Here is a 72,089-nt window from a genome sequence, read left to right as displayed (position 1 = left end):
AATATAAAAACAAAAAAAAGTATTAATTAATCCACCTGTCCAGTAAGCAATGTTGCAAAAAATGCAATATCGCAGAAGCATTTGTGATTACCATGAGTGATGAGACTTTTGCATCCCAGCAGAGGAGTTTTGACCAACTCCTCAAAGCAGAATAGTTTTTGTACTCAGCCACATTCAAGGGGTTTTGAGCTGTAATGGCCTTTTTAAGGGCATGCCACAGTCTTTTTTTTTTTTTTTTGAGCCAGTCAGACTGAGACTCACTTGGGTGCTCCGGTTCATTGTCCTGGTGTGTAACCCAACTGCACATTAGCTAAAGTTTAAAACTGAAGACAACACATTCTCCTGCAGGATTTTCTACTACAGAGAAAAATTAATGGTTTTTGTCAATGAGAGCAAGTAATCCGTGCTGTGGAACAACAAAGCCACCTCTGATTGTCACAACCATGTTTTACTGTTTGCATGTTGTTTTTTCTTTTTTTCTGAGATGTTTTTTTTTTTTGTTTGCCAGATGTAAGGCGGTATGCATCTTCCAAAAATCCAATTGCCTTGTCGTGTCAATATTTCCCTATTGTCTTTGAAGTCATCAAAATCAGACATGTTGAATGAGCTACATGAAAGGCTTATGAGTAGATTACCATCTCCAACCTCAAGCCTGGATTCTTTTATTATTATTATTATTTTTTTTTTTGCTGATATTTATTTTTAAAAGTGAGCATATTTGACTGGAGTCCATAATTTGTCATAGAAAACAAGCAACTGTTGTCTTCTGCTGCACAAATTCACGAGCAGACATCAACAAATATAGGAGTTATGTGAAACAAAACCTAAAATGACTCGTCTAATTTCATGCATCATTTTGGATAAACACATTAACTTCCCACTTCCCCCTTACTCAGATCCATGTGCTACGGGCCTCGGCAAACCATCCCCACCTAATGCCTGTAATGTGATATAACAACAATTAACAATCAGACACCATGCAGCACATTAAATTTATGTCTCCGTCTGTGCCTCCTGCAGATGTTATGGTGCTGGGTGTCACTGGGAAATTTTATCACTGCTTGGGTAATGGAATCAGGGAACGAGGTGGGAGGGGTCAGAGAGATTGCGTTGCCAGGGCTTCCTGACAGACGAGCAGAGCATATCCTGAGCAACCGCCCCCCCCTCCTCCTGCACCCTGAACCATATCCTCACTCACAAGTACTTTCTTTCAAATTACTAAATTACCAACCTTCATATTAGAGGAATGAAAGTGGTAGGAAAACCTGCCAGAGGCCACTGAAGTATATTTCAAATGACGAAGAGACCTTCTTTTGAGTGCATGCTTGTGAATCTCTATCCACATTTCACCTATAAAATATTATGGATCTGCAACAGAAAAGCAACAAAATTGCAATGAGAATAAAAGCAGTGGTTAGACATCAGTTTGTGATGTGGTTTCGATTCAAGTTCTAATGCATTTGAGGGACTTCTTTAGAAAAAATTCTTTAGAATCATAAATTAGTGTCTGTTAAACAACAGACAAAAACAACCAATTAAAAAAAATAAAAATACTTATAAATATATCTTTATTAGATTATTTCTTCAGAAAAAAAATTCAAATAACATATTAAGTTGCCAGTTTTTCTCAGCAAAAACCTGTTCTCATGTTCTGGATCTCTGCTACTATCTGAGGAATGTTGTAGGTAGTTTCTGACGTTTAGTTTTTTTTACCGTTTTTTGTTTTTTTAATAACTCAAATCAACAGCTTGGTTTTACTCTGAAGGTTTTCATTATCTAACTTTAACTAAACAAGATAATTAAAATACTCTATTTCTAACACAAAACCTTTGCTCATGCCACTCCGCACTCACATCTCAGAATCAATAATAATAAAACTTTGTGGCAGACATCCAAAATCTGTACCTCCTTTTTTTGGATTCTGACAATTACAACGTTCTGCCTCTTCGGATGTCTCAGTTATTAGTTACAACCTTCTTTGTGCATTGTATTATTAAAAATGGGGGTAATAAAATATTTAGCTTACGAAGACAAAGTCTGTTGAAATGCAAGAAAGACCCCAATCCATTTTCCCCAAAAACATTTATCTTCACTCTTTTCTAAGCCTGACAAACAAACGTTGGGACTGATGAGTATATTATTAAGTATCCTGTATATTTTCACACATTTTCTTTCTACACAAGAACACAATAGCTAAATAAAACCAAAACTAATTTGAGATCATCGTGAGGGGCGGAAGGTCTTAAACCAAATGGTCTTCCTTGCTGGTTACTAATCTTCATTCTTACTTGCAATTTGTCTCTTGCAAAGTGTCAGTCTTGTGATCTTTATGTCTCATTCATTTGTAGCATATCCACATTTGAAACAATGAGGAAAAGGACTTCTAAGACATCCTGGACTCTAATCTGATTGAAACCAATGGGCGTGTTGCCAAAAGATTTTATTATGTCTTGGCAATAATGGAGGGCCATAAATGGTAGCGGTTCTGAAAGGCTGAAAATTTTGCTGGGGTGATTACTGCTGTCTTGTTATTCATGACCTGCAGTCAATTTTTGAGTCTGTGTTCATGCAGCTGAAGGCAGAGAATATGTCACTGTCAACACATGTATTTGGTAACCAGTTATAGAAAGGGGGCGGGGGTGGGGAGAGACTACATATTTTTTTTAACATTACAGTTCTTAATATTAAAAAAATACTACTCAGGTCATGAGTTTTCTGACATTTAGGTTACTAAAATGGAGCCTGTGGAATTTTCTCAAGGTCAGTTTGGACATTGTCTTACACACTAAAATATATCTAACATGTTTCTGTGGTTGACAGAATAGAGACGATAACAGACATTGAGAAAAAGGAAACAGTTCCAGAGAAGAATATGGTACAAATAAATCATATTTTATTCATCTAAATCCGAGTAAAAGATGTAATATTGAGACTATTTAACGCATCAAAATTTCTGTCTCGGTTTTCTGAGTGTCAGTGCTGTGTTTACACAACTGATAATGATATAATCATTGGGAAAGAAAAAGTCAGTGGGATTGTCTGGCACTGTGGAGAATTAGTTGGAAATTTACAATACAGACTGGTAATACTTTATTTACCTGATAAACATCAGAACAAAGAAATATTACGATTTTCATCAACTTTGTATTTCTGGACCTCTTTTATTCATTATAAGCCAGGTCAGCATTTAATGATCGAGAAAAGAGCCAAATGCTTCAATCTTAGTTACTGATTATAAATACCTGCCTGATGAGGCTTAGGTTTTAAAAATAGTGGACAAATCCAGAACTGGCAATCTGAATGCAGTGCTTTTCAGATTTTAATCTGTATAAAACGAAGTATCATTTTACGTTTTATTTTACATGTATGAGTATTTTGGCTTGCTTTGTCAGAAAAAAGTAATGGTTGTTACATGACAAATTGAAAAAGCTCAAGTAGTGTTAATGTTGGCATTGTATTAATTCTACCTAATGTGGAAAGTATTTAGGAAACATGTGCATTTAACAGATAACCCTGGTGTTTGTTATCCTTAAGTGCAACTGCACGAGTAGTTCATAATGAGAACACTCGCCCACACAGATTGTTTTCAGAAGAAAAAGCTCATAATGGATTTGAGTGTTCCGATTCTATTTTTTAGCTCCTGAAAAAAGTCTGCAAGCCGTTTCTCTGGCAAGCATAAATCTCCAGTTCAGACTGGCTTCTGCATCAGGTGCATTTCTCTGCTGCCTGTGAATAACATTTCTGTCCAACCTTGAGGAAAAGTATTCAAAGGTTTAAGCTAAAGATCTATCATCTGAGATCACAAAATATGTTTTCTGCAACAGAGAAAGTGACTTGGAAACATGATGTGTGCTGTCTGCAGCTGCTGTCATTGCTCTTGAGAAGCAAATGCCCCAGCTGTTTTTTTTTTTGTGTTTTTTTTTCCAAGTGCAGGACAGTGACTCAGCTGGGAGAAAAAGCATCCAGCTGTGCACAGGCACAGGTTTGAAATGAACAGAAACACAGAAAACGATTGAGTCGTTTTCTTGTAATGCACTGAAACAGTGTTCTCAGTTGAAAGATTATTCCCACTAAATAATATATATATGTAATCACAAATGAGTAACCCATGAAATGTTTTCCTGCAGATCATAACAAATCTATAAATATCCAAAGTCTGCAATTACTCATCACACACTTTCATGCAAGTGAAAATGTTTTAAATGTGTTGCATAACTGCCGCCATTTCATTCTTACTGCCTACAGACAAACCAATGTCCAAATTTAGTACATGAACAGAACTTCCAAACAGAAAAAAATATATATTGTGAAGTAAAATGAAGTGAAGTTGTATGGGAACGTATTGAGACTTCCACTTTGAATGTATTTCATGTTCTTCAATGTTATTTAACAAACAGGGACATAGTTTTTGGGAAAAAGTGCACACACTAATGTGGGATGGCATCCACTTTCTCAATTAGCTCTGTTGCAAGTCACCTATTGTTGTGTTAACTTCAGACAGCATAGATGATATTCCATTGGCACCGTCTCTCAGACTGAAAGTGTAGGATTACCTCTGGCTGCTGAATCTTGATATCCCTCTGCACTGAAATTACCTTTTGTTGGGATAAAAAAAAAGAAATGATACAGAAGAAATTAAAAACATGAAACAGTGGTGAAAAGTAGTGGCTTTCCAGAGGGCTACAGCAAACAATAACTCCTCCTCAAAAAAGAAAATGATGTTGGCGACAATATTAGGTGCAATGACTTGCTTTGGAGATTAGATTTTGAAGAATGAATGACACAGGAATATTAAAATGAATAGAGCTATCTACCACTAGATAAAATATATAGTGTTGCTGGCTTCTGCATGAAATGTGAGACCGTTAACCTCACAGTGATGAAAACAATGAGTACAAAAAAAGCACAGACACAAATAAAAGACGAAAAAAAAAAAACAATTGCAGTTTTCTATGAAGACCACAAAGTTCATTTCAGAGCTTAAGTCTTAAATCACCAGTCAATATAGTGGCTGATTGTGTGGTTACTTGTCAATCTATCAGCTTAAAAAAATAGACATTTTAATGAAACTAATACATTCAAGTAAAACTTACCTGTGTGGGTTTTTTTTAATGATTTATTCTCAGATATCACAAAGTGAGACATGTGCAGTAATTCAAGTCAAGTAATAAATCGAAACATTTATTCAAAACTCTGCTTTCCTAGAGGCCTGTTCTAGGAACAGATACCTAATACATTATCAAGCATATATGTAATAATTATTATACTGGATTTTCACCACTTCGTGATCTGTTAATCATATTTTAATACATCAACCTGTCCAGTGACTTCAGGTGGAAATTTGCATGTTTTGCTGTAACCTGTTACCGTGCACCTCTCCTCAATGAAATGTTGTACAGTGCATTGTCTCTTTGTAGATAGACAGTAAACGGTATTGAAAAGCAAGATGGCTATGCAACAGTGCGTTCGAAGAATTAGTCACAACTGAGAGAACTGATTCAAATCTGCTCATAAGACATTGTGAACTTCATCTGAAAATTCAACCGTGCAGCAAATTTATTTTGTAAATAAAATGAAGCTGAATTTATTTCAGATTTGAAATTTTGAGTGGATCTGATTCAAGACAGGAATTTCTTGCTCCATCCATCTCTGTCATCCATCACTGTTCCTAACTTCAATACAAATACAAGACGTCTTCATTAAAGTCAGATTCTATCACTCTTTGCCTCATTCTGTTGAAGTCAGCCAGCAGCCGAGGAGAAGTGTGTAGTCAGCTTGTTCCTTAAAGGTCACAAGGAGGGAAAAAGTCAATCAGACAGTAATGGCTGTATTGGGATTGAGTCTTTCACCATTGCAGCTAATTTCCTCTTAAACCTGACCAAATGTCAGCAGCAGGCCTGTTTGAAGCCCCTGCAGAATACTGTCAGTTTTTGGTGGTTGAAATGGTAATGGATGATACTGGAGTCATTAGCTATGGTATGAAGGAGGATTATGTCTTATATGTCTCCTGATATAGAGAAACTCTCAAAGAATATTAAACTGGAAGTGCAATCAGAGAGCACAGAGCCCCTCCACTGTCCTTGCTCTTCTTCACAGTTTAAATATTCCAACTCACCAAGATTTAAAAAGAAAAAAAAATCAGGGCGGTTCGTTTTCCTGGAGCTTGCTGACTCACAGTCACTCTAGAGTTATCATGTAATGCAGTGTTTTTCAACCACTGTGCCGCGGCACACTAGTGTACCATGAGTGATCGTCAGGTGTGCCGTGGAAATTATCCAATTTCACCTACCGTATATTCTGGGTTATAAACTGCTACTTTTTTCCTACACTTTGAACCATGCGATTTTTCTTCAACCACCAGGGGGCTCTTTAGCAGGAAGTGAATCATTGGAAGTCAAAATTGGAAATCAAAGAAGAACGCGCTAATTTTCATTTAGAACAAGCACATGCTAGCAGCAGGCACGACGGAGAAATGTTTTCAAACTCATATGATGCAGCTTCTAAGTTGAGGAGTGTCGATCTGGCAGTACAGGAGGGAAATAAAGCCGCTGCACGTAAACTCGGTGTGAACAAAACCGGATTTGGAGACAGAGAACTGCGTCCTTAATATATCCAGCAGTTATTAGGACGCAGCCCTCTGCTGCCCTCTGCTGGGTCCTTATGGGAAACCGAGAGTGGCAGAGATACCAGCGGCTTAGACATATACGTTAATGTCTATGACCAGCGGCCTGTAGCCCGGTGCGGCTGATATAGTTTCCGGGGGATTCAAAAAATTTGAAGGTACGGTTTATAGTATCGTGTGCTCATAGTCCGGAAAATACGGTAATTGGTCTTAAAAGATTTTTTGAAAAAGAATTGATTATCTGCAAATATGTATGAATGTTACTACATTCATGCATCACACACGACAGTGTTGTGGCACTGTTCTGGTGTATTTTTGAAGTGGACATGTTAAGTGCAATTTGAAAAAAGAATTGTAAAATATGATAAAAAATTAATTTTGTGTTTATTTGATTCCTATTCAAGACACTTTGATAAGAATCACTATATATGTAATATAGGCGGCTACAGAGCATCTTTGTTTACATTTTTGGTTGGTGGTGTGCCTCTGGATTTTTTCAATTAAAACAATGTACCTTGGCTCAAAAAAGGTTGAAAAACGCTGATGTAAAGCATTCTAAATAATGCATGATGGTGATCTATGATGTAGCAAATTTTGGGGGATTTTTATTTTTTTTCGATCAAAATAGTTAATTGTGGGCAAAGTGATTTTTCCCTATGCATTTCCATGCTATTACTTCTAAGGCTTGCTGTAGGTACACATCCCACATATTTAAAGCTGTTGCAATGATTTGCAGCTGTGTTTCTGGAAACTTAATGGAAATTTAATTTCCCCTGCCTGTCCATTACTTATGGAGAATTTATAGCTCTTTAGCATCCACAGGCATTCAGTTGTTTGCATAACTTTATCAGAAGCTGTGCCTGAGCTGCCCACTCATTTACTGTATAAAGCAGTACAGTGAGTCAGCCATCATGTATAAAAGGTTTATTGTCTTTTTTTTTATTCACTGTAGAGTGTGCTAAGAATTCATCACACGGTACATTAAAAGAAGGTATATAAAAAAGTTTAGAAAGCAGCACTGCCAACATTTCTAAAAATCCTAGAATTATCTTACGTTTGAATCTTATTAATTAAATACAGAGCAACACTGATTACATCAGTAAAGCCTGCTCCCTATTTTTAGGTCAGGGAAAAGCACGATTGGTAGTAGAATCTAATTCATCCTCAAGCTGTCTGTCACAGTTTTGCACAAAATTGTTCATATAATAGAGAGATTTCAATGTAATATTATTCCATTCAGAACAGAAAATGAGGAAGGAAATGATGATAAAACAATGAAAAATGACTATCATTTCTGTAAAACAAATGTATCTAATTTGTTTACTTAAAAATATTTAATACTTAAAATTGTAGTGTAATAAAACCTGCAAAATATAGTAATGGTATGAAGAAAGCACACCCTTAATAAAATTTAGGCTTTAATCATAAAAATTATCTGGTCTGTTCCAAGTTCTGCTTTGCCTTCATTTATTAAACTATCATAAAGACTAAATTAAATAGCTTGTAAAGAATTAGTTCCATCTTTAAAAATGTAAGTATTTTAAAAACAAGTTTAACCAAATAATTCAAAATGGGTGTGTGTTTTTTTTCCAGTTTTTTTTTCTTCTTCTTCTTACCAAGACTGCTGCGACAGCAAAACAGATTTATGTCAAGAAATTGCACAAAAACAAAAGAAGCTGATTACATGTTTTCACAAGGAATAACAGACATTTATGTCATTCGATTGGATGTGAATTCTAGTGTATCTTACCTACATGTATTGAGAACAAAACTGGAAATACTCCTCACATAATTTTGAATGAATTCAGTGTTTCAGATGCAATCATGCTTCGTTCTCACAGAACGGTCCTCACCAGCGCCTCCTCCACTCAGCTGCTACAGACTAGCAGCAGCAGCAATTAGCAAACACCTGGTGGAACTGTGGCAGAGTGTCAGAAAGAGCAGAAACTTCTCAAAGAGACAGAGCTCAATTCCAAAGTCAAATCTCTTTTAATTTATGCTTGATATACACAGAATGTAGTTTTCCAGCTTTGGAAAGCCTGCATGTATTGAGGTTAGTTGTGAAAGTGAGACAGACAGGATAGGTAGGTAACAGGTGTGCTAACTACCAAATCCATAATTCAGCCCCAAACCACATAAATTTTGTTAAAGATCATGTTTACAATAAACTGTTCCTTCTTCTCCAATACTTAGCATAACAATAGCCTGTTGTACAGTATGTCTGAACTGTTTCAGAACGAATGATGAAATTAGCCGTCATTGTAGCTTCACAATGCATCACATCGAAATGTACACATAATGCATTATTGAAATCAGACAGCAGTTTTCCACATCTGCGTCCTTTATGAGCTTATCAAATGACGACCATATTCTTCGCTTCAAGTGGGTGTAATGGGGACGATGTAATTACAGACATGCTTTCACAGAGCTGAGTGCTCATGAGATTTAATAAGAATAAGTGAACTTATCACAACACTGTACAAGACCAGCTCGGACTAGAAAACAGCCAGTAATGCACCAGACGGTGGGTGAAAACGATCTACTGCTTACTTTCAGCATTGTTACCTGTGACTGCTTTTACTGTACATGTGAGATCATTGTTTACTTTCATCCTCTGTGTTTACAAGAAAGTAAAATCAGCGGTTTTTCCCACTCCTATTGAGTGAAAGTGGCACCGGTGTGTCTGAGGACGAGCGAAAAAGACTGCGGTCTAAAAACGAAGGGCACAGAGAGAATCCTGAGACAAAGCATTTAACAAGGCAGTGTTCAATACACAGATGGTGTGTATAGCTGATTGAAGCCAATCAAGGCAGATAGAATGGCAGGATTTCTTGTTTGTCGAGCCCTAAGAAGATTACTAACCACCGGCCACTGCATCTTATCCCTCAAATCCCCCTCTAACACCAGGCAGCCTCCTGCAAATACAGATCTCATGCTCCTTGTTGCCACCCGATTCTGGCACCGTTCTTCAGCCGGGGTGTCAGAATATAATCAAGACAGCATTAAACACAAAGAGGAGGAAAGGCAGTAACAACCGAGACAAAGTGAGGACTTCGCAAAGCCTGAGGGAGGATTAAAAGATTACTAATAAAACTGTGGTCTAGTAAAAGAGTGAAAAGCATCTAAGATCTACGCTTCTTTTGAGGTACTGTTAAAATGATAAAAGGGGATATTTCAGTCTAACTCGGTTAACACAGGGCTGTCTAAATATATCTGCACCCTTACAAATGTTTTGGCTTTTTTTTTCAGCTCAGACAAAATTGAATGTCAAAGATAGCCAGAGTAAATAAAAAGAAGCTTTAGAAATTATGATTTCATTTATTACAGAAAGTAGCTATGACAACCAAACCTGGTTATGTGTGAAGAGGTAATGATACTCCCCCTGTAAAATCATGAATTTATTGTGATTAAACATGTTTCACAATCCATACTCAGATCTACCATAACACTAGAATAAAAAAAAAAAATCCCTTTATGAGAACCTGGCAACACGAAGTAGAATAAAAGGTCTCAAAATCTTTTCTTTATTAAAAGAAATTCAAGTAGAAGTGAAAAACAAGGTCATTTACATCTGTGAGTCTGGAAGATGACGCAAAACCATAAACATGAAACAGAGGTTGTGTCCAGGAGTAGCTGACCAACCAAAATTACTCCAAGAATGCATCAACAACTCATCCAGGATGTCATAAAACAGCCACAGCAGGTCTCTCTTACAGTCTCTTTCTGATTCACAGAAAGACTGGGCAAAGTTATAAGGGGGGAAAAAAAAGAAAAACTAATATCTGTCTTACATTTGCCAAAAACAAAACACCTTGAAGATCCCAAGAAGTTTGGGAAAATATTCTGTGGACCATTTAGAAAGAACTGTTTGTAGGGTGTGTGTCCCATCATATCTGGTGTAAAAGAAAAGCAGAATTTCAGAAATTTTACCTGAAATTAAACGTGGTTGTGGTGGTGTGAGAACCTGAGGCTATCTTGGGACTTCACAATTCTGTAAAATCATCCAGAAATGACCGGAAGTCACAGTTATCAATTTATAACCATCATGCTCATTGCATCACAACGATCTATATGACACCTGTAGGTCCATCTGCTTACTGGTGACAGAGGAGACATTACGCAACAACCACATCATAAGCCATTAATGTTAAAAAAATACTCTGCAACATGCCTGAATTAACACAGTTCTACTAAGAATGGTGTAGAACCATCACAGTGAGATAAATGACCGATTGCCACTTAATGCAAATACATGATGGCAGTTGCTGAGGCCATGGATGAGATGTTAGGTTTATGGAGCATCTACTTTTGTACAATGAGCCAGACTGGTTTGAAAAGTATTTTTCATTAAATACATAAAAAATATATATAATTTGAACACTGCATTTAATGTATTTGATGATTTGAAGCACTTCAGTGTAGCAGAAATAAATCGATGATTCTTTTAGAGAGCCATGTATGTGCACAAAAATGAGCCTGGATGGCTCATCAGCGGACATTATTGTACTTTTCAAGTCCATTTTTACAGATACATTGGGTAACTATGCAGACAACCTGGGCTTCATTAAGCCCTCCAAAGTGCTACAGGCTGATAACCTCCATGCCACGCTGCATGAATACAGTAATTCTTTTAACAGGAGCCCTAATCACAATTTCAGTGCATCGACTGTTCAACGCTTTTCAACAGACTTGACATTTCTGTACTAAAAATTCTTCTCCAAGTTGAATCTCGGCTTTTCGCTGCCTAATCTTTTGAAAATTAATGGAAATAAAAATCTGAAGAATATAAAACTGTGTAATGTGTCAATAGTTTGTTTCAATTTTCATTAATAAATTAACATCTCTTAAATTAACATTCAGTGATCTGCACCTGTGTTCAGCTTTTCGTCACATAGGTTCTACATTTTGACAGTCTCAATAACCAAAATAGTTATGCAATATATATATTTTTTTATTACATTGATCTGAATTCATATTTTTCAGATTCTATTTTGTTAGAAAAAATTAAAAGAGACTGGCAACTTATCCAACTGAGACGTTAGATGTGGCAAAAACCTTGACAGCAAAAACAATCTTCCCAATTAGAACCGTTGCAGCTCTAAACTCAGCAGAGCATAACAGGAAGAAAAAGAGATTACACTCCGACTGGCAACTGACCAACTCCAACATTTAGGGACCTCTTTTGATCACTGCAAAATGTTTTTTTTTTTCATAACATTAATTAGTGCAGCCTACCTCAGAGGCCCATTGCAGCAAACATAGGCAACTTTAGTTAAAAGTCTCTTTTGACGCACACGGTTTCCACACATGAGCACGAACACGAGCAAAGATAAGTGAATTAGAGAAGCTTTATAGCAGCCCTCTGTGAGCTGTAAACAGACGTTTATAACTCTATAAAAACCAGCAGAATATTAGAACACTCCAGGGAACCGGCACGTTGCAAGAAGACTCAACCTGCAATGTCTTACATTTGCCTAAAATACGTTACGCCACATAGAATGCTTTGGAAGCAAGTACACCAGAGATGACCAGTTTTTGTCTAACCCAGTTTATTTTTAAATCAGTAAAATAACAGGAAAGTGGAAGCAGAAAAGTAACACAAAAGAAACATATATATATTTATATATCTATAATCTTTAACATTCATTTTCTCATTTTTAAGCACATCACAACCAAATGCTTAAGTCCAAAAAGTAAGAGGTTAAACAAGGTTTTCTTTAGGATACACAAGATTCATTTATTTCCTTGTCATTCTTTCCACAGTCCCCCAAGAAGAGATGTCGAAGGCAACTGTAGCCAATTATTTCAAACACTTTGCTCGCCATAGTTCGGTTTCCTCAGTTACAGCAAACCAAGGAGAAGGAAAGAGAACAAACAAACCGAATGATATAATGAAAGATGTGGAAAATAGGAGGAAGGTGCATGTGATGATCCTGCTGAATGAAAATCAAATCTTGTATTGAGGAATATTAATATACTGGTTAACGGAGAGAAACTCAAAGATATATCACTTCAATGCTGGCACGGAAACTAGCCGGCAGTGAAGAGCTAAAACATGATGTGCAAGACCTGATTAAACAAGAGTCCAAAACAGGAACCCACCACGAACTTAATGCAGCTTCAGTCCTCAGTCAAAAGTCTTCAATACGTAAGGATGCAAGCCTCCCAGGTTCCTCATTAGCACATTGTCTCGTATGTCCTTATAACCAGACTTTTTCAATTTTACATACAACAAGCACACAAAAGCCTCATACTTGTTGATTAAAGAGCATGGATTTGAAGAAATGCTTACATATGAAAGATAAGGAGAGGATAAGCAGATTGAAAAAAAAAAAAAAAAAAACATAGCCCCTTCCCAACACTGAAATCTACATAATCCAAGAGCAAGGAGTTTGCTGTCCCCATGTGTCCACATCCGGCACAGTCTGCAGGTCCTGATTATAGACCGTCAGTGTCCAGAAACTTTTCTTTCTTTTAGTCCACTGTGGCAGAAGCACCTTCAGTTTTAAACAATGTGGAAACAAATGGTTAAATGGTTTTCTGCAGAGCAGAGGAAAATAAAGCGAGCTGGTGGGAGTGCGAGGGCAGGGTGAGCGCCGGAGATCCTGAGGTGGGTGATTAATAGCGGTTTGTCTTTCTGAAGGGGTCAGGGTTGTAAGAGCTGGATGGTCAGTGTGGGTTAGACGTGACTTGAACCGAGGCTGGCTGGCTAACTAGCTAGCCTCACAAAGTCCATTCTTGGCGCAGGGTACAAAGATGCTCTGGTCTGGATTCTGAGGTAAAGAGCAGTCTAGAAACAGCGCCAAAGCCAAAGTGTGCAAGAAGTATGACCAATTCTTTCTCCTTTTTCTCCTCCTGATCATTCTTTTTTTTCTTTTTTTCTGAGGTAAAGAGTACAGTCTGGTTTCCAACACAAACATAAGAGCTATTTCATCTTGACATCCCTTTATATACTTTCACACCATTCATAGATTTGTAGTCAAGAGCTCATCAAAAAAAAAAATTATAATTTCTCTTCTCTAAAATGTTCCTCTTATCGAATTTATTTTACTTGCAACAGGCATCTTAGCAAAAGGGATATGATCAGACCAAGAGGAGCAGGGGAGAACTGAAGAGCAAGCCAATTTTAAAATGGACCAAATTCAGGTTTGTATCCAAAAAAAAAACAAAAAAAAAAAAACAACTTGTGAAAAACCCTGAAGAATTAAAGAGGAGGAGAAAAATCATATCCCCGTTAGTGCTGAGACTCCGTCTGAAAGCCGAGGCTCCTCTGGGGAGAATTGCTGCTCATGAACACTCCTCCCCGATGCGCTGGCATGAGCGGCCCACTTTACGGTCCAGCTTGACCATCTTGAGCACAGCCTCCTGACGGCCGCGCCCCTGGTGGTCAAAGAGACAATCGTGTTGCTCAGGAAGACGGTGGAGCATGCAGAAGACGAAGCCTGGACAGTAAGGGAGGGGACATTGGTATGAGAGGGAGAAGGTCATTTAATTTACTGCATCAAAAAATAAAATAACAACTGAGCATGTAAAACATACCACAAACAACAGACCATTTTAAACTGGATTTGACTTTAAATAGTTCTGCTTTCCGTTTCCTATTCTGATTCTATTCAGCAGAGAACAATCGTCTTCCTCACAGACTCTGCTGTAGCAATAAATCCTGCCGATATGGTATGCTCAAAACGATCAGAAATTATTATTGGCTCTATTCGTCAGAAATTACTTAATTAATACACATTTTAACACTGCAGCCATTCAATAAATGGTGATTAAAAGCCCAGTTTGACATCTGGCTGCAACGCAATTAAAACCCGTATGACGACTGCACAAAGGAAGGAAATAGCAGGCGGAAAGTTGGGCAACAATGGGACATAATTTTCCTCCAATCAGAAACCACACAAGCAAAAATAGCCACCAAGCTCTTTTGGTATTCTAAGCTCTGCTGGTTAATTAAACCTTTTGAAAGTATTAGTGAGCTCATTATAAATGAAGTAATTTTTCTCATTTTGATGAAACATGTCAACAAAGGTCAAGTTTTTAAACATTACACAGCGTTAGATTTGGGTTTACTTAAATATTTAACTTAAAAGAAACAATCAAAAAAAGCCAAATTAAAAGGCATTGTGTCTGTCACCTTTGACCTCTGAACGCATCACAACGGAGCACTGACTAAGCCACAACCAAACCCTACTGACACTGACTTAAGCTACATAAAATGCATTTACTAACCTTTTCTACCTTTGCTGTTGCTTAAAACACATTGTGTAAATTTTAAGTACAGGAACCCTTTCATTAAATGGTAATTTATTTTAATTGCTATTGCATCTTTATCAACCACACTTTTTCCTTCCACACCACTTTCTGTAAATAGGTTAGGTTACAGTAATTTTTCAGCAATGATCTTCATGGCTTTCTTTTTGCAGTGTGTGTAAACGACTAAAATATCTGATGAACAACTGTCAAAGTCATCTGTACGAACATGGCCACAAAGCATTTCTGTATCCAAAATGTATTTGTTTGAATTGGCCCACTATACAATAATTTTGCTTAAGAAATTGGGTTTTCACATCAGATACTTGTAATGCATCTCCTTCTTTGTGTTCACTCTGTTAAGTAGAGGTTTAATTGTTTGAATAGAAACACTAAAAGGAAAATCACAGCTTTTCTAAATGATAAAGATGCACCTGTATTCACTTAATCTTCCTTAAATACCCTGAACTGCTCAGGTAATTATTTCTGTCCAAATATGAAGAACCTGAATAGCGGAAAAAAAAAAGGTGGGATTCAAGTTTTTTCCTAACTACATTTTTATTCCACTAATTTAAATTGACTCAAGTTACTGCTTCTGGACCCGGTAAGTCTGTAATTGCATAATATTCCGAGAGCAATGTGATTCAGAATGATTTTGTTCCTGGGTTGTTTTTTTTTTTTTGCCTCTAATGTCAAAACTAATGAGTTAATTAGCAGTTTAATACCAGAGCCCTTCCCTTATGTCATACTAATACTTAGAAAGATTAATATTAGAGGCAAAGCGAATCGAGCAGATGCCTACAGAGTGTGACAACACTGGATCACTTTCTCTGCTGGCGGATTCTTTTCTCCCCAATTTACAATCTGAAATGCATTCATGCTTTCAACTCATTTTCAGATCCTCTTGGCTTACAAACAGCAGCACATTCTGCCAGGACCATTAGCAAAATAATCTGAAATGACCGCAACAGTCGAAATTACTGTAATTGCCACCATTTCCCCTTTTAGTTTCCTAAAAGCCATGTTTTCACAGTAAGCATTAAACTACTAGGAATTGATGACCAATGCATTGGGGAAAAAAAGGGGGAGAAGTCAATTTCCACTTTAGATATTAATGCACTGGTATAAGGAGACTGATATTAAATAGCAAAGAGCTTTGACTTTTGAAGTACTTTAATTTGTATGCAAACAAGTTGATTAGGAAGCCAAGTATTGGTTTAAACTGCATTAGGGCTTGTGGTAATTGGCTTATGTTTTATTCGCAATGAGAAACATTCAAGCTCTCTGCAGTGGTCCCTATAGGCCAACAAAAGCACAAAAACTAATGGCAGAGCCAAAGCTGAATTGCTCTTCTGCAAATTTTCTAATCCGTAATTAAAACTTTGAGCCAGATGACGTTAAAGTATTTTTCAATCTTTAAGGCAGGTAATAATCAATGCTGTAGTACGCACACACACTTTGGATTTGACCTTTTACCTAAAGGAGCTCTCTATGTTAAGATTGCTCAGAAATATTTATCTGTACTTCAGGTAAAGTCAAAGCAAACATCTTATCAATTTAAGTGGTATTCCAAATTTTTAAAAACATATCTAACTTTAAATGCTAAAAAAGTCTAATTTATAATCTTATTTTACTCATTTAGAAATCCAGAAAGCTTTTTAACTATAATTTTCAACCTTTCCCTTTCAGTTTGAGTATTGACTCATTTTTGTTTCTGTTCCAAAGGAATTTTAATCCTGACAATTAGCCAGAAATCCCATAATTCTAGTTTCAATATGTCATTCAAATCACTTGCTGCAAAGGTACCAAAAAAAAAAGACACACTCATACTGATCCTGTATGCGCTTGATAAATGTGTTAATCAGTGTGTTCAACTACGAATGTACCTAGATGGATCATATTACTGATAATATCATCATACCACAGCGACAGGAGCCCAGTTCCTGCTGTACCAGCTCCAGTTTAGTTTGGCAGCGATGGCAACGTTTGCGGCTCCGCTGTTTAGAGCCGCTGCGAGAAGAAAATGGCGAAGATGACAATGATGATGACGACGATGAACACTCCTCACCCTCTGGGACCTCAGCCACCCTTGCTCGCTTCTCTGGAGAAGAGTCACTTTCTGACTCTGAGGCTTAAGACACAGGAAAATGTGCACAGATAAAGTAAACAAGATAGCACAAAATAAACAATTGCAAAAAAAAATTACGGTTAACTGCATTTCCATGAGTTCTTGGTCATATTTACAGCTAATATTGATTATGTATAGTTAGGTTTAAAGCTGCTGAAAAATTTGTTAAAACTGTCATTATGTCCTGACAGTGAGACAAATAATTTATGAAAAAAATTAATAATTGGTGGCAGAGAAACAACTTAATATTACAGAAAAATAGAACTTCTTACAATCTTGACAAGCTCCGCTGCGGGGGAGGAGCTGCAGCGTAGCAGAGGAAATGGCGGAGGGAGTGTGCTTGTTCAAATTTTCAGGCTAAGCTTATGGTTTTCTCAAAACTCCCCGCTGCAGTTTTAAAAGTTGAAGCACATAAAAAAGCTGCATGATGACCAAAACAAGTAAAGATTGACCTGTTTTCTGGAAGAGATTAACATATTTGAAGGTTGTTATCCAATCTAAAATGGTTTAAAGATGAATTAACAACTATTTACTACTGAAAGAGGGCAAAATGCTGGTTTGGTGTCAAAAAAAAAAAAAAAAAAACGAAGGAGGGAGAAAGCAAGATTAATAGGTCTCCTGTTTTAGATTACATGCCCGACATGAGGGACAGTAGGAGCCTGTAGCAAGCTTCCGCTGGTTGGCTAGAATTTCAACTCAGCTTTTCTCATCAATCCAGCAGACTTTTTCCCCAGCCCTGCCAAAATGCAGATCAGCACTCAATAAATCTCTGAGAACTAGGCCATGCAGTGCAGTCAGACATCCCCCTCCCCGTCCCACTAGCCTGTCTCATCGATCCCCTATATATGCGAGTGTGTGAGTCTGTACATGTGCAGCTTCAAGCTGTGAAAAATGGCATCCTTTCTCCCTTAGCCTCACTATCCTTGTATGTTGCTGTTAATCTATATGGGTTAAAGCAATCTTACAAGTAATTTAAATTAGATTCGAAGTTAGGCTAAACAGCTTTGATTTATTTGGATCACACACAATAAAGAAATGTGCAAAAACAGTGCAAGTGCAGGTTTTAAACATCAATACATACAGGCCTGAAATGATGTAACACGTGAATGTGTGTTTAACCCCAACACTCACATGACTCTGTAACTTTAGACAGGAGATCAGCACATTCACACACAGCGGGGAGAGACTTGCCTACTTACTCCACAGCTGTCTTAGATCATGTCACGTTGTTTTGCCTGTAACTTACAGTGGCTCTCAAAAGTCTCCACACTTTGGTAATGTAACCCACACACGTGACTTTTATCCTGTGCATTTTAACTGAATACATAAACTTATTTGGGCAAAAATAAAATGCAATGGTGAAATGGTTGCGTAACTTTGCACACTTTTGAACCAATACTTTGCTAAAGCAACTTTGATTCCAATTTAGTGCACATTCGGTTGAAGTTTACTGAAGTTTTACAAATCTATCTATCCAGTTGTGACCTCCCTTATCCTCTTTTGAGGTCACTGTTTGGTCAGCTTGGATGTATATTTGTGCCAACTGTGTAGCTAGAAAATATTTTAATTGTTTTTTGTTTTTTTTTAGCTTTCTTGAAGACAGGAAGCCTTGTGCCAAAACAGACTGGTATATGGAACTATAGTAGCCTCCTCCACCGAGACAAAAGAGAAAACAAAGTAACCCCAGAGCGTGACGCTACCACCATCATCTCTCAGAGCTGGCACGGTGTTCTTCTGGTGAAGTTCAGTGTTGTTTTCTGCCAAACAAACATTTCAAAATTGTATGTCAAAAGTTCAAACTTAGCTTACATTCTCCCTCAGGGCTTTGGGAATGTTTAGTCATTTGCTCTTTGGGGAAAGGAATTACATATTTGTAAAGTAAAGAAAAATAAGAATATAGGCTGTTGTTACATTCAGATAACCAGCTCTTTTTGGAAATTCTTGCATTTCCTTCAATGTTATTGTCAACTTCTCTTGTTCAGTTTAAGTCTTCTTTTCTTGTCAGAAATGTCTAATTTTGTAATGTCCCATTTTTGTCCTTGTAATATGGTGTGTATAAAATGCTGTGGAATATGTTGTACCCTTCTCTAGACTGAGGAAATTGTACAAGAAGTTCCTTTACTTCCTCTCCCTTCTGGGTTTAGCGAAAGGATGCAAACGAGCAAATGCAAAAGGCTCCTATTCCTACAGCTGAACTTTACAGCTTTAATCACAGTGACTAATGGGAGGTGTGAGCTCCAGAAAACTGGAGTGATTTTGCATTTTTACCTCATAAATCTGTTTATATAGAATATTTGTCATATAATATTTAGAATAGGTTTCAAAATGATTATGGAATAATTTTCATATTTCTCAACAGGTGGTGCACACTTTTGAGAGCCATTGTAGTTTGTGTCACTTTATGTCTGTGTTGTACATCCTGGCTACTGTTCCAAGTGTCTTTGCCCACACTAGCAAACAAGTAGTTAGCTTTTGTTTGCTCATTCTGCATGATCCACGTATCCTTCCCATCAGAATACTCCCAGGAGTAAAACAAATCTCTTTTGGATCTATCCAATGCCTTTGATCCTGCTGGGCTCTCAAAAATCAGCTGTGTAAGTGAAAAGAACAAGCGAGTGGTAAAAGACGTAACAGAACCAAGGCATACCAGATTCGTATGAGCGCTTTGTGGGGGTGGAAAGTGAAGCCAAGACAGTATCTGTGTTGGATAGTCCTGAAAAACAAACAATACAAGCAAAATGGGAGCAAAAATAAGAAAGGGCAACAATTTAAAAAACAACTGAATGTGATGATATTATTTCCTCCCTCTTAAGACTCAGTTTTGCTGTCTTAGATCACCGTTTTCTTCTGTCTAGGTTTCTAAATTATTAATAGAACAGAGATGTTTCACTACATTATAAAGATTCAAATGAAGCAGAGACAGATGGGTGCACTACTGGGTTACACTGAAAAGCTCAGTTTAAAATCAGAAAGCAGCATAAACAAAGGCTAACAGACATTTTGCCCATGGTTGCTCGGATACTCTTGTACCATTTTCCACACAGTACCAGCTAAAAAGACCGTGACTCTCCAGTGTGGAATCCATTATTTAAGCTGTGAGGTGTTTTGTTTTTTCACACCAGCTATGATGGATAGCTAACAAAAGATGCTACAGCCTCCCGTGAGCAGATTGAAGCCAATCCACGGATGGTTAAAAAAAACAACAACTTTCTATAAGAGCTCTACAAAATATTTTTATACAATCTATAATCTGCTATTCCAGTTTTAAATCTCAGAAAATTTTAACCTTTCAGTGAACCTTTTACATAATTGACTCCTTGTTCTAAGGAACCCAACAATTACACACACACATAGCAGTGAGAAAAACAACAGTAACACTGAAACAAGTTAATGGCAATGAAAAAAACAACTTTTTTAATCACATAAACTGATATAATTTGTGAAGCTAAGCAGATTAATAAACTAGCTTCAACAGAAATTTATATTTGCAATGTATTGCATTAATCTAATATATGGTCAAAATTACTCCTGCAGTTATTTCACAGTTGACAAGGTTATTGAGATTTTTTTTTTTTTTAAGTTCCACACATCAATTTTACTACTGCTACTTTGCTACGTTTTTTCACCTGTGCCATATAGACCTCTACAAATAAACTTGTCATACTATAGGGATGACGGATGCCAGGGCAATTGTAGGTGTCCTATTTGGACTTTTGCTTCTGAGAAGACATCCTTTACTATCACTCTGTTAGTGTCTATAAGGACAAGTGGAACTTGCTTCTTCGGCAGACATAGCAATCAATTAAATTCTACAATATAGATTTCGTTCAATAAAATTTAAAATTGTGTATTTTAACTCAGTTTGGGTGCTTTAGTTCTCTTTAAACGGCTTATATCACCATTATGCACCTCTGTCGATGCTTTGTGCATTTTAGATCGGTTAGATTTTGACACTAGTTATAGTTTAAACCAAAATGATGAACAAAAAGATGTCAGGAGAATGGAAGTACACTCGCCCAAGGTTATCTGCAAAGGGGGCAGAGCAGCGGGAGGAGTACAGTCCAGTAGTACACCCGAAAGCATAATGCTCTTCTGGGATAAAGATAGGAGGATAATAACTATGTAAGGATTTTTTTTTCTTTTTTTTTCTTCTGACGAACCAGGAGCAATTAAGAGGATGAAAATGTTTGAAGACTTAAGAGTACAAGAGTCTTAGCAATCCAGATTGGAATGTTGTGCCATTTGTAGTAATTGTGGTTATTAAAGTAAGATGAGTGTTTTCAAGGTGTTTTGATAGAAATTGATTTTCTGTGGTGTCTATATGCTTAGAGACATTTTCCTAGCAGGAACCGAATGAAGTGGATCTCTGAGCTAAAACCAGAATCAACACTGGAAAGGAAGAGATGCTGCTTTGGCATCGGTTTGGACAGATCCTGACTGGTTCCTGTACATTCACAATATGGTTTTGTTTTCCCACAAAAGCCGGCAACACAGGTTTTGGCACATTTCAAACAAAACAAGCAAGCAAACAAAAAATGTTTTTATGAGTTTGTGCTGAAAAGCTCGTTTTCCATCTGTGGTCAGGGAGAGAGTTTTCACCATCTGACTCAATAAAAATTTGTTTTTGACATACCCGTCTTTGTCCAGTCTTATCCTTATGTCTCAGAAAACCATATTACAAACTGTAATAAAAAGCAGCATATTTCAGGAAAAAATTAAAAACAAAATCTTTGGTCTTACCATTCTGAATATGAACAGATGCCACTCCAGTCTCTCCTGGCGAAGGTTCTTCTGAAATGTTGGATCTTGACATCAGCGACTGACTAATGCTGTTTGTTTCAGTACAGAAGATGTCCGTTTGACTGCTGCTGGTGCTTGAAGAGGTCTTTGGGGCACAATCTTCGTTTGGCTGTTTCTTCTCAGTGTCTATGAAGAAATTGGCAGGTTGAAATGCGTTTTCTTCTTGTCCCAGTCTACTTATTCCAAAAGAACTTTCATGTTTTCGAAATTAACAGGGCAATGTTTCAAATATGTGTGGCACAGCAATGCATCGTTGGATGAAGAACAGAACTGAACAGATTTTAGGTTAAGAGCCAAGACTCTCTGGCATGTGATTATAACTTGAGCAAGGTGAAATTAAAAGGTTCCGGAGATAAAATACCCTGAGATGCATAAATATGAATATTCTTTTATACCAATATGCAATTTTTGGACATACTAATGACCAAGTTTTAGTAATCAGAAAAACACTTTTTACTTAGTCAGTCAAATGACATCTTGAGATTATGTTTTAAAAACTAGCCTTTTATTTTATTGAGCATTTTATGAAGAAATACTTGAAGACCTTTTAATCCTGCAGTAGATTTTTTCTTCTTCACATATTTACTACCCTATATGCGTGAGTAAAAGTTACATTTTATGACATTTGCCCAGACAGTGGTCACCAAGTGCTTCACAGGCAAAATATTATCCAACAAAATACACAGCAATCAATGCACAACACACATAAAATGAATACAATAAAACCATAAATGCACATTATAAAAGCTTATATAGCAGTATCTGTGAAAACTGTAAAAACATATTTTACAGGCATCGTTAATACAATACAGTCCAATCAGCTTGTTTTCCCGTGTAAAATTGTAACAAAGCCATTTAGAAGACCGCATAAAAATATTCAACCAAAACTGCTCACCACTTTCTAAAATGGGAAATTTATTTACTTAGAGACAAGTAGCATTAACTCGACTTGGTGTACTCCTCATTTAATACAGTAAGAGGTAGAATGTACCAGGCACAAATTGATAGATGAGAGTAACTTACCTGCGAAACATTTAGAGCAGAGATTCTTAGTTTTGCTCGACCTGGGGGGATTACAGAACACTTTGTTAATGACATCTTCAGTGGTTAAAAGGGAAAAATAAACAAACACCTGAGGTCTAGGATTCAGTTTTATGGAAGATAGCAAGTCTAATTGATCAAGTCGTTAACCAACGTCTGTTTTGCAACAACAGGCAGTCTCTCTCTTCAAGACCGGAATGTAAAATGTCCAGCAGCTCATTGAAACCATGGCCAAAACAAGAAATTAACTAAATAAAATAATAACAAAAAAGCCAGAGAAGACGATGGAGTCTTGGTGGGTTAATAAAATAAAATACAAAACAGTAACAAAGTAAGAAGTAGAACTGAAATACAAAAATTAAGTAAAATTAGTATTTATTTCCTAGACAGGTTCAGTATTCAGCTTACAGGAGAGCAAGATTTTATGAGATAACAGGAAGGCTGAAGTTATTACAGCAAAGTTATATCAGAGTTTAAAACTTTTTCACATCCAACTTTTCTCTGTGATGGAACATGGTGGATTTGAAAATGCGGGAGGCCTTTTGAAAATCTCTAAATTAAGGTAAAAGTTTACATTTCTTTGGGAATATACAGAGTATGAAGTTTATAGTTAGCAAAGCTAATAATAATGTTATCTTTTTAAGACTCTGTACCACCAATAGGAATTATCAATGTCTGTCCAGAGTGAAAGGACAGAAAAATAATAATCTTATATGTTTTTTTATATTATTTTTAAAGTGAAAGAGAATTATTTAAGATTATTTGTTTTATAAAAACAGGAACTTGGAAAACTAGGCACAATACTTTCATTATGGAATCTCTAATCAGCAGTTATTTCAACATTTAATTAAAACTTTACTCCTAAAATCCCATTACTTACTTCCTTAGAAGCAGCAAATGTCTGGAATTATCAATTATGTTCCAAATAAAATCAAAAGACACCTAGGACACAGTTTTGGCAAGGCAGACAGCTCACTTAACAATTGTTTAAACAATTTGATTGTTGCTTTTGCAACAACTGTTAATGAAAAACCTCAAATAACCTGACCTGTTCATGAACAACAAATGCATTTTAGTTTTCTAGAGCCCTAAATGTGTTTCTTACAGTCCCCAAGACACGGCTCTTCCTTCTCATCTTAAAACAGATCTTAGAAATAAAATAGCTATTGTTACAGAGTGGAGCGGCGAAGCCTTGATGGTTTCAGTAGCGCAGCTCTTTCAACAGATAGCTCTAGCTTCCTCCTGAGAAGGCTCTTCTCATTTCCTCTCCGGCCGTCGTCCTGACTGTCTGTGCACAAAGTGTGACGGTCGCTGCTATCAGTCACATTCTATTTATTTTGGGCGCTTCGTTGCACACCTTTGTCCTCGTTTCTAAAAGTAGGGTCAGCTGCAGTCAACCAGAGGGGATGGCTGGCATTTTCTAAGTATGTATAGTCTTGAGTTTGAAACAGAAAAGAGGAAACAAGAAACTAGGATGAACCCTAAATCTCATGCATGTAGAGAGCATATAACCCCCATCTTTCTATTAGTCCTGCAAATGAAAGGTAATCAAACCACAGTTTCATTAAGAAAGATTGGAATGAAGACAGGTGAGAAATATGCTGAAGCCTAAATAAAGTCTGAAAAGAGTGCAGAAAACCTGCGTTTCACCACTGGCCCAGTGCTAACAAGAATACCTAATTAGTAAAGATTCTGTCATCTCCAGTTTAAGTGACACAAAACTGGGTTAAAATTGTTAATGTTTGAGGAAGTCTGATTCTGTTAAGGTGGTACTGATACAATTAAAACTAAAAGATCTAACAAAAACCTTCTACAATACCTACCAAGGACATTGTGTCACCTGTGAAGGAGACTAAATTATTTAGAGTGATGGTCTATCACATACAGGAACTAAGCTGGATTTAAGTCACAAGGGAAGATGAGACCATAAATAATGTACTACTGTGCCACATTTGCAGTGTAAAATTATTCCTTTTTACAGTTTCCACAAAAATGAACAATAATTAGGAAATTTAATGCCAGACTGCAGCATTAATTGTGCGCCATTTTCTGCAGACAGAAAAATTAGGTTGACACCTTTGGTCAAAGTATACAACAGTTTAACGTCACAGTTTCAAACCTGCAACATTTTTCAGCAACGCCATTCCTGTGGTTTGGACGCTTTCTACTGAGAATGCAGAGACAAAGTAGCTTCAGCATAGAGCACAGCACCTTTTAGTTCACTACCTAGCCAAAAGCTTAATGTAAGATTGCTCTAAATAATTTACAACAAGCATTAATTTTACAACTTGAGAAAAATGCAAAATTCTCCTCTCTAAAAGGAAACCAGATGAAAGAAAACACACCCAGCTGCCATTCTGTCTGCTTTTTCTCCAAGCTGGAAAAACCAAAATGAATGAAAAAAAAAAAAAAAGATTTCTAAACATTAGGAGAAATTAGTGAAGGATTATCATCTGGTGTTGGTTAAAGTCAGATTTATTTCTATATATTTGGTTTATGATGGATAATGACTTAACAGCTGGGAGGTGCATTAGAGCTATTAGATGAACATTAAACTGATTATCTTGACTAGAGCCAGTTTACGAGAGTTTTTGTGTTTCTTATGTATGCTCATTTAATCACAGTGCTATTAAACAGAGAATAACTCAATCACAATCAAGCAGATAGAAAAATAGTCAACTTTATTATTACTATTACTCACATTAAATATATTTTTATATAAAATATTTACGCCACACTTCCTAAAAATAATTATTGAATCAAATCCAATTAAAAATCCTGATATAAACCCACCTATTTTACAATGAGTTCATAAATTTCTAATCAGCACTGAAGTGTACCTAAAATGATCAGTTTTAAGTTATGACTTAATTCTTAGATGACCAGCTACAGCTATACATGGCGACCTTGAGTGAGTAAGAGTTTGACAAAACGGCACTAATGGGGAAGTCAAACGTTAAGGCAGGCAAGCTGAATAATGAGTTCCCTCATTTTAGACAGTAATCTACAATAAGGAACATCTGTTTTACGTCTTCAGCATTAAAAGCAGATTACATGGCATTACTAGAAATCCCATTTATCTCTCGTTCATTGCCCACTTGCAATAATCCTTCTGACAGCTACTCAAGCGACCTGCATGTTTCTCAAACAGTAACAGCAGTCTGAAGAACCTAGCACTTTGGTACCATATTCAGGAATAATGATGAACATTCAGCTTAGCCTTCATATTTTCCAAAGTTCCCATGCTCACTGGCTGTGTCTGCAAAACTCTTGATTCTGACCACCCAACTCTTTTGTCTGCCTAATGAGGACAAATTCTTCACTTCCACCAAATACTTACAGAAGTACTGGCTCACGACTTTTTGTTTCGGTTGTAGGGGAAATGCATTCCAGTTGGACGAAAGAATGTCAAACTACCTGCCACAGAAGTGATGTGGCTAGAATGAATGTTGGAAAAGTATACCTCTCTACCACATGAGAGAAATTAAATCTCAGAATGTCAACCAACCTAAAAAAAATATCAAGGCAGTCAAACTGTCTGCACTTGTATTATGTTACTTAGCAAGACAACTCTTTGGAACTGGGCCTTTTATATGTTTCAATATACTTAATCTAACTGTATTAGACTGAAGAAGTTGGAAAAACACATGACAGACTTTAAATATATTTATCTTCATGTGAATATAACTGATTAAGATTCTGTGTAGTGCCTTGACATAATTTTATAAATTGCAGTTTTCTGAGTTGAGGGTTGCATCATACTGCACACTGTTCAAGTAAAAAATTTAAACACCAACTCATTTTGGAGCAACATTTTTACTTTTTTACAGCAGTTTGGAAGCGGGGCTCAATTCTAAAGTCGAACAATACGTTCAGAGCAATATAATGTTTTTAACTTAGTTTTAAATACATTTTTAGTATTTGCACTGCTTGCAACAACAGTTGTCCAAGTCCAATCTTTGAGAACTACTATCCTGGAACTTTAGATGCATCCTTTCTCCGACACACCTGAGCTACATGGATGGCTTGTTACCAGGTATCTGCAGAGCGAGCTGAAGGACATACTGATGAGGAAATTCAGCTTTTTCATTCAGGTAGCTCTTGAGGTATGAACTTGAGCAGCCAAGCTCTATAGCTGGGGTCTTCAAATCCAGGCTGGTATCCTACAACTTTTATGTGCTTCTCTGCTTCAACACACCTGAGTCAAATAATGAGGTCATTAGCAGGACTCTGGAGAACTTGACCGCATACTGAGGAGGTGATTCAACCATTTGATTCAGGTGTGTTTCACCAAAGACGACACTAAAAATTGCAGGACAACAAATAGTGAGGCCTGGATTTGAGGATCCCTGCTCTACAATATGCAAGATACTGTTTTGTTAAACTTTGTCAAACTGTTAATAATTAACACAATTTCAATTCAGGCATCCATAACCTGGATGCTAGTATCAGTAGGTCCGTGGATGCCCTTTTTCTCCATGTTTTATCTCTTCAATAACAAGTACTTACATGCTAGTGTGGGTTAAAGGTTTGAGAATCTCCACTGATAAAGTAAACGCACCCAAAATAAACTTATTTACTTCCTTTTACGCTGAAGAAGGTTGTCAAAGGGACCTGGTCTTTTTTAGAATAGAATTTTAAAATGAATCTCTGAATTAATATCCTCACATACCCTAAATGACCTAATTTGGTAAATAATCCCACGCTTTTCTTGCTTGGGGAAAAAAAAAATCAAATTGAAAGGTATAAAATTATGAATGAGGTCACTGCATTTTGACTAATCATCTTCAGATGTCTCCAATAATAACTCAAAATACCAAGAGTAATTTTTAAATGTATAATATTTAAATACAATAGTGCATATAAAAATAATAATAATAATAATAATAATAGTAACCATTATTATTTATTTATAATTCCCTTTAAGACTTGAGATATTGATGGAATAAAATTAATTTGGTTAATTAACATTATTTCAAAAGGTGCAAACATCTCTCTATAGTCTCACAACATATCAGATCAGATACCAAGCTATAAAACCTAAAAATAATTTTTGGAAGCCCTAAGAAAGTATATTTTATGGAGCCAAAAGTTTGAGGAAGGATACAAATATATTTCAACAGCAATGAATGCTCCGAAAACCACCACGGTCTACATTTATCAGAAAAGGAAGAAGTCTGGAGCCATAAAGAGCCTTCCTAAGTCTGGCAGTCTGACCACACAGACTAAATGCGGAAGAAAGCTTTGGTTAGAAAGTTGACCAAAACTCCAATGGTCCAATGAGCTCCACAATTTCCTTTGTGGGGATAAGAGAACCATCAGCAAAGGCTAACAATCACGCGTGTATGGTAGTTGCCAGAAAGAGGCCACTCCTCATGAAAATATTGCAGCTAACCTGAAAATTGCCAAGAACAACTTTAAGAAAGTCAGATCAGGATGAAAATTATTATCTGGTCTGATAAGGCCAAAAAAGAACCTCGATTCCAAGTTTATGTTTGAGAGAAAAAAAGACACTGGCAACCACCACCTCCTGTGAAGCATCGGTGGCAGTGTCCTGCACCAGGGATGAACTGGGCAACTCGTCCACATGAGATACAGCATGATCACAGAAAAAAAATCATGAAATCCTGCACCACTTTGCCCTGGGACTGAGACTATTTCAACAATTCATCTTTCAACCCCACAGTTAAGATAACAAAGGCGTGACTTTAGGAGCAGTCTATGAATGTCTGTGAGTGGCTCAGCCAAAGACTACACCTAAATCCAATTTAACATCTCTGGGAAGACCTAAAAATGGCCGTCTACTGACACTCCCCGTCCAACCTGAATTAGCGTGAGAGGACCTGTAGAAAAAAAAAATGTCCCCAACAGGTGTTAATACTGGATTAATAAACATTCAACAAAAATATGCAAATATAAGCTCTTTTTCGTTTTTGAGAAATAAATGTAAAAGTATGTGCCAAGACGGAATTATGTTTATTTTTTATTTTTTGTTGAAAAAATGGAACACTGCTGTGTTTTCACTCATGGTCTGCTTGACAGCCTTCCAGTGGGTTCACCGTTTGCTACATGAACACCGTGTGTTAACTAGTTCCCACTGTATTAACGCTGTCCCACCTGAAACATTACATGTAGGACTTGTCGCACACTTACCCTACTGTCTACCTTCACAGGCTAACGTTATTAAGGCCAGCTGCTGTTAGCTAGAAGCTAATGCTACAAAACAATGAGGAGGGGGGTAATGACAAGAACGGCAGCTCATCTCTGTTAGGGTTGCTAATGCTAGTAGCAGTCGACTTTGCTAACTGTTGGGAAAGAAAGATACATTGTAAAGAAATATATTTGAGGAAATTTTCTGGCTTACCCCCAGAACCCGCACGGGCAGCGCGGGGGTAAAACGTTGACGTTGCTTGGCCCCTTGCTACCCTCGCTCCCGGTGTCCCCCATATCGGACCTCCGTGACAAGCTGTCGCGTAGCAGGTGAATCCGTGGATGGAGTGAAGGCCTCCTGTTTGCGCTCAGCTAGCCCCGGCTTTAAAACTCCCTACTTGGGTCGGAGTAATTATTAAGAGTTTCAGCCGAAAATGAGTAGCTCTGCCGACACGAGCGGCTTGTGAACACGTAAAATTAATCCAGTCTCAGTGGGTGTCAGGGCCCGTCAAAGCCGACGACGGACAGAGCCACTGGGGACGCTGGGCCGATCAGCTGGAGAGAGGAGCAAACCACTGGAAGAGATGGGAGGAGCGGTGAGTCGCTGTAGGAACTAAACTTCAGCTCATGTGTCTGTGCCGAAGAGTTTCAATAAAAAGTTGTGAGTTTTTTAATTCAACTCTTTGATTATTCACTAAAGGTTTTAAGTTTTTTAGAGAAGCTAAGTTTTGGTATGATCCCTGACTGTGATCGCGAAGGTGATTTCTTTAAAGAGCCACGAATAAAGACAGAATACAACTTTTTTCAGCGTTTAATCATGAGTATTCAGTATATTAATCCAGTAATTTAATTGTTAGGAAAACCTATTAATTGCATTAGGGTGCCACCCAGGAGACATATTTAATTAGACACAAATCCAGCCATAGAACAGAGATATAACTAACAGTGTTTTTCATGGGGAAGACCGCTGACTTGATTGACAGATGTCCAAAAGACAGTCTTCCACTAGTTCAAAAAGAGAATAAGTCACAAAAGGTAATTGCTGAAGAAGCTAGTTATTTGCAAAGTTAAGTTTTGCAAAGTTTGTCAAGGAGTGGACAGAGGAGTTATTGCATCAAGTGCCATCACACAGAACAACGAGACATGAGCAGCAAATGTCGCAGTTAAGTCACTCTTAAACCAGAGAGAACATCAGATACATCTCACTGGGGCTAAGGAGGAAAGGAACCGAACTGCTTCGCAATGGTCCAGAGTGCCATTGTAGTAAATTCTGAAATTCATTTGGAAACAAATGTTCCAGAGTCTGGAGGAAGAGTGGAGAAGCACAGAAGCCACATTGTTTTAACTCTATTGTGAAGCTTCTAGTCAGAGATGGTTTGAGGTACAGTGTCATCAGCTGGTGTTGGTTCACTGTGTTTTCTGAATGCAGCTGTCTACCATGAAATTCAAGAGCATTTCATGCTTCCTTCTGCTGACAAGCTGTATGGAGATGCTTATTTTATTTTCTATCAGGACTTGGCATGTGCCCACACTGCCAAACATAACAAATCTGGTTCAGTGACCACGGTGTGCCTATTTTTTGATTGGCCAGCAAACACACCTGACCTGAACCTCATAGAAAATATATGGGCTCTTGTCAAGAGGTAGATGAAAGACACCAGATCCAACCGGGCAGATGACCAGAAGGCAGAAATCAAAGAAATCTGGGCTTCCATTACAACTACGCAGTACCACAGGCTGATCGCCTCAATGTCACGGATGTAGTGATTAATGCAAGAGGAAGTTCAACCAGGTATTGAGTGAAGAGAAATGTACATACTTTTCAGAAACCTAACATCTATGCTTAAATCACAATATGTGATTGTCAAATTTTTTGAGGCACTGAGATTTGGGTTTTCTTCACTTCAAAGCCATAATCATTAATACTGGGGGGAAAAAAATAAGAGTTTGAAATATTTCACTCAAGCCTTTGTTTGCTTTAATTCATTGGATATCTTTTTAAGTCATTTTGATATTAACATTTATGTAAACGAAACATATACAAGTACTAAAATATGATCATTTGTTCAAATCAAAGATGCAACGGATCCTTTTTGTTTTTCCTTTATAAGTCCTTAAATTTTTAATGTATTTTTATAAACTCTCCAACAAGGCAAAACTTTTCACTACAAAATACCAAATTCATTAAAACATTTTTAATTAAATGTTTAATAAAAGGACCAGCATGTAGATGTTGCTTGTAAACAGCTGCTGCACATGACTGAGATCAGTGAAGATATACAGCTAGATTTTTGTAGGAAATGTTTGTTGCTTTGACTCGCACTCTGCATGTAGATACAATTAATGTGTCCACATGTAGAAGCAGTTTGAACGTACAGCTTTTCATAATTGAGTTTCTAATACATTTAGTGTGCTTTCTCATAGTTTCTGCGGTTACTCTGGTTTCTTCCCACAGTCCAGAAACATGAATGTTAGGTTAATTGGAGACTCTGGATTGCACTGAGAAATGAGTGTGTGCGTGTGTGCATGCGTGTGTGGTTGGTTGTCATGGTTGTTTGTCCCTGTTCTGACCCTGTCTTGGACTGGCCAGTTGTCCCGCCCACTGACTTGCTCCTGTTTCCACCTCTCTGCTTTGTGGTCCTGAGCAGTGAATAAGTGATTGCAGAGTTTTGTAATAAAGTCACATCAAAACTACATAAACAAGACCATCAGATGTAGTGAGTGTTAAAAACCATTAAAAATAAATGTTCAGACTCATAACAGATGATGCCTAAGCATTTCCACAACTGCATTTACAACGGCAGCGACGTTATCCCAAGATCAGAGCTCATCAGTCTCAGTAGCAGTAAGTGAGAACCATTTGAACCAGCCCCTTTAGTTTTCTGTCCAAATGAAATGGTACTGTCATCCATCTGTGTACCCTCTGTAGTGGGATCACTTGCTTGTCACAGTACGTAATGTTCTACTTCTCTATATTACATGAGACTAGATCATAATTCAAATCAGCTTTCTGGGGGAAATCCACTTCAGTTATACAAAAACCTTCCAACTAGGAACTAAAGTGCTTCAGTTTAATGGAAATGTTATCCTAAAAACATTGTTCTCATATTTTTTGAGGCCGTAGATGGTTCACCTGTTTGTCTTGATAGATGTTTGTATTGACAAATCTACTGATTTCTTTTTGTTGACTGATGTTAAAGATGCTAAACTAATTGCTAAATTCATTTTTAAACTGAATATTCAAACTAGGGCAATGCCGTTTAATATGTACTTGCAATAGTGACTCTTGTTTGATTGGCACCACGTGCAAAGCCCCTCCTTCTTTTATATTCACCTTATTTGGCTGAATAGAAATAAAAATGAAGTAATTATTTTTGAAGTTAAAGAGGAATGATCGATATTGAGTTCACAGCTTTTGCTATTGTATCTAGAAACAACTGACCAGTCCCAAAATCTGGGAATAGTGATGGACACGGACCTGAACCTCCAAAGATACATAAGGGCAATTGCAAACTCAGCCTTCCAGGATTAAAGGACTAATGTCCCAACAAAATCTTGAAAAACTCATCCATGGGTTTATCTTAAAAAAAAAAAAACAAAGCCTTGAACAACAGACCTGAAAATACTTTTTGGTCTAAGTGGCGGTGTAAGGCATCTAAGTACTTAGGCAAACAGATCATGAGACAAGCAAACGTTTCTTGTTGCTAATGAGATTCAGTGTCCTGTCTGTTTACATGCCAGTGGTTTTTGGTGATGTCTGTTTAGCTTGGAGCTATAGAAACATAATGGTCACAAACACCCATGGTGCTGCTTTTTATGCCAAGAGAAAGAGCATCTGTAAATTTTGTTTTTCACCTCGAAATGACTTTCCAAAGAAAGCAGCACTTAACTTTGCAGCCGGGAGATTTGGATTCCCCTCAGCAAGACCTGCCAGGAAGTAGCTTCTGTCTGCTGGGATTGTGAAGTGGGCCCTGGGTGGAATGAAGATAGATAGCTGATTGTTCATTAGTTAGTTAGACACAGGGAGGGCTATACCGCAGAGGATTTCAGAACCGCTTTTTCAGTGTTATTATGAGTTTTTATTTTAGGAGAGGTCGACTCTGTTGCTCAGCAGAAGCAAACTTTTAAAGTGTTTGCCAGTGATATTCATACATTTATAGTGCCACCTTCTCATAATTGTAACGTAGGCATTTGGTAGCAAAAGGAGATTTTTGTGGCAGTTCAGAGAGCAAACATGACCACAGCAAACTCCAGTTTTGACCCACGCAGAAGAAAAGCGTCTGTTGCTTCTCTCTATCGCTTGAGTCCAGCCTCAGGCTACTCTGTCCCCCAGAGATTTAAAGAACTCTACTTCAAAGACAGATCCCTTCTCCTCATGTATCGAATACCCTCTTCCTCTTCCCCTGCAATAAACACAAGAACTTAAGGAATTAATTAGACACTGGATCAAACATGGGTTAGAAAATCCAGTGAGCAGAAAATGCTGGAGGGGCGTAGCTGGGGACCGTGCGTATAAAACTCGGGGCCTTGAAAATGCAATAAAAATGTTCTTGATACAGCTGTGTCAGGTAACAGATTTTTCAAATATTATGTACTCCTGCTCGTTTTATCCACTACATTTAATTTATAACATCAGGGTATCCCAATCAATATCTTACACCTCGCGGCCTTGACATAACCAGTGTGATGTCTTCATCTATATGTACAATGGAAATCAGAGCCTGTACGGATCATACTGATTTTCCCATCACTCTTATATTAGCCCGTGTGTCGATGGAGAAAACTGATTCATAGCTTCTACAGCGAGAAAACGGCTCTTGGCAACATGCGAGGGATGGATTGTATTGGAAATCCATGCGCACGCTGGTCTATAAACTCAAGTCTTTGTTATCTTTTAGTGCCATCCCCAGATAGGCAGGGTGCCTGGTATTTGCAGGAGGACAAGCAGGATTTCACAGTGTGTTCACAAAACAGGATCTCGTTGTTCAATCAACTGTAAAAACAGCGATATTGATTTGAGTAAGCAGGCTGTCCAAAGATGGGATATTAGTGACTCCACAACATATCAACCAATGATGTGTATCGATGGCTGAATTTTAGGGATGTTTAACAATAAATATGTACTGCGCCCTGCTGAGGGAGCAGAATGGGGCTGATAAACTGCTATCAACCTAAATTGCTAATGCTCATAACCTCAGTCTTTCGTATTATTCCTGGTAATAACTCTTGACAATGCAGAGTCATTGTGCCAGTGTAAGTGGATTGATTTTGCTTTTTGTTGATTGAGTTCAGCCAAATTACACAAAGTGCTGTTTTTATTTTTATTTTTTCATTTTTGTAAAAATAAAACCAGAACTTTTATTTTATTTCATTTTTCATTGAGCTGCACAAAAGCTCAATGACAGATGAGGGAAACCACTCTTGACAAGGAGGTGAGAGATCATAACTTGGCTGTGAAGCAGTGCTGGCTGGAGGCAATGTTTAGAAATACACACAGGCCAGGATAAACATCAGAAAGCACACAGTGGGGCGGCCAGCATTCATTCAACCCCCCGTTTCACTAATGTTCCCTTTTCATTCTTCTAATTCATTTTTTTTTTTTCTTCACCACAGCTGGTTGAAATAATGTAAAAGACACTGGAATTATTTCCGTAGATACTCTAATTCGTAATGAACAAAAATTACATTTGAGGCTCTTCAAGGCTCCATTCTTGGGCTACTTTTATGATCCAAATGCAGCTCAACCGAGATGTTGCTTCCAGAGACTAATGGGAGATTTGATCATTTTGTTTTTACATTACACAAATCGCTCCTTGCAATACGATAGCTTTTAAAATAGCGATACTGGTTTATAAGACAACGAATGATCTTGACGCCTAAACGCATGTACACTCCCCAGGTTATAACAAACCTGCTCACTCAGTTTTCTCGGGACCAGACGCAGACAAACAGTGTCACCACTTAGTTTCCACTCTCTTCAGCTCTGTAACAAACTCCATGTAAAAATAGGACTTACAATAGTACTGTTTAATAAAGCTCTTTCTTATGTGTCAGATATTATTTCGGAAATTAATTGTTTGAATGGCTTTATTGTTATTACAATATCGTTTCTTCCTGTTTGATGTTTCATTAGTCACTACTGTATTTATTTATTTATTAGAATTTAATTTTGTTCCTTTATTCTGCCTTAAAGCACTTTAAATTACATTATGCATGACTGATGCTATACAATAACGATCTAATAAAGAAAGTAGGTGAAAATTAGATTACTTTATTACTTCATTTATATTATGCCTAAGTATCTTTTGTTTTATGCGATGCTTAAATTTTACTATTACAATGTATTTCTGGTTCCTAATTTAAATTTCTCAAATTATGTTCTTTTGCCTTATTAAAAAGCACTTTGAATTACCCAGTGCATGAATGTTGCTATACAAATAAACTTGCCTTGCTTTTATTGGAGATACTTTTTTTTCCCCTTAATGTTCCTTCCTTAATTTTTCTTTTTTCTGTCACATTCGCATATGAACCATAACGTGCGTCATCACACACACACCAAAGGTCCAACCTCCCACTGTGTGCAGATAGTGCAGTGAAGCAACCCGTACATCATGCAAGGAAGCCAGCACATAACCATCCTCCCCACAATCTCACTATCGGCTGATCAAAGAGCCGCCAAACAGCCAGAAACTACAGCTGGTTCAGAAAGCAGTGCATGCACAGCAATACAATTAGCAGAGCTTCTTTCCATGTTGAATTTTAACTCCCGACCCCTGACATTTTCACTCACGCACCAGGTTGTGGCATGTGTGCATGCAAATCTGAGCAATCCACAACCCAGTGTGCAAATTCTGCTACTTGTTTTTAGTATTCTGCACTCAAAATGCACACATGTAAGGCGTGATTAAATGCGACCATTTTTGATGGTAAAATTCTCCTACATGAGTTGAACAATTAAAGTGTGCAAAGAGCTCCAACCGGGTAGAACAGGACAGCGCAGGAAGAGAAAGATCAAAGTGGAGGGGAAAGTGAAAAGCAGCAGAAGATGTGAGGACAGAGAATGGAAGATGATGCATGAGAAATACTGTGGATGGACGGCAGCAGCTGAAAATGAGAGAGATGTTCAAATTGGTTCTGTCTGTACAATGATTTTGGACAATGATTACTACAGCGTGGTTTGATTTTTTTATTTGGAGTTGAGCTAAATACAGCTAAATATTTTGTGCCGGAGCGTTTAACTGGAACATGTTGGCAAGGATTAATTTTGCTCTTAAAAGCTTTTTATGGGCAGACACAAGATGGAGGAAAAACCAAGAGTAAAAAAAAGAGGAGAGATTATAGTGTTTGTTAAGAACAGATGGTGTAATCCTGAACACATTCCTGAGAAGAAGCCTCCATGCACCCTGGGTATTGAATTGTTAGCTGAGTTTCAGTCCATGGTGTTACCTTCAGCTGCGAGATGTGAAGTCATCGCCCTAGAAACTGATCTAGAAAATCTGATTTCTGCAACAGCTGCTTGCCTAGGAACAGGGATTGCCTCAAAGTCAAAGCTTGATTAGATGTGGGGGTTTTTGTCGACATGACATCACAACTGATTTTGGATGTGTGCCACTGAATTATTCTATTTATATGATCTATACAAATGAATTCATTTGACTAAATATAACAAACTGGATTAGTTTTTCCTCTAGGTGCCTTGAGATCATGTTTACATGCTACATAGATATCCTGCAATTTCTATTCATGCTCACTATAATTTTACTGCAGCACAACATTTTCCTTTTGGATTTAAGGCGCTATCCAGTTCTACTCAAATCACACATCTTAATAATCAGCATATTGACTCAGCCACGGTTGCAACCTCAACCAACTCCTGTTATTAACAGCTGGTGGAAATTGAATTGTCAAAATATCTCCTAATCTTGATAGAATCATCTTGAACTTTGTAAATTAAAGCTGGAGACGTTGCTGTCTCAGCAATCCCATCAACGCCCCAGAAGGTCAGAGAGTTAAGTTCTTTTTCTTTGCTATGCTCAACTTGTATTGCACTTGTGTACACAAACGCATCGCAGATCTTTAGTTAGTGGTACGATCTCTCTGTACACATGCCTGTAGTAATGGTTTTTAAATTAGATTTTAAACAAATAATTCCAAAATTTGTTTCAAGAGGTCAGCTGCAGTTCTGAAGGAGATGCAGGGATTTCCAACAAATACTGGTTGTGCTGGATGTATGACAAGTGTCCTGTATTTTCCATGTTTCTGGACTAAGAAGAGGTTCTAAAGGACATTCTTTTCTTCTTAAAAAATCTCAAAAACTTCTAAGATGTTGTTTGTTACCGTCAAGCTTTAGCGTTTGAGACACAGTTCTGTAAAGCATGCTTTGTTCAAAAACTGCACTGAAACTCATTAAAAGAACATTGTAAAACATGACATGATACTAAACCTCTTTACGAAGTGTAAAACATTATGAATGAATCCAAATATCAATCAGTTGTGACGTCAAACTTTCAGTTGCCTGTTACAAAGCTGAAAATGAAGAGGAATTTTATTTTTCTTTACAGTGAGTCCAACCATACAAGCAAGTCAACAACAGAAATACTTTATGAGATGAAAATTTACATTTTAGAAGAATAGCTGAGCCAGAGTCCACAAAACCAACAACGTATCCCAAAGTAACCTGTGGAAAAGAGAAAGTTCTCATAAGTAATAGCAAATCATGGCAAGTCAAGATGTGGGATCCTAACAGACTCCAATCAAAGAAAGATAAATGCTTAAATTGCGGTTTAATAAAGTATTAATTTAAGGATGTGAAACATTTTCACATGGATTACTTTTTTATTGATCGGTCTTTCCCTCGTATATATGTCTCTATTATCCAGTTAGATAGTACAGGATAAATGTCAAAAAGTATGCGGGAAAAGCTTTCACCATTATTTATCAGTGTCTCGTTTTTTGCATCACAGAAGTATATCATTTCAACAGGGAGCCGCTCTGTTAACACAATTCACCTTGTGCTTCGGTTATAGCTCAAAAGAAATGTAGCAATTCCAGAAAAAAAAACAACTAATAGCATAAATTTAGGGTGGAAAGAGGGGAGAGTCGCAAATTATCATGCAGAGAAAAGCAATCAAACAAAAATGATTAATGTGACATTTCTAAGGAACAACCATTTGAAACTTTATAATAAAGAGAAAGAACCCCTTTTTCATAACTATCATAACATTAAAGTCGATGAAAGGATATTTCTGGGAGCCGTGCCATGAAGGGGCAATCCACAAATCTAGAAGAGCTGAACGCTGGACTGTGAAAGGATAATCAGCCTCGTGAAGCGGTCGGGTCCCCTTACTGCTGTTTCTTATTGAAGTGTGCCCTCCAGTGGAAGAAAGCATAAAAGCTGACCAAATCGTCTCTGCTGAATATACGAGTGATTGTCAGTTTTATAGACAAGGAAGTGGGAAACGTTTCCTTTTTAAGAAGAAAAGAATTGAAACCCTTTGTGAAAAATAGAGACGTTGCAGCAGCAACATGCCTTAATTTTGACATGTCACATTTTGCACCTTAGGATGTTTTTATATATTTGTATAAAAGAAGAATCCCACACCTCAGAAATGGTAAAAACAAAACAAACAAAAACATGTAACACCTGCCGTCGATTTCATTCTTGATGAATAAAATAAAACAAACACAACAGGAAGTGGTAACCATTGTGAGCATTTTAATAAAGCAGAATAAAGTGGAAGTCAGAAAGTAAACTAAGAAATTCAAGTCTCAAACCTCAAAAGAAGCTAAAAATCATCATCCCAATGGCCTGGTGCAGCCTGGAGGGTAGAAGTATTATTTTAGAAAATATGCAAACAATCAGAACAATCACAGGTTTCTTTTGCAGCACAGGTTCATTAGGGATGCATTATAATGTAGTTTTTGGAAAGGTCGCTGAATGATTGCGAGCCTCTAATCCAAATGCTAATTTAGTAACCAAATGCAAAAGTGCAGTAATGTCATGATAATGACATGCAGATGAGAGCTCATCAGAACTGCTAACCATTAATGAAGCGATATCTGAGCGTATTGTATGCGTCGGTCTGAGTATGTGGCTATGCTGCCAGTGCTGCATGCATATCTACATAATGTGTGCATAAAGAGTGCTCATCCGCAGCAGAATATTTACCATATTAATGTTCAATCAGTCTGCCACCGTAGCAACGCACAATTTGATTAGGACAGACCAAGTTAGCAATTAACACATGGAAATAACTCCCCGTGATTAGAGTTGAACAAACTTTGAGAACCAGAGCTCCTTTTTTTTTTCTTTTTTGAAAGTTTGAAAACTTAGATTTTCACTTTGAGAAGCTGAGGAGTAAAGGATTAGTGTTAGCATGTTAGCACTACGTGCCTAATGCATGTCAGTCAACTGTGATCAAACATCAGGATCTATTTTAATTCAGTACTTAGAAAATGTCTCCTATTTAATGACAGAAAAACAACATTAGGCCAATAGTGAAAACCAGGAGGAGGACACAGCCTAGGTGGAAACTGTGGAGATTTGAATGCAGAAGATAAAATGGCATATTACCAAACAGAAAAAGATGGTGGAGTTTGTTGAGCCTTGATATCTGTTATAGGATGAATGACAAGTGTTGGGTCAGAAAATATTATTTTTTTTAGTATTTATGAAAGTCAAGTAATTAAGACAGGTTTTACTGGAGCTGCATATTTCTGTGATTCAAAGTTGAATATGAAGTCATAACATGTCAACAAAGATTTGCGCACGCTTATTCTGTTGGCTGAAGTGTCTGACAATGTCAAAGCTATAAATCCCAATTCATTTACAGCTCATCTATTTAGTAGGCATTAATTTATGACTTGGAACCGAGAAGTAAACTACTTCATCAGCACATCCAACACCGGCCGCGGCAGCAGCACCGCAAATGATGCCTCATTTTGTCAAGTGCACTTTGCAATTTGTGAAGATACTGCTCACATACCAAGCAGAACCGCAATTCGAATTGCCTCCTTCGGTGTGGATTTCTGGTGAGGAATTATTCTGTTTTTACAACAACAAATAAGGTCCTTGACTGCTCGTGTAATGCAATACGGCACTGAACATTCGCGCTGAGAAGGAGGGAGAGAAGGCTTGGATCCTCTCATAAGCATCAGCAGCACTTGAAGAGCCAGCTCATTATGAATTCTGCCTCCCTCCCTCGTTTAGTTGTTACTAAAATGAAAAATGTTATTTCTTACAGCCTCGGTTTGAAAATCCATAAAAGAATGACGAAACAGAATGTAACTGCTCAACTCTAAATGATGCAAAACATTTTCAAATGCAACCTTAAATTTGTCAAACTGAAATATGCAATATTATGTTACTGTACAGACTTGCTCATCTCTCTGAACTGTGAAAACTCAAATCGATTCCGCTTTTCATGCAAAACCACCACATAACCTACAAAAATAAGAGCCTGCACAAACAGCATGTTGCTCCTGCTGGTAGCTACGATCTTACTAGTCAAAAGCTGTGATTGTCAAAATCTGTGACATTCACAGCCTTTGACTAGTAAGATCCTAGGACTGGTTTTGGAAAACCCTCCATTTTAAACTTGAACATTTTTACCTGTGAGTTTGTGTCTGAATACCACTAGAGGGCAATAAAGGAGCAATCAATTATCCAGAGGAGTCTGCGATCAATTATCTTTGTTTGCCTGCCTGTCACTAAGTGATGGCCGACTATAAATGTTATCATGTGCAACTAATGTCACTGCAATAATTTAAAATAAATATACAACTAAATAAAAACAGCAGGTGTGTTTTATTTTTATATATATATATATTTATGTCTTCTGTAGAAAACTCAGAAAAACCAGTAATCCACATAAGTCTCTCTTTATATTTAGTGCTGAAATTATATACACATAAAACAAACTGAAACTAAAACCACAAGTTCCACCGACGTAGTACGTCTGATATGTTAGTATTACACTGACACCTGGTGGACATCCTTAACAACCTGCTCTGACCTGAAAATATAACGACAAATGCTACATACTACTTGCGTCACAATCTACAGTAATTTAGCTAAAAATATTTAAAATGTGTTATCATTTTAAATATTTTTGCTAAGGGAAAAATCAGGTGACAAGACCCTGTAAAAGTATACACACCCCTGGATCTTTTCACACAATGTCAACATCTACAACGTCGAATTTATTTTATTGGAATTTGCAGAGACAATTTTTTTTATTATTATTATTTATCGAACAATTTAAATTAACACACTTGACGGTTTTCGTCCAGTGAAATAAAACTCAAGATATTTTGTTTAAGCAATGTCCCTGAGTCGTTCTTCAACATACAGAATGTGACCCATCTATATGCAAAAAAATGTTATATTTTAAGCACAAAAGTGTTACTTGTGCTTAGTTTACAGGGTTTTTTCATTATTAAAAACCTCAAGGGAAATAACCATATGTTATGTAAGCTGCTTCCACTGGCTTTGTGTTTTTACTGTAGCTGTTAATTATGTCCTGTATTGTAACTGAACTTAAACTTGACTAAACTGAAAGTAACTGACACTTCATTATTTATGCCTCCTACATCTTCAAAATCAAATCATTAAATTATTAGGACAAAAAAGCATACGTTACATATCGTCTCACGGTTTTCCTATATATCTAAACTGGCAATCAACTGATTTATTTCAATCGATTAAACATTTGTGAAGTCTATAAAAAGTAACAGCTTAAAAGAAATATCATTGGATGTTTGTGTTTGGAAAGATTAAAACTTTAATAAACAGCGAGTAGCACAATACTCTCGGTATAGAGACAATATAACTTAACAGTAAAGAAAGTTTTACAAAATGCACTTTTAAAGATAAAATCTGATAATTCAATTTGAACTGGCAAATAATCATGTGCCTCATTTCTGAATGCATTTTAACAAAATTAAATTGTATCCCTTTACGGAAGAGTGAATCCACAATAATTTAGCAGCTATTTTTCATTCAGGTTTTGAAGTCAGGTAGCAAATGTCAAAGTGAGTGTTTGATGCACGTGATGTTTACTTCCACACATAGATAAAAATATATATATTCTATCCTGATATGTTCACAAGTTCATGAACAGTAACACAGTCAATTTGTATTATAAAACTGGCAATAGGTATGTTTTTTCTGCATCAGTGCAAAGCTGCAGGATCAAAATCTGTGGTGAGAAACTGAGGTGGAAGCATACTCTTCCACCGTTCAATGCAGTACAACCATGATTTACCATGACTACAACACTCTAGTCTAGTCCTCTGTTTCTATCAGATCTAACTTTCTATTGTATGACATCCAACGATAACCTCATAAATTACTAAAAATCATGATTGTTTCAACTCATTCTCCCTAACATAGGGATACCTTCTCAAACAGAGTATGTTTTGTTTTTGACAGTGATCATTTACGAGCACCAGATCTCCTCCTGATCAAGTCCAAAACGCAGCAGGAGATCTCAAGAATTCAGCTGAACAAGTTGTCCCTTCTTATTCGGATTTCTCCGGTGGAACTACTTCCATTAGCAGCTGGAGATGCATGGTGATGGGCCCTGTGGAGGGAAGAAGATCGAGTGTAATATCAGCTAAACATCATTAAACATTTTTGTCTGCCTGGTGTCTGCCTTTGCTGATGAGATTTCTGACATTAATCTCTATATGCAGGTGGATTGAGTCTGCTGGATATTCTGTTAGCTGAGAGAGGAAGCGTACTCATGATTTTGCGAGCCCAGTTTGCCTTCTTGTAGACCAATGGGAAGTAAAGGATGAGTCCACTGAAGATGAAGATGGTGCAGTAAAGGTACGCCCACTCAGGCTTATCGATAATGGGGGCCAAGACAAGGTAGCAGGACACCAGGGTTACGATGCCAGCTATGACCATTGGCACCTTTAGTATGTAGCAAAAACAGAGGTTATTTTAACATTTTTTACTGAAAATTTTTATTTAAAAAAAATATAACACCCACCTTCCGCACACACGCGCACACACCCGCGCACGCACACACACACACACACACACACACACACATACAGGTGCCGGTGAACTATAAGGACAATTTTCCCGAACCAGTCACAGTGGTGAATTATGGGAGCACCCCTTTTCACTTGTTCTACAGACTGGCTGAATGTGTCAAAAAATCTTTTATGAGCCACTCAACTAAGATCTCAGTTAAAATTGTGTATACACACTACAGAACTCTAAATATAATGACCTGACTTTATGCAACATTAACAGGACATTGATAATTAGATAGATAAGCCACGCCCCTGACATAACAGTATATTATAAGCACCAATGAGAATTGCAAGGACATTTAAAATAAGACTTCATAGAATGTCCCTAAAATATATTAAAGTACCCAAATGAACATCAAATGGATTAATTCACACCCTGCAATAATGGTAGTGTTCATTTGTCATGAACACAGGTATGGACTACAAAAATCTCAGTCCAAATATGAAAAAAATAATGATCAAATAGAAATATGGTCACCAATTGATTTCCCTTGTTCATTACCAATGGGGTAATGTTTAGATCTATACAAATTAAAATGTATAATGGAATAAAAACAACATTGTTTTTATTGCAATTTTTATTTTTTGGAGCAAACCAAAACACAGGCTCTTATCAAGCTTAGTTTTTCAAAACAGTTTGACTAAAACCTTTAAACCCAAGTTCTTCTAGATACCACACAATACACATGACTCAAACAAAACAAAAAATCCTACTTAAACAGATTCAGAAGCAAACAAATCTGTTTCAACACCGCTGCAATTTCTGTAGGAGACCAGGGCCATTTTTGATTTCTCTGAGGATGGTCCTTTTCAGGATAATCTACAAACAAGAGAGACAATTTTACTTTTTAAAATATAAATCATATGTGGGAGTGTGCTATAAAAGTATGCTTGTGATAAAGTTTTACATTCCAGTTCTGTTTATTGTGTCCATTGAAGAGAACCCTTTGACAATTTGATTTCTCAACGTGCAATGAATTAAATATGTATCCACCTAAAATTATTTTTCTCCAATTTTTTTATTATTATTAAATTGATTACCAAGTTGTGAAACAGTGCATTTATTACACATAGAAATCAAGAAGCTACAACCCTGGTGTGTCAAATATAAACTATCACTCAAAGCTTCATTTTATATTACACTGCAAGCTTTATTACCTGTTACAGAACAAGGTCATGCTTGTCATGATTCATATTCTGTCCTGTCGATTCTGTGTTTAAGCAGTGTATTACTTGTTCATAATCAGCAACTAACTTTGTAAGATTGTTTCAGCCTTATTTTTTAAAAATTGCACAGACCCAACCACTTCTCTGCATGTTTCTTACTGTGCTTTTTAAAGCTAAGGATAATACTCAATTCTTGTAACATGTTATGATGAGCCTTAAGTCAGAATCTCTAAACCTTACCACTAAGTAAAGAACCACCATGAATAGGAAGACAGCCATACCATCTTGGGGTTCTGAGGGTTTTTCAGTTGGTGGAATAATCTCCTTTCCCTTTCCTGCAATACATTAGTAATACTTCAGGCCAACAAAATAAAAGATACAAAATTTCAAATCAGTTACTAAATGACCAATGAAAGGTTAATTGAAGTAAGTCATACCAGAAGAGTTCCCATGTAATTCAACAGGAGATTGAGGTTTTCTGCATCCTGTCAAATTAGAGATACAAAACAAGTTGTCTGTTATATTAGTCTTAACTGCACAGAAACCTAACCTTTAGCCAAAATTAAAGAACATTATTATATTGTGCAATGATTACTATGTTAAATTATTGAAAATAAATTATTAATCAGGAGGAGGGGGAGGGTTGTTAAGGTAGTCATATCTTATACTGTATCTGACAGCTTTTAAAAACATTAATTTAGAATTAACACCATGGTAGAACACTTTCGAGTAAAACTGTATATAGAGCTATGGTAAAGCTAGGCTAGTTGTTTGGGAATAGTATTTAAAACAAAGTCCCAATGATTGCCAGCAATATTACTCTATGGGTCATCTACACACAGCCCTCATAATGCTGTCCCCTGACAGGAACAAGCATTGCTGGGACTGTGTCTACTCTCCCAAAAACCCATGTCCACTAAAATCCCTGTCAGAAAAATTAGAAAGATTTCCAAGTCAGAAAGCTGTTCACCTGGGTTTCAGGAAATGAAGATAGTGATCCCATCGGTTTATCACATACAGTTTTGTCAGAGTGAGCAGAAACCTGTGGAGAAGACAGCAAACGAGTCATTAAGATTCATTTAAAATTAACTTCAACGTAGAACACCATAGAGTAACACTCTATAAAGAGCTACGGTAAAGCTAGGCAAATTGTTTGGCAATAGTCTTTTAAGCAAGGTCGTAGTGATTGCCAACAATATTACTCTTCGGGTCATCTACACACAGTCCTCTTAATGCTGTCCCCTGACAGGAACAAGCATTGCTGGGACTGTGTCTACTCTCCCAAAAACCCATGTCCACTAAAATACCTGTCAGAAAAATTTGAAAGATTTCCAAGACAGAAAACTGTTCACCTGCATTTCAGGAAACGGGGATAGTGATCCCAGCAGTTCATCACCTACGGTTTTGTCAGAGTGAGCAGAAACCTGTGGAGAAGACAACAAACGAGTCATTAAGATTCATTTAAAATGTACTTCAAGGTAGAACACCATAGAGTATCACAGTATAAAGAGCTACGGTAAAGCTAGACAAATTGTTTGGCAATAGTATTTTAAGCAAAGTCCTAGTGATCGCCAACAATATTACTCAACAATATTACTCTTCGGGTCATCTACACACAGTCCTCATAATGCTGTACCCTGACAGGAACAAGCATTGCTGGGACTGTCTACTCCCCCAAAAACCAATGTCCACTAAAATACCTATCAGAAAATTAGAAAGATTTCCAAGACAGAAAGCTGTTCACCTGGGTTTCAGGAAACGAAGATAGTGATCCCATCGGTTTATCACCTACAGTTTTGTCAGAGTGAGCAGAAACCTGTGGAGAAGACAGCAAACGAGTCATTAAGATTCGTTTAAAATTAACTTCAACGTAGAACACCATAGAGTAACACTCTATAAAGAGCTACGGTAAAGCTAGGCAAATTGTTTGGCAATAGTCTTTTAAGCAAGGTCGTAGTGATTGCCAACAATATTGCTCTTCGGGTCATCTACACACAGTCCTCTTAATGCTGTCCCCTGACAGGAACAAGCATTGCTGGGACTGTGTCTACTCTCCCAAAAACCCATGTCCACTAAAATACCTGTCAGAAAAATTTGAAAGATTTCCAAGACAGAAAACTGTTCACCTGCATTTCAGGAAACGGGGATAGTGATCCCAGCAGTTCATCACCTACGGTTTTGTCAGAGTGAGCAGAAACCTGTGGAGAAGACAACAAACGAGTCATTAAGATTTGTTTAAAATTAACTTCAACGTAGAACACCATAGAGTAACACTCTATAAAGAGCTACGGTAAAGCTAGGCAAATTGTTTGGCAATAGTCTTTTAAGCAAGGTCGTAGTGATTGCCAACAATATTACTCTTCGGGTCATCTACACACAGTCCTCATAACGCTGTCCCCTGACAGGAACAAGCATTGCTGGGACTGTGTCTACTCTCCCAAAAACCCATGTCCACTAAAATACCTGTCAGAAAAATTTGAAAGATTTCCAAGACAGAAAACTGTTCACCTGCGTTTCAGGAAACGGAGATAGTGATCCCAGCAGTTCATCACCTACGGTTTTGTCAGAGTGAGCAGAAACCTGTGGAGAAGACAACAAACGAGTCATTAAGATTCATTTAAAATGTACTTCAAGGTAGAACACCATAGAGTATAACAATATAAAGAGCTATGGTAAAGCTAGACAAATTGTTTGGCAATAGTATTTTAAGCAAAGTCCTAGTGATCGCCAACAATATTACTCTTCGGGTCATCTACACACAGTCCTCATAATGCTGTCCCCTGACAGGAACAAGCATTGCTGGGACTGTGTCTATGCTCTCAAACACCCATGACCCAGTGATTGCCAACAATATTACTCTTTGGGTCATCTACACACAGTCCTCATAATGCTGTCCCCTGACAGGAACAGGCATTGCTGGGACTGTGTCTATGCTCTCAAATACCCATGACCCAATGATTCCCAACAATATTACTCTTTGGGTCTTCTACACACAGTCCTCATAATGCTGTCCCCTGACACAAACAAGCATTGCTGGGACTGTGTCTACTCTCCCAAAAACCCATGTCCACTAAAATACCTATCAGAAAAATTAGAAAGATTTCCAAGACAGAAAGCTGTTCACCTGGGTTTCAGGAAACAAGGATAGTGATCCCATCATTTCATCACCTACAGTTTTGTCAGAGTGAGCAGAAACCTGTGGAGAAGACAACAAACGAGTCATTAAGATTCATTTAAAATGAACTTCAACGTAGAACACCATAGAGTAACACTCTATAAAGAGCTACGGTAAAGCTAGGCAAATTGTTTGGCAATTGTATTTTAAGCAAGGTCCCAGTGATTGCCAACATTATTACTCTTCGGGTCATCTACACACAGTCCTCATAATGCTGTCCCCTGACAGGAACAAGCATTGCTGGGACTGTGTCTATGCTCTCAAACACACATGTTCCAATGAATGCCAACAATATTACTCTTTGGGTCATCTACACACAGTCCTCATAATGCTGTCCCCTGACAGGAACAAGCATTGCTGGGACTGTGTCTATGCTCTCAAACACACATGTTCCAATGAATGCCAACAATACTACTCTTCGGGTCATCTACACACAGTCCTCATAATGCTGTCCCCTGACAGGAACAAGCATTGCTGGGACTGTGTCTACTCTCCCAAAAACCCATGTCCACCAAAATACACGTGAGAAAAATTACAAAAATTTCCAAGTTGGACAGCTGTTCACCTGCGGTTCACGAGACGAGGGTAGTGATCCCATTGGTTCTTCTCTTACATTTTTTTCAGAGCGGGCAGAAACCTGTGGAGAAGACAGCAAACGAGTCATTAAGATTCATTTAATATTAACTTCAAGATACAGTAACACTATATATAGAGCTAATGCAATGATAGGTAAGCCAATTGGCCAAAGTATTTTAAACAAGGTCCTAGTGACAGAAAACAATATTACTCTTCTGGTTATATATACACAGTCTTAGAAATGCTGTGCCTTGACAGGAATAACCATTGCTTTGACTGCCTCGAGCAGGTACCTTAGGAGTATTCTTAAAATACATGGTGAAATGTCCTCACTAGTATGTAAACAAGCTATACTGTGCTTATATTGGAGACAGGTATGCTGAAAAAGACAGATATCTAAAAGTTGCAGGAAAATATACAGGACAGTGGGCCCTTAGTACCATGGTTGACAATTAAGCATAACAAAACTCCTCTTTGATTTAATAAAAAAGGGACTGAATGGGGAACAACTTCACACTATTTGTTGTCTGATGTTCCTTCCTGAATACATGCACTTATTCATTACTCACAGTTTTTTTTTAGTTTTTTTTTTTACTGCATTGTGTTCTTATCACAATCATGAAAATTAACATAGGGCTGCACTTCTCTTAACCTCAGTTGCAGCTAATGTTTCATATTTTCATATCTGTTTAACTTAGCCAACAATAACATCTACAAAATATTTAGAAAGCACTACTTTATAAAACGAAAATGTTTAACAGTAGACAAGGTTAGCTGCACATGCTAACATCATAACTGAAGTCAGCAGCCATTAGCCCATGTTGCTGTTTTTGTTTCTAGTCGACATCTAGTCAGTTTGAACACAAATGTAACATTCAAATTCCTGTTTTTAAATGGTCATTCCATTTAACACATGGAGTGTTTAAACCTTGTTCTAAGTGGTCACCTGTTCTCAACACAAGCTAGCTTTTGCTCATTAGCTTAATTAGCAAGTGCTGCATGAAAATATATGTTGGTCACATTGCAAATATCAGTAAAAGTTTGCTAACCTTGCTTATGTTCAAAGCACTTTAACAAAGACTTACCTGCATACTTCTCCACATCCATCTGAGTTCCAGTGCAGTATAATTGTGTATCCTCGCAGAGAGTGCAACATCAGTCTTGGGAGGAAAATGACAGGTGGGGAGGGATTAAGGCTCCACCCCTTTTCCTCTCTCCAATTTGGTGTTCTTTGATGAACAAATCATCCACTAGATTTTGTGATAGAATAATTATTTATCCACTACCTGGGACCTTCATGACAGTGATTTCCAAAATTATTACAGATGTCATTTCCATAGTGATCAGTTATATAGTATGTGCAATTGTGTATATCAGGGGTATTCAATTTATGATATCTTAGCAATATTTCATGATGCCAAGGTCTGAAGTAATATTATATATATATATATATATATATATATATATATATATATATATATATATATATATATATATATATATATATATATATATATGGCAGGGAAAGTGTACATGGAACGACATAACCAAGTGGCGGGCATAGTGTACAGAAACATCTGTGCAGAATATGGACTGGAAGCCCCGAGATCAAAATGGGGAACAACCCCAAAAGTGGTGGAGAATGACCGAGCTAAGATCCTGTGGGACTTCCAGATCCAGACAGACAAGATGGCAATGGCGAACCAACCGGACATTGTGGTGGTGGATAAAGAACAGAGGAAAGCCGTTGTGGTGGATGTAGCAATACCAAATGACTACAACATCAGGAAAAAGGAGCACGAGAAATTGGAGAAATACCAGGGCCTCAGAGAGGAACTGGAGAAGGCCTGGAAGGTGAAGACCACAGTGGTGCCAGTGGTCATCAGGGCCCTCGGGGCAGTCACCCCCAAACTGGAGCAGTGGCTAAAACAGATCCCAGGAATGACATCAGACATCTTAGTCCAGAAATGTGCAGTTCTAGGCACAGCCAAGATACTGCGCAGAACCCTCGACCTCCCAGGCCTCTGGTAGAGGACCCGAGCTCAGAGGATGAAGAAGACCACCCGCGGAGGGTGAGAAGGGAACTATATATATATATACTTAAAAAAACTTAGCTAGGTAGTTGTTTCAGCATCTGCATGACTTGATTTGCTTTTCAAATTAAATGAATTCAGTCTTATTCGAGTACCTTTTGACAATATTTATTGTCATGAAACAGGGAGTTGAACATGTATGTCTCAATCACTGAGTAAAAGTAGGATGTCAAGTCAAAAGAAGAACATAGGTGAAACAAGAAAACTTGTTTACAAGTGACTAACCTCAGAAAAACAAATTGAAGAAAGCTTTATATTTTTGTTTACCATCTGGACTTAAACTATTTAAAAATGAACAGATTTAATAACTGAACATTTTTAGACTTAGATCACTTATTTCTTTTGCTTTCAGTGACAGAAGTGAGTGCTTGCTTGTCATGCCATAATTTTAACCTGTGCTTGAGTGATGTCAGAACCAGTCTCATGTATGTGGATGTGCTCATTGGTGAGCCAGGAACAATATTTTGTTTCTATAATATTCATTGTAGAGAAAGCTGACTCACGTGTCACGTGTGTGGAGCCAAACATAATTAAGATTTACCTACTAAGATTTAAGATTTACCTACTTACCTCAGAGCTGGGAAAGCTTTGAGGACAGTAGCCCTTTGGAGCCAGGGGATCAGTCCTTACAGACTTTTCCTTCATGGATAAATCTGCTTAGACCAGTGTTTCTCAACCCCAGTCCTCACGCCCCCCTGCTCTGCATGTTTTAGATGTGTCTCTATTCCAGAACAGCTGATTCAAATGATTGCATGACCATCCAATACTGCAGAAGCCTGTTAATCACCCAGAGATACAATCCAGGTGTGTGGCAGAAGGGAAATACCTAAAACATGCAGGACAGTGGGGGCGGTGAGGACCAGGGTTGAGAAACACTGGCTTATACTGTAAAAGCTGCACCAGTAAATCAGACAGTGCTCAACAAGATTTTAGGTTGTCATTTTTGTTTTGGGTCCACATGAGACATCATTTTAGTCTAGATGCGGACCAGGGTCCACCTATTAGTGACCTGTGGTGTATATCTTGATCTCATTGGGTCTTTATTCAATTAAATTCAAAAGTAGTTTGCTTATTCAAAACGGAAATTAAATGTTGACGTAACTAATTAAGGAGTTATAATAGATTGTGATGGCTGTGGCCAAGAAAGATCTCCTGTAGCAGTCCGCTTTACAACCAATCTGTAGAAACGTCTGGCTGAAGAGACTCGGATTTGAAATAACAGGATGGTGAGCATTGTCTAAAACTTTTTTTGATTTTATGCAAAATTCCTCTGTGGATCATCATCTTCAGAATTTTAACAGTCGTCCCCAGAACAGAACCAGCCTTCTTTATCAAATTGTTAAGCTTTTTAAGTCCCTGGGTCTGATGCTGCTCTCCCAACAGATGACAGCAGAGGAGACGGTGCTCTCAACAACAGACTTATAAAAGATATGCAGGATCTTGCTGCAAACCTTAAAGGATTTTAGCTTCCTCAAGAAATACTGTCTACTCTGTCCTTTCTTGTAGACGGTTTCACTGTTGAGTTTCAAGTCTAGTCTGTTATCTAGCTGAACACCAAGGTGTTACTCCATTTTCCTTAACCACCTCCACTTCTTCTCCCATGATGGAAATGGGGCTTGATCTAACACTGTTTCTCCGGAAATCAACAATAATCTCCTTTGTTCTATTTTCATTCAGGATGAGATAATTGTCCCCACACCATGCCACAAAGCAGTCCACCAGCTCTCTGTACTCAGCCTCTTGTCCATCTCTGATGCATCCCACAACTGCAGTCAGCCGAGTATTTTCATAGGTGACAGAAGTCAGACTTATCCTGAAAGCATGATGTGCACAGAGTGAAAATGAATGGTGAGAGTACAGTGCCCTGTGGAGCTCCTGTGTTGTTGACCACCTGGTTAGACACACAGTCCTTGTTGAGGCCTCCATCTGTGTCTTCTGAAGTTTCTCACAGAGCAGATCAGGCTGAATTGTGTTAAATGCACTGGAGAAATCAAAGAACATGATCCTCAAAGTGCTGCCTGCTTTGTCCAGATGACAGTGGGTTTGATGAAGCAGGTATATGATGGCACCATAAATTCCTACTCCATGGCAATAAGCAAACTGCAGGGGGTCCTGATATGTGCTTGTCAGCTTATTCAGGTGGGCCAACAGGAGTCTTTCCATGACCTTCATGATATGGGATATCAGGGCAGAAGTCCAACAACAGAAGTCCAACAACAGAACACCTATCAGGTTCAGGTCAGGAGATCCATTTCTTCCTACCGTGCCCCTCCAGGTCTCATTGTTATTGCCCAAGTGAGCATTGAAGTCTCCAAGCAGAACAAGGGAGTCCTCAAGAGGTGCACTCTACATTAACATTCAAAGGACTCCAAAAAGGGTGGGTAATCTGAACATGCACATGCACAAACCGTCAGGACCCAGCCCCCCACTTCTAAGCAGAGGGAGGCTACCCTCTCACTCACCGGGACGAACCTCAATGTGTAAGCACCGAGATGGGGGGCAACAAAAGTATGTCCACTCTGGCCAAATGCCTGTCACTGGGGGCAACTCCAGAGAGAAAGAGTGTCCAACCCCTCTCAAGGAGACTGGTTCCAGAACCCGAGCCATGGGTCAAGGTGAAACCGACTATTTCTAGATGGAACCTCTCAACCTTGCACACCTGCTTAGGCTTCTTCCCCACCAGAGGTGACATTTCGCATCCCAAGAGCCAGTTTCTGTAGCCAGGGGTCAGATTCTCGGTTTTCCTCTCTCAAAAGAGGAACATTGGAGTAACCATAGGGTACTTGGTTACCTTCCTGACTAAGGCCCTTCTCTCCTGATTACTCAATTTAGACAACCAACTAGCTCTATACAGAGTACTAGTTGTTCCAAACTGATTCAATTTATGAATGAAGGAGGCCACTGAGCTCATTGGGGCCTTCAAAGCAGGAGAATGTTTTATATCTTTCCCCAGATTTTTGCCTCAAAACAATGCTGTCTCTGAGGTCTACAGACAATGTATTTGATTTCATGCTTGGTGTTTGCATACTGATATCCATTGTCCATTTTGGGACTTTATAAAGACAGGTGTGTGCCTTTCCAGATCTAATCAAATCAACAGAATTGGCTATTACAGGTGGAATCTATTTAAGTTGTAGAACTTAATCTCTGCAATTATCAGTGAAAATAGCTCTATTTCGAGCTTCATGAAAAAGGCTGTGAATACTTATGTATGTAAATTTAATTTCTTAGTAATTCTGTTTTTAGTTAGTTTGCAAAAATTACACATTTTTCACACATCGTGTCATAATAGGGCATTTGTGTTATGAATCTTGAGGAAAGGGACTAATACAATTTGGAAAAATGTTATAACATAGCCAAACATGGAAAAATTGAAGCGTTGTGAATACTTTCCAGATTCACTGTATATATGGATAAAAAGGTGTTGTCCAGGGATGTTCACATAACCTCTTACAAGTCTAAGTCTCTTTTTAGTGAAATCTGCAACATCTAGTGAGTTGCATTACTCTAGGTTAGGATTTAGTTGGGTAAAGTTTGTCCCTATACCTAAGCTATTACATTTGCATGTGATAATTAACTTTCAATCTCCCAATATTTATTAACAACTATCTTTTAATCATTCAAAATTTAATTTACAATCCAAAAATATGCTATGGCCAGTAATACCATACCATTAAGCCACTGAAATTTTTAGACTCAATATTATCAATCCTCTTACATCCTTCAGTATACTATAAAACCATAGATTAAAGATTAACTTTGTTGAAATGAATCACTCAACAGCCAGTTACAGATTTAGTACATCTAAAATAATCAGTGTTTTAATTTAGCCAGATTTGCATTCAATAAAGTAGCATATTTTTAGGAGAATTGTTATTTAACACACATTTTCCTGACAAAAACCTTCATTACAGGGACCCGCATATGCTGGCCAATCAGCGTGTCTAAAAAGATACACATGTGTGAATTATTCATGAGCAAGTGCAATACCAAGAGTTACCACCCGGGGCGCAAATCGATACACACATTATACACACATGTCTTGTAATTGTGACTTATGGGGACTTTGCCTGATTTTTGGAATTTAACCCTTTGACATCCATTCAAACCCCCTCCAATCATTTTTATGTTGCAAGAATTATGAGGACATCGGCACTGTCCCACTAATTCAAAATGTCCCGTTAGTGTTGCGTGTATACAGGCGAAATGTCCTGTTAATTCACCTGTGCAAACACACACACACACACACACACACACACACACACACACACACACACACACACAGTATGTTACAAAGCTTTGCAATGTTCAAAGCTTTGACACCAGTAGAGGTTATTGAGATTTTTAATTCATGTATGAGAATGGCCTAACGTAAGCCTAATTTGTGACAATAGATGAATATTTACTCTCCATCTAATCTTACTGAGTTTAGGGAGTCTTTACAAAAAAGAAAATTACAATCTCTGGATGTGCAAAGCTGATTCTGACATACCAGTTCTATACAATATTGACTCACTGGAAGCTGAAAACATATATATGCCACAACTTTCTAATCGTTTGTAGGAAAAATGGTAGTCAAATATTGGTTTCTGCTCTTTCTGCTCATTACCCATAATCTTGACAGAATGCATTGAAATGTGTGACAAAATTGGAAAACGCTTTTTATCACTTTTAAAGCAAAACACAATTAAATCTGTTGGAAGCTTTTCAGAAAGCCTCACCTTCACAGGCCTGTCAAGATCTTTCCGGGTGAAACGCATGACGATTAGAGCCAGAGTTGTCAGACCATAGAAGGCCCACTGAGCAAAACTAAAGTAGTTTATCAGAGTATTGATGTCCGCAGGAATAATGTAGAATATAGCCAAAATGCCCTAGAATATAAAGCAAGAAAATAGTAAAATTACTTGTTGATTTCAATAACAAAGTGAGCAAAGTCTTTGCACAAAGGATTTTTGGGTATTTTAAGATTACAGGTCAGCATTAAAAAATAAGTAAGGCGATCCCGTGGGACCATGTTCAACACGAGAACTCAAACAATAAATATATTAGACTTACATTAAATAAGAGAGCAGGTAAAGGAGTGAAGCGTTTCAAACTAATATAGGATAAGATTTTCACCATGTGACCCTCTCGACCGGCTACATAGGACAGTCTGGGGGAGGAAAAAAAATCTAATGTGAGCTGCTAATAAATAGTACAGTTGACATTGTTCTACTTTTCACTCCAAGTATAAAAATGATTTACTAAGCATAAGATATGTACAATCAGAAATAAAATTAAATGAATGTGTTTGTTTTACCTGCCAGCAGTGAAGCAGCTTCCATTTGCAGAACCAAATGTTGAAAAGGCCACAAACAGAGGAACTATCCAAGCCACAGGGTAAAGGACTTTGTCCCCAAAAGTCTATGGAGACAAAAAAAAAGTCCCTCAGGAGTTAATCTGAAGATCTAAAAGTGGGGAGTATCAAACATTCTGTGTTTGAAATGGTCATTAGCTCATGTTAGAAAGTTCTCATTAAAGCCTTTTAATATGTATGCCGTGCTGATAAGTTGTACAAGTTTTTTTTTTTTTTTTAAGTTGTGCAGCTCTTTGATTTGTGGATAATTGTCCTTACCACTGCAACAGCTGAAGACGACAGCAGTTCAGAAGGCGTCATAACAGTAAAGTAAGCGATGTTGACAAACACATAGCACACAGTCACCAAAGGGATTCCAATGACGATGGCCAGAGGCAAATTTCTGTAGTAAATTGAGAGGAAAAAAAATATTAGAAGGGACTTTACACTGGTTAATATTCAAATTTCCCAAGATCTTGATTCATACCCAAAAGTATGCTCACCAGTTTCCAAAATAAATATCATGCAAGCATTTTACTAGCAATTTCTTGAGCAGAAGATCTTAAAGGTAATTATGTTACCTGTATGGGTTTTTTAGCTCCTCTGTGATGAAGTTCAGTTGATTCCTGGCAAAATATTTGGAAAAAAGAAGTTTTAATTACTGAATAAAAAAATAATATATTTGATTCACTGACAAACTGATTAAAATGCATCTATTTATTGTTAAGAGATTATTATCAACAGCATCTTCAATGCATAGTTTTCATGTAACGTCACACTTCCGGGAACTTTGTACCTGACAGCCATCTTGGAAGGTATCCATAGCTAACTCTCATGACAGTTGCTATGGAGTTGCTATGACAACAGTAAACATGCAACGTTCTCTGTCTCATATTGGTCAATTCCAACAGCAGTGATTTTGTTGATGTATCGTTCTCTTGCAAATTTTTTAAAGACTGTTAATATGCTTTCTTTTTGTTGGACTTGAAGCCACGGTTCATCTATGCTCTGCATTGCGCTTGCCTACCAAAATGGCGGATCACTTCCGGTTCAGACTTTTGGGAACTACGTACATACAAAATGTATGGATTTCTGAACAACCTGAGCTTCTGAAAAGGTTAATAGGTTCTGAGTTAATGGCATAACTAATGACTAAGCCTTCCTCAGTTTTACAAATCTACCAGTTCTTTATTAGATAATTGCTTGCAAAGAGGTTTGGGTGTATTTTTTATTTGGGTGACATTTTTTTAATCTTTTTTACTCTTCAACTTGACAGCCGGGTCAAATTGACCCGAACATTATCTATATAAAAAGTAGACAATGTATTAAAACAAACTGAAAAAGTTTCATGCAAAACAAAAATACTTCCAACTATTTTTAAAAACATTTATAAACTTTAAAACATATCAGGACGGTTAATGAAGAAACCAAAGTAGAAAAATTTAAATTATTACCATCCATCATAAGCCCAAAGTCCGTTATAAAAAGCGAGTCCAATTGCTCCAAAAGACGTGGCTGAGCCTTCAAATGCATTTGACAAGTTCTCTGTTTTTCCTGCACTCAAAAATATAAAAACATAAAACTGAGATTTCAAAGTTACTTCATCAAATGAGAAGTACTTAAGTTGTGACCTGAAATGAGAAGAATAATCAGAGTAAAAGGGCCGACCTTGGGCCATCAGAACGATGCCAGCCACCACAATGACGATGATGATAATAAGTTTGGCCCCAGTGAAAAAGTTCTGCACATAGCTTGCTAGTTTGACGCTCAAACAGTTGACACCAGTGATTATGACTGCAAAGAAACAAAGAAACAAGAAAAAAAAAATCAATGACAAAAAATAACATTTATCTTCATAAGCAGCATCATTAGAAGACGAGTCGCTGTTTTATCTATTTTAAGCATATTTTTGTTGCGCTTTACATGGACGTCTGAACAGGTTAATTAAAAATGGATAAAATTATCTGCAATATCAACAAGAACCAAATTTATTGTTCCATCTTTTATTGTTTGTGCTACTTACTTATTGCAGCTGCTGACAGGCACTTGATAACCACGAGTGGAGGGGTGCAGTCGGGGTAAAAAGGAGCAGAGGCATATTCTGCAAAGCTAAGAGTGATGATGGCAAATGAAGAAGGTTTCAGCACCATAACAGTGGTCCAAGAGTAAAGGTAGGCAACAAGGGATCCAAAAGCCTCCATTAAATAGGAGTACTCTGCCCCTGATTTGGTGATCATAGTACCAAGTTCAGCATAGCAAAGGGCTCCTGAGCGGCCAACACAGAAAGACAGAAACAAAGAAAAGTATTGTAAAACAGTAACATCAAAAAGACTATGTTAATGTTTTTCGTTTAGAGCAATCATCATCAAAGTTAAAATTGATCAATAACTTCAGTCTCTTTCAGCAAAGAAGCCACATTTCTGTTTGTTGGTGATGATTATCCAGCTGCGTTCCCAATTTTTTTTATTTATTTTTTTTTTATGTTGCACACATACACATTAACGTTTACCACCCTGACATTGAAGGACAAAGTCCTGGGCTTTATTCTGGAAGTTTATATTCAAGAACCCGTAATTTTCCATGAAAGATTAGATTTTACAATTGTCATAAAACAATCACAGGTAAAAAAATGGTGTTGTTAAAAAATAAAAACCAAATGACTCTCAGTGGTTTAACTGATGTATAATTGTATAATTTTATGAGGCTTATATGCTGCTGTAAGGTATTGCAGTATAACTGCAATACATTACACTTATAAAAACACAATAAAAAGTTAAGTAGCACTGCAAAACTTTATTAAATGTTGAACCAAGCGTCCCTTTGGAATTGCCATGAGGTTTTTAAAATGAAATCATCGAAAACATAAAATAAGATGGTTAGATTTTAAAAGCTAAATATTTAATGGCACAAACTGGATTGTGTGCAGGAAAAAGGCCTTACGGTTTTTTGCATGTTAAGATGACAGACTTTACATGTCCTGAATAACTGTAAAGACACAAAACTGGGTTCCAAATGCCTTCATCTACAAATATTTAATATGTAACAGAAAATTACTCAGTTTTCTTGGCCACATCTTCATCTCCAATCAGAAAGTTATCCTTTTCACAACACAGACCATGTTTACTATTGAAGTAACTATAAAGATTAAGACTTTTTTTTTTCAAAAATAGGGAAATGTGGAGGCTAGAAAAGACGTAAAATGCAACTTTTGTATCCCATAATATTAATAAAGTCTCTTTAGGTTCTTTAGTAGTTGTTTATGATTTTATGATTTGTTTTTTATCAAAAAGGTTGTTGCTTGCCAAACTAAGGAGCCAAGAAGAGTCCACAAAGCCTCTGCTTTAATAGGGTTGGTCAAGGTCAGTGCCTGCCTGAGCATTTCTGGCTCCATAACTCTGCTACAGAGTAATAAATTGTTATCATTCGTTATCACATTTTTGGTGAGGAACACAGTGACTGCAGCACCACGGCCACGTCCTAAAATGCATTTTCTTACTGAATCCTTTCATCTCTGAGTAGTTGTGTCCCGTCTGAGACACACTGAGGAATCAAACAATGTTTCATGCAGTGACTCTACAAAGCTTGCATGACCTTCTTGAACAGTTTTCGAGACTTAGAAATTGAGATTGTGATAAATGATTTCTAATCATTGTTGTGGCATGCTTATGGTGCATGTAACCACAAAAACAGTAAGGAAAAACATTTTTAAAAAAATAAAATAAAAAGACACAATAACCTAGTTTCATTTGTGTGCACAAACTTCTACTTTGTTGAAACAAATTATAGTTCATGTTCACCAATTACTATTCCTGGATTCACACAAATGAACCCAAAAAACTCATAGCTGATCAAATTATATGTACAAGATGCACATCAGTAACAGATAACATTAAAATCAAAGAAAACAATGTACTGTGGAACATTTCATAAACAACCTAGTTCTGTTGGAAAACAGAACCTAGTTCTGTTAGAAAACAGAACCTAGTTCTGTTAGAAAACAGAACCTAGTTCTGTTAGAAAACAGGCATGTTTATAATCTTGTTTCCCACACAGAGTAATAAAGGCTTTGCACTGCTTTAATAAAAACTGAATTGAATCAAACCTCAAGACAACATAAAAACTGCTCTTTGTATGGGACGGTTTACAATAACACCACACAGATGGTAAACTAATCGATGCATCATTCTGAATGCTGCTCTCACCCATAGTGGCTAATACTCCACAGGCAGTCCAGATGAGGAGACAGGGACCCACAGCTCCTGAGTACATCAACACTGATTTAGGAGAAATGAAGATCCCTGAGCCAATCATTGTTCCCACAATCAGGGAAATGCCACTCAGCAAACCAATCTGTTCAAACACACAGGGAAAGAAAAGTCAGTCACTTAGTGGCTTTTTCAGTCTGATTCTTTGGAAACTGCAGTGTTTACACCTTCTATTTCATGACTTCCTTTAAAAGTCATGAAACAGATCATTATATTGTTGTTGCATCTCAGTACAGTAAAAATGTGAAATGTCTCCTGACTGATCTACACCAATAATCTGATTGATCACATTATGACAAAGTGTCATGAAGGTCAAAACAACTGATCATGTTCTCCAGAGTGTCACTGCATTGCCTGAACACAAAGACAAAGAGATCCCGCCTTTGAAGACTACTTATGAGGTCAGACACTGATGATGGACAAAAAGACCTGGCTCACAGTCTCTGCTGTAAAAGCGTTTCTCAACTGGCAAGACTCACTCTAATCAGTTCATGTCTGGTTTGGTTCAGCCCCAGTAAGCTGCTCCTCACTATGCGGGGATGAATATGGGAATGTGGACAGGTAAGCAGCAGTCGTGGTCGAATCTGTGCTGATGTTTGCAGCGACACTCAGGAACAGAGAACCTTGAGGTTGTGGTTGTGATTAATTCTGTCCTATAAAATTTATTGCTGGCCCACACATAATGATAAAACTGCTGATCAGCTCATCATCATCATCATCATCATCATCATCATCATCTTTATTAAAGAGACAAGTATGTATTATTTCATTATACATATATATTTATATTCTGCCACTTTAGTTTTTTTTTAAACATGCAACCTTTTGGATTTAGGTAATTGAGTCAAAAGATGTAAAACCAATGTCCACACATGAACCTTACCTAAAGAAATTCCAAACAAATAATAAAATGGCTTCACACCAAACATGACCTTTTATGCAGTTCTGCTGTTTTAAACCGTTGGTGAAAACTGCAGCTCAGACAGAATGCTGCCCAGAGCCACTGTGTTCTTCAGAGAGACCTGCAGCTTGTGAGGCTGTGAGACCACGGTCATCCTGCTCCAACAGTTAACGCATGTCTTCCTGTCTGCTAAGGATTAAAGCCATGATTCTGCTCTTCCACACCGAGCAGCTCTCTGACAGCAGACGGCACGTTTGCCTGTCCACCGCTAAGCTATCTGAGAAATGTTGTTTGGAGTTTCCAGTGAAACTCACACAGACCAATCAACGAATGCAGTCTGCTGTCAATCAATTCCCTTCCATGAAATACACAGCTTGGCGCTGCTGGTGCTACCCCTGATGCCGTAGATGTGCAACTGGTGTGCAGTCACGCTGGAACAGTAACTGTCCATTCCCAGAAAATTGGAAGTAAGATATTGTCCAAAATGTTAATGATTAGAAATTCTTTCCTATAGCTCCTTGCAGCCTCGAAACATAATTACCTCCACACCAAATTTTACACTTGACTCAGGTGTGACTCAAGTAACCTTTTCTTGGCATCAGACTAATATTGGGTCTTCAAGCGACACATGTACTTTTCTCCACTGCGTCCAACTCTTTGAATTGCACTTGGTAATATAAGGGTTGAAAACAGCTGTCCAGCCATGGAAACCCACTTCAGAAACTCTCTACTTGAGTTGGTCTCAAGGCCACATGAAGTTTGAAGGTATGTATGGCTTCTGCAGAAAGTTAAACAACCTCTATGCATTATGCCCCACATCTGAGAAGTGAACTGGCCCACCGGCTGACTGTGGGATATTTAGTTTCAGGGTCACTTCACAACTGGACTTAGACTTGACCTTAGAGGTGACCTCCTATCAGGGCATTAGGCCGATCTGTTGAGAGTGACCTATTGTTTCTGAAACGTCTCTAAAATCAGTCTGCATGACTAGACACTGAACTCTATACACCCAACAACCACCTACCCCCAAAGCGACAAAGTGTCTCCTTAACATTTGCATAAGCAGAGAGATAAAACCATTAGGTGTCGGTCTAAAGTCAGATTTACCTCACACATTTTTTTTTTTTTTACTAAAGTCCTACATTTCAGTAACATACTAAACAGCAATCCGCTTCTCTCTTTATGCCACTGGGTCAGTTTGACCTGCAGAACACAGGGACTATTAAACCAAGCATGATTTCTTCCCTGTTCCTTATCTGTAAAAACCTGCTATCATTCCACTTATCATATCATATCAGTATTGCATGCGACTGCAGCGACTATGAATGAAAATACTGTTAAGGTTTATAAAAGATAATATGTGGGCTATTTGGCAATCCCAGAGATTTGAATCCAAATATAATAGTAGTGATTTTGTCTTTTCCCTTTTCAAAATGTTTTTTTTTCTCCACTTTTTGCTGTCATGAAGAGGGTTTTAAAAAGTATACATTGTGCTTTGTTCAAATGTAGGTAGACTTTTGAATGTCAGCCACAAGAGCTGACTCATCGAGTTGGACCCAAAAGGGGGAAATAGTTGCACACAAGCTCAGTTGCCTTTATCTTTGTATACTTTAACTCTTTCGGTATGTTACTTTCTGTTGAAGAATGTCTGGTTTGTAGTATACCAGGAAGTTGTGTTTGTAGAACATTCCTCTCAGTTTGACTTTGTTCACATATACAACATCAGCTCCTCTGCATATATTCTTTTCCAACAACACGCACTGCATTCAAACAATAATTTCCCCCAAAATATATCTCAGGACTGTGAGAGTTTAGAGAGCCTGGAGCTGATGGTTGCGGGGTTAATTTGCAGAGACACTTGCTGTAGCACTGCCTGGTACGCAGCTCTTGCTATCCTCCCCGCCCCCACTTACTGCAAAAAGGTACATATGATGGGATTCTATGGTGTGAACGTTTATTCAGCCTTTTTCTCAGAACACTGCTTGAAGCAATACTCACATCTTGTTGAAGCACTGTTGCTTTCTCGGGTCGCTTTTTCTCCAAGGGCCCATCTTTGTCTGTGGGGCCATTTTGTGAAGCTTTACTGATGCTGTCTGTTTCCATTTCTGTGACGAAAAAAAAAAACCCACACAAACAGCTTAAAGACTGCAAAGACTGACATTAGGTCAGACTGAATCATTCAGATTTTGTGCCAGTTATGCAACAGTAAATGTCAGCATAATGACAAATTTGGCGTTTTTAGCTAGTTTTTATATTATTCTGGAAGTTAGCACATAGTTTAGGGATTTTGTCTGACTTAAAACCGGAAAGATTTTGTCTGATTTAATGAAAGACTGTGAAATAAATAGTTTTGTGTGTTCTGAGATTAATATCTCTTTCAACTTTATCAGCAGTCATATTGACAGCAACTCAACTAGTAAACATGTTTGTTGTCACTTGCGTCACAAAACCAGATAAGGTTTACAGGAAATGATGTTGCCTTACAACCAGTAAACTGTTTTTATTAACTAATGAGAGCATCACCACCCAACAAACACATGCAAAAAAAAAGGGAAGAAAACAACTTTTTTTTCTAAATCATGTTAATTTTTAATGAAAAGTTCACCAAAAAGAAACATGTTAGTTATCTAGCAATGTTGACTTTATTTCCAGTTTTTTTTTTTCCTGGAGCATTGTATCTGTAGAACCAGAGAGAGATAGCAATCTGAGCTTTATCAACATTATGGCTAGTTATTGTGGATCAAAGAGGTGGAGAAGTTTCAATCTTCAGAAAAACTTGTCTTATGATTTAATCTTAAAACTTTGAGAAGCAACTGAAGCTTTTTTACGTTTAATTTATTCACATATTTTTTCCACAAAGACAGAGTGTGTGAAGTGCTCACCTCCAGGAACCTTTTTAAACGTTTTATTATGGATCACTTTATGAACAGGTGTGTTCAAAATACAGCATCGTACAAGCAGACAAATAGCATAGCAAATCCACATCTAATCTAAACACAATCTAGAATTGTTAGATCCGTTGATAAAATTAAAATGTATTTGCAAAATTAAGAGAGAGGAAACAATAAATACAGTGAAAACAACACAGGGCCACCCATCAACTCAAAAAGAAAGCTTTTTAATTTTAGATGTTAGGTTTTTTTTATTTTTTATAGTTTTGTCTTCATTTTTTTTCCTAAAAACAGAAGAAACTAGAATGCAACATCTTAGCTTTTGAGCAAAGTCATTCCATGTCTTCTAAAGCTGCTACAGTTTAAATTTCTGAGTTGTTTTTGTTGTGTTTTGTTTTGTCCAGCAATTTGCTTTTTATTATTGGTGGTAAAGTTATACACATGCAGTCAGATTGGAATGAGGTCACAAAATTTATGATTGACTGTGTTAAAAAAACGTATCATGAAGAGTTAGACTCAGATATACACAAAGATGTGTATTTCTTTCTTTTCTAGGTGAGTTGGAAATGTGTTAAACCATATGATTTTGCTGTTGTGTAATGCAATTAGGTTATATACAGGGTAAAAAAGGAACAAAAAGTCTCATCTTGAAAAACAAAGTAGCATATTTAAAATATAATTAAATCATCAATATGACATTTCAATTTAGAAATAATGAGCATTATGTAGAGCTAACGCTGAACACAGAGTTAGAGTTGTTTATTGATATGTTTACCTGTCAGTTTTTATAGGAACAGAACATGATGTAGTTTGTTTTGTAGATATTAGGTAAAATTTGTTTAACCAAAACTAGGAGTGTTTTTTTTTTTTCAAAAGCTGATTATTGTTAATCTTTTTTGAGATTCTGGAATTTGACTATTACAAACAACATACCAGACAGTTGGGATGTTTTTTAAACCTGTTTTCAAAAACTGACTCCAAGTCGAGTGTGAGCTTTGATGTATTAATATATGCAACAAGTAAAACTTAACTTAAATAAGTTATCTAGATTTTATAATTACAGAAAAGATTAACTTCTAGATATAAAGTGAATATTTCCACATGTTGCTTTTTGCACACTAGAAATGACTAAAGCTTGGAATTTAAGTTTCAAAAAATTATTTTTTATCTAAATTTGGCTACTTAAAAAGTGTGATTATTCAAGTTTTTAAAACCAGATTGAGTCACAAACTTTGGGTAAGACATAGGGAACATATAGATGTTGATTTTTCCCACCGTCCAAGATAATGTGTAACTTACAGTGTGTTAATATATAATCAAACAAGTGTCCTACAGGTAAAAAAGAAAAACAAAGAAAATATCAGGAATGCCATTCTTGATGTCCTATCTGAAAAATCATGTAAACTATTTCACTTACTTGTGATTTGAAACCTCGTTACTTAGAGTCCATAAACATCCACCACAGCTTCTTCAAAAACCTGGGGCCAGTGATGAGACGAAAGAGCTGATGCTCAGCCAAGTTAGGAGAAGAACAGCAGGAAAGTCTGACCTGGGAGAAAACCTGAGGCTCCATGAGTCTGAACACACACTCCCCTGGGGGAGGTTCCTAAATCTGATTGGCCATCCTGGGAAGTCGTGAGCTGAAAGAGGGAATGCTTCACAGCCACAGCAGAAATACATGAGTTATAGAAATGCACTGGTAAGAGCTGAAATTAAAGCATCCAAAGACAAACAAAAGAGAAATCTGAGTAAAGTCGGCTGTTCCGAGCAAAGGTGCATGCATATACCTTACAACAGAATGTTGTGGGGAAAAAGAGAAGAAAAAAACTAATTTTCTGACTAAATGGATATTAATTCTGCAGGTACAACTCCATGCATGCATTGTATTTTAACTATATGTCGAGGTAGCTGTTGCTGACAGAGCTCATGTTCTGCTACATGGAGCGACAATTTCAAGTTAGAACATTTTTCTTTTTTCTCTGAAAACCTTAAAACACTTCCTTCCATTTCAGCTTAAATAACCAGACCTCTTCACAATGCCTCTTTGATAAAGATATATGATACCACTGAAGTTGTGTGCTTGCACATTTGTGTGTGTGTGTGTCTGCAGCATTGCCTTTCCACGCTGGCCAGGTTTTGCACTGTTTTCTTTTTTTTTCTTTTACTACTCTGAGCTGCATGGAAGTCAGAGAATTTGACCCTGCAACACCATAATTTTTTCTTTACTGAGCTGTTTTGTTTTTTCTCAAGGCAGCTCATTACGTCTCTTTGACTTAAGATTTGTCTGGCTTTTTCTTCACCCAAACAGTTCATTGCTTATACATGAGAGATATATAAAATAATAGTACAGTTCACGCAAACACAGTTGGAAAAGGTTTAGTCTTCCTGCAGTCTATCTCTTAATACAATAAATGTTTTTAATCTTTCCATTGGCAAACTTGTTTCTTTTTTTTGGGGGGTGGGGGGGCAGGGGGGTTGTCTGCTTTTTGCATAAGGATTGTAAAAGAATTTGAACAGTTGCCTCACAGGCAACTGTAATCTTCTAGCACAAGAACACACTGACATATAAACTCAGTAACCCCGTGAAGAACCTGAACAATATGACCGAGTCTCAGACACATTCAGAGAGGCTGAGAATCTGACTGAATTTGTTCTCAGCAACAAAATGCTGTCTTGACAGTATTATTTAAGATTTTTTTTTTCCCCACTACAAAATTTATTTATTCTTTTGAAATCTAATCTAATGGTCAGATTTGTAATCTAATCACTTAGATTAGAAAGTGAAAGGCCACTTTCTTATCTGAGTGAAAGTGGACTTTCACTTAGATTAGACCACACAGGATTCAGACCACAATTCTCATGCTAAAATTGTTTTGAAATTTATTGAAAAACGGTTTTTAATTGAATAAGTCATGTTTGTGATATTAATGAAAATTATTTTAGAATTATTATGTCATTAGTAGGAACTAATTTTAACTATTCCATTTGCATGTTTCTTTGTTTCTTTCTATCTCTATTTAAATACAATCACTGTTGGTACACCATACTACCACCAAGCTGGACCCACACTTGCTTTCATACCTGTCTTAATTCACTGTGACATTTATTTCATGAAGTGTCGAACCTTCCTAACATGCTAGCATTACACGGTTGCTGATCTCTTCACTGCACATCCATCCAATTCAAGTTTATCATTTCACCACATCCCAAAGACACTTTATTGTATTCAGACTTTTTACCTATGGGGTACTTGCTATTGAAAAGAAAATTTCTAAAAACGGTATTACAAAGAAAGTCTTGTGGACGCTCCGTTTTATAGAAATACGGTACTCCTGCAGGTCTATAAGGCCTCCGGCCTGTAGGTGGCGATAGTACGAGCAACATAACCCTTTAAATGCGTCACTTCCGTCACATGTAACGTAAAGAATCTATGGTGAACAGGGTTTGAAACTTTCAGAAATTGAAAGTCGTTTAAATCCTCTCGTAGTTTGAAGATGAACACCGCTCTGAAGCAGTGGAAGGAGGCGTCCACCCTAATCCTCACCGCAGGACGCAGGCTCGGTGCGGACAGTTTGTCGCCAAGAACACCGCTGGACGGCAACGGCGCAGCGACACGGCTGCCGCACAGCTCCGAGTTTGATTACGACGTCCTGTTGCTGAAACGAAGCGCTAAAAGCACATTTATGCCCAACGCGTATGTGTTTCCCGGCGGTATGGTGGACTCTTCGGACTTTTCAAGTGATTGGTTAGACGTCTTTAAATCTTTTCTTAATTCCCCTGGTTTTGGTTTAAGGAGCGTTAAGCAACCCGTGGAGAACAGACCCCCGATCTTTGCGACAAACCGATTGAAACTCGGCTCTCCCATCCCGGGGGAAGTCGCCCTGAGAATTTGTGCCGTCAGAGAGACTTTTGAGGAATCAGGAGTGTTGCTGGTTGTGCCTAAAAAGGAAGAGAAACGCATTTTAAAAAGCTTTCAGGACACACGTTTTAGTCAACATCACACAGAACATAAACTGGGTTGTGATGAACTCTCAAAGTGGAGGGCGTTGGTGAACAAGAACCCTTCCAACTTCATGAGGATGTGCCAGGAGTTGGAGGTTTTGCCCAATATCTGGGCTTTACATGAGTGGGCGAACTGGCTGACCCCCACCGCCAAATATGGGAGGACGAGGTTTGACACAGCTTTCTTCATGTGCTGTTTGCAGGAGATGCCCAGCACGCTGCAAGACGAGAAGGAAATTGAGCGCTTTCAGGTAATTTTTGAAATATAATCAAGTTGGGTTTTGAAAACTTACCCTATATGCACCGATCAGCGATTTTATGACCAATTTGCGAATACCAATATTTATTTTATAGCCCCCCCTGATTCTGATTTCTGTTTAACTGCAGATAACTAAAACTCGCAAAAATACACCCTCTTGTACATTATATAAAAAAAAATTGAACAGTCACAACTTTTCAAAAATGCCCTAAAATTGCAGAGTTGTCTCACTATACGTCACTGAAAATATGTTGTGAAATTACCAGTACTAAACGGATCTCATCATATTGTTCTCTTCATCATTCAAATATTGAGGTGGATGGCTTGAAGACTTGACCAGCTTGTTTGTCTTTCTTGTCAACTCCACTGAGATGGTGGCCAGAAAACAAACTGTATTCCTGTAGAAACCCAGAAGAAACTGTACTGGGTTGAATACTGGTCTACAAAAGAGGCCATGTTTAAATATCAAAAAGGATTCTTCAACGTTCGGCATTAGATTCAGTAACTTTTGACGTGGCTTAAGACCATGTCAATGCTGTCTTGAATCATTTAATAAATAACAGCCAGAGTTTTTTCATAGAAGCTCCCTAATTGTATAATTTTAATTTTTATCTTGGCTTGGCTAAGATTTACAAGTAACAAGACCACACCAGCAGGATTTTCAATAAAACGTTCATCTGATGGACAATATTGGACGTTTCCAAAATTTGAAAGAATATCGATGGAAGCACTTCATAAAAGACAAGGAGAGAAAATTAAGCTGAACTACTAATGTTTGAACTACTAACCATTTTAAAAAGACAGCTCCCTATGCTCACTACATACCACAAGAAGCCAATATATTGCAGCTGTCTCACCACAACTTGACAATCTTCTAGCATCACCACCAGGGTTAAGGTAGATAATTATACAGAAGAAATGACCAGAGCTTATTATTATTAGAACCAGGGGTGATGTCACACTGTGTGTGAAAGAGAGAGAGCAGTTAACATTACTCAGCTCTGTAGTTGAACAGAATTTTACAGCTTTTTTTAAACACCTCACTTATATGTAAAACACCTGAGTCGTCTTCTCACAGTAACAAAAGGTTAAAAATAAATGGCTTTTAAAAAAAATAAAACAACTAAACATCAGTATTTTTATTTCACCCCTTTCACATCTGACATTGTGGTTTATTCTGTTGTCTCAAACAACAACAACAAAAAAAAATACAGAATGAATCAACTCAACCTGTTATGTGTTTCAGTGGTCCACGCCCTCAGAGATCCTGCAGAGCTACCAAGCACGGCGACTTTGGATCGCTCCTCCGCAGTTCTACGAGCTCAGCCGGATGTGCCGCTTCCCGCTACTGGACAACCTCCACAGCTTCGCCCACCAGCGGGCAACAGAAGGCTGCGATCAGTGGATGCCTGTTATCGTCCTTCAAGACCAGCAACACATTTCTCTGCTCCCAGGTGCTGATTATCGGCCATGTCTCTTCTAATGATCGGCCTGACTGATACTTAAGGGATAAACAGCCGCCATGATCTCACAGTTTGGTTTGTTGGGCTGGAACCTTTGAATACAGCATTATGACTATTGCGTCATCACTTTTAGAAACCATACGTGTATACAGGTGATGATTGCAGACACCACAGCATCACCTGTTGATTTAAACCCCTAAATTATAATATTTAGAAGAAGACACTAGGCTAATGCTTTTTCCTTAGTTGTTTTTTCACACCTTTTTGTGTAAGTGGGAAATTTTTTTAACTTTCAGCCTTTTCTCCAGCACTTCTGGCATCTCGGCCTCTAAAGCCCTACATTTGTTAAATATCTGCCTTACATTAGTTAAGTACCTGCAACTGCCTGAAATGAATGATGTAACTTTTTTGCAAATAACATTTTATTCAGATTTGAGTTGCATTCTTAGGTCTTAATCAATTGCAGATGTGAAAGTTATTAATTGACTGACTCGGCATAATCCCATCCTGAAATTTGCATGCAGGAAGTTCTTGTTTAATCCAACACATTTCACCAATCGCCTAGTCAATAATAATTAATTTAGGTCTGCCTGTAAATTAATTCCAACAAAATATTAACTTTTCACATTTATTCCATCTTCCTTTCTAGGGGACAAGCTTTATCCGGCAGACCCTTCAAAGCCGACCAAGGATGATCAAAAAGACTCTCAGTTGGAGGATCCAACAGATGATTCTGATTTTCACCGTATGGTGATGTCAGATCCTTACACTACAACCCTACAGATCACTGTCAAACCCAAATATAACCATCTGCTCCCTGTTGTGACGCCAGCCTTGTCACATAATCCAAAAAGTCAACTTTGATCTGCACTGAAACATCTTTTTATTTATTTTTTTTGCACACAATTACAAAAAGACGTTGACGTGAAATTTACTGACAGTATTTCTGCTGCTGAGTTCTGTTCACTAATAACGGCATCAAGTTCTGTTGGTGTGTGTGTTATCTTAAATATTGAAAAAAAAAAAAAAAACTATTGTAATTTGGATAACTTTTTTTTTTAACTTTTGCTATACAAATATTAACTGGTCAGTCCAAAAAAATAATCATCAGATCAGCCCTACACTGTATTGGTGTTAAATCAAGTAGACTTAACATGTTAGAAGTATTTTTAGCAGCAGATGCGTCTTTTGTTACAAATGATCAAGCGTGCTCTAATGGAATGCTATGTTATTGCATTTTAAGCAATAAAATATTTATGTTTTTGTTTGAAAAAGAAGATGAACTATTTATTTGTATCTTTTGTGTATGATGCTAGCTCCATTCTTTGGGCTGCCGACAAAAGAGCTGGTTATAGAAAAAGCTAACAAACCTCTGGATGACCTCTGGACTATCAGGTTGTTTAGCCCTGCTGATCTCTTGCTTTGTCTTGTGTCAGAGAGACGCATGCTTCAGATGGCTTTCATATAAACAGAACCACAGGGCGTGTTGTTTTGAGAAACGATTTAGGAGTTTGAGAAAGCCTGTTTGCTTTACTTTATGTTGGCTAAGACAACTGATAATTTTGTCTAAATGATCAAATCGAGCAAGGCAGCTGAAGTGGGTCGGAGGGCAATGAGTGTTTGGAGATAGGAAACGTAAATCTAAATGTCGATTAGGTGTAACAAAGGATAACAGACAGACAAACTATGAAAGGGGTTGCTAGGCTGAAGCAATCAAAGTACAAAGAAAATCTCTTGATATATTCTAAGATGAAATGTATCAAGATCATTTGAAAGATCTAAAGAACATCAAGCAAATCAGAGATGGTTCAAAACATTTGTGGCCAACTAAACAGAAACATGTTCATAAGTTGTCATGTCAGCGATTCTCTTTTTGATTTTGATTTTAAATCAAACAGTTGGGTATCTCAGTGTTGCCTGGATACCCAAATGAAGACTATGAAGTGACTCTGACTTGATTGAAACACTTTGAACCACAAACCTGATACATACTCCATCCTGCCACTTTAGCTTTTGGGCATATTTTATTACGACACACAAGATCTTGAGATTCTGTCGTCTTGCTGGCGCTGCCCTCTCCTCTTCTTGCATCTTCTCCTTCTGCTTCAGAGTGCTGTGTGTGTGTGCGTGTGTGTGTTGAGCGGCGGCGGTGAAGAAAAGGGGGGCGAGTTGAAATAACACCGCTCAACCTTCTGTGCTGTTTGCAGTCTGTTGAAGGTTTCTATGGAAACCCACAGCTTTGGAAACCTTGCATCTAAGTCCAGATGAAGTGATGATGCTTTGGTCTGTCTCTGCCCACAGAGTGGATATTACCTTTTTTATCTGAACTAGCTTGGTGTATGAGTTCAGGTGACATGAAATGGATCATGCAGATGTTCTAATTAAAAATGTTTTTAGATTTATACAAAAATATAAACATATACTCACCTGAAAAACTTTACTGATGTTATTGTGGCATTCATTTTACTCTCTTTATTTTTAAGACGTATTATTGGAGATGAGGAATCATTGTTTCTTAAACTTTCTAAAACTTCCTCCTTTCCACCAAAGTTTAATTTATTGCTTTTCATATCTTTGGATCCAAGGATGGCAAAAAGTCTGTGGTGGATTTAGAGCACAGAGGTCCATGAGTCACTGCTGGAGAACTTGTGAAGTAACTGCAACAATAAACGAGACATTTGAAAGCTCATTGTGACTCAGATGTGAACTCAGCAGCCATTGATTTTTATCCACCAAGGTCCTTACAAGAAATCCAGTCAGCATATTTCATGTGTTGCTCTTTTTAATGTTTCTAACCAGTAGTCAAAGAAGGCTCACAAACTGGATAGCGAACACAAGTTTAAGATCTGAGAGAGATAAAAAAAAAAAATTAACATTTTGTAATTTATTTTTTACCCATTAACCTTTTTAGGCAGAAGAAAT

The 72,089-nt window shown here is 37.5% G+C and overlaps 3 protein-coding genes and 1 long non-coding RNA gene across 5 annotated transcripts; 1 reads left to right on the top strand and 3 right to left on the bottom strand.

Moving 5' to 3' along the window:
* Positions 1 to 12,154: 12,154 nt before the first annotated feature.
* Positions 12,155 to 29,583, bottom strand: LOC106916392 (AN1-type zinc finger protein 3-like). The gene is made up of 6 exons (XM_014984669.2): positions 29,209 to 29,583; positions 22,827 to 22,867; positions 21,744 to 21,929; positions 19,651 to 19,716; positions 16,797 to 17,006; positions 12,155 to 14,064 (listed from the first exon to the last, which is right to left on the bottom strand). Exons 1-6 carry the CDS (start codon positions 29,289 to 29,291, stop codon positions 13,910 to 13,912), a joined length of 741 nt encoding a protein of 246 aa, XP_014840155.1. The 5' UTR covers positions 29,292 to 29,583; the 3' UTR covers positions 12,155 to 13,909.
* Positions 29,584 to 41,752: 12,169 nt separating this feature from the next.
* slc7a9 (solute carrier family 7 member 9) lies at positions 41,753 to 65,883 on the bottom strand. 2 transcript variants are annotated; one of them, XM_014984671.2, is made up of 13 exons: positions 64,861 to 65,881; positions 62,551 to 62,657; positions 59,589 to 59,736; positions 57,410 to 57,652; positions 57,055 to 57,180; positions 56,841 to 56,940; positions 55,968 to 56,012; positions 55,666 to 55,789; positions 55,351 to 55,454; positions 55,107 to 55,203; positions 54,773 to 54,922; positions 42,738 to 42,912; positions 41,753 to 42,577 (listed from the first exon to the last, which is right to left on the bottom strand). In XM_014984671.2, the coding sequence occupies exons 2-13, from the start codon at positions 62,653 to 62,655 to the stop codon at positions 42,516 to 42,518; spliced, it is 1,479 nt and encodes a 492-aa protein (XP_014840157.2). In that variant the 5' UTR covers positions 62,656 to 62,657; positions 64,861 to 65,881; the 3' UTR covers positions 41,753 to 42,515. The 2 variants fall into 2 exon arrangements, with proteins under 2 accessions (XP_014840157.2, XP_087860508.1); XM_088004382.1 differs by having other exon boundaries at positions 56,841 to 57,180; positions 64,861 to 65,883.
* On the bottom strand, positions 43,601 to 45,532 carry LOC148160259 (uncharacterized). The gene is made up of 4 exons (XR_015762542.1): positions 45,178 to 45,532; positions 44,645 to 44,692; positions 44,489 to 44,542; positions 43,601 to 43,860 (listed from the first exon to the last, which is right to left on the bottom strand). It is a non-coding gene; the product is annotated as an uncharacterized LOC148160259 (long non-coding RNA).
* Positions 65,884 to 66,884: 1,001 nt separating the features above from the next.
* nudt19 (nudix (nucleoside diphosphate linked moiety X)-type motif 19) lies at positions 66,885 to 70,444 on the top strand. The gene is made up of 3 exons (XM_014979525.2): positions 66,885 to 67,696; positions 68,951 to 69,158; positions 69,817 to 70,444. The coding sequence occupies exons 1-3, from the start codon at positions 66,938 to 66,940 to the stop codon at positions 70,029 to 70,031; spliced, it is 1,182 nt and encodes a 393-aa protein (XP_014835011.2). The 5' UTR covers positions 66,885 to 66,937; the 3' UTR covers positions 70,032 to 70,444.
* The last annotated feature ends 1,645 nt before the right edge of the window (positions 70,445 to 72,089 follow it).

The sequence above is a fragment of the Poecilia mexicana genome, unplaced genomic scaffold, assembly GCF_051168715.1.
Source record: "Poecilia mexicana isolate PSO_F unplaced genomic scaffold, ASM5116871v1 scaffold_3, whole genome shotgun sequence".
NCBI lineage: Eukaryota > Metazoa > Chordata > Actinopteri > Cyprinodontiformes > Poeciliidae > Poecilia > Poecilia mexicana.
Note: the sequence above shows the minus strand (reverse complement) of the source record. Positions and strands in the feature narration are given on the sequence as shown.

Coding starts and splice junctions, on each gene's coding strand:
- LOC106916392 (XM_014984669.2), bottom strand. CDS start 29,291: ATGGGGGACACCGGGAGCGAGGGTAGCAAGGGGCCAAGCAACGTCAAC. Junction 22,868..29,208: donor TGCCCGTGCGGGTTCTGGGG/GTAAGCCAGAAA, acceptor TAATCCCCCCAG/GTCGAGCAAAACTAAGAATC. Junction 14,065..16,796: donor ACTGGGCTCCTGTCGCTGTG/GTATGATGATAT, acceptor CTTACTGTCCAG/GCTTCGTCTTCTGCATGCTC.
- nudt19 (XM_014979525.2), top strand. CDS start 66,938: ATGAACACCGCTCTGAAGCAGTGGAAGGAGGCGTCCACCCTAATCCTC. Junction 67,697..68,950: donor AGGAAATTGAGCGCTTTCAG/GTAATTTTTGAA, acceptor TATGTGTTTCAG/TGGTCCACGCCCTCAGAGAT. Junction 69,159..69,816: donor ACACATTTCTCTGCTCCCAG/GTGCTGATTATC, acceptor CTTCCTTTCTAG/GGGACAAGCTTTATCCGGCA.
- slc7a9 (XM_088004382.1), bottom strand. CDS start 62,655: ATGGAAACAGACAGCATCAGTAAAGCTTCACAAAATGGCCCCACAGAC. Junction 55,455..55,665: donor CGTCTTCAGCTGTTGCAGTG/GTAAGGACAATT, acceptor TTGTCTCCATAG/ACTTTTGGGGACAAAGTCCT. Junction 55,204..55,350: donor AGCTGCTTCACTGCTGGCAG/GTAAAACAAACA, acceptor TTCCTCCCCCAG/ACTGTCCTATGTAGCCGGTC.